The sequence below is a fragment of the Vigna unguiculata genome, chromosome 7 (genome assembly GCF_004118075.2).
Source record: "Vigna unguiculata cultivar IT97K-499-35 chromosome 7, ASM411807v1, whole genome shotgun sequence".
Taxonomy (NCBI): Eukaryota; Viridiplantae; Streptophyta; class Magnoliopsida; order Fabales; family Fabaceae; genus Vigna; species Vigna unguiculata.
The window spans coordinates 21,935,720-22,007,808 of record NC_040285.1 but is presented as its reverse complement, the minus strand read 5'-3'; the positions used below and the strand labels follow the sequence as shown (position 1 = coordinate 22,007,808).

Below are 72,089 nucleotides of genomic sequence, written 5' to 3'. Positions count from 1 at the left end.
AAAAATTTGTAACAATTTAAAACAAATAAATTTGTAGTTTGAAATAAAATTTAAATAAAGTTGGATGTGAAATAAAAATTTAGATAACTTAATTTTGTTAAAAATAAATGATAAAAATATCAATTTTATAAAAATAATTGTAGAACATTTATATAAAAAATAATTTAGACTTCAATCTGTAGAAGAACAAAAATTTTGCTCCATTTTTTTTAAGAAATTGGTACTAAATTGAAACAAAATAAAGATACATAGGCAATATTGAGACAAATTGGCAATGAAGACTTCTACAAATATTTAATAAGAATGTCAATTTTAGTAAGAATATCATCATAAGATTTATACAAAAACTAAATTGAGTGTCAATTTAAGGAGGAATAATATTACTTCATTTTTACAAAACTTGGGACTAAATTGAAACTAAAAACAAATATAAGGACCAGATTGAATCATTTTGACATGTGACACAACTATGGAGTGACAAATGTAAAAAATAAAATAAAATAAAAAAATGAAATTGACATGTGGTGTTGACTTTAACACACCAGTGCAGTAAGGGCTTTTGGCCCCGATTATTTTCGTCATTTTGCCTCGGTTTTAAACCCGATGCATATTGGGATGAGACCAAAAGGAGGAACCTTTGGTCTCGGTTGCAAAGGAACCAGAGGCATAGAGGGACCTTTTTGCTTCGGGTATATGAGAACCGAAGCCATCTTCATGCACCAGCTTTCCGCCATCGCGCCACCAACCTACAACAACGCACAGAACAGCAGCGTCGCCGGCGCGCAGTCCACCATGGAATCACCACCTTCATCGCGACGCACCTACGACAACACACCACCGCACCGCTCGTCACCGCGCCACCATGCTTCATTGCACCTGTCACGGCGCACCTCACCATGACAGCCACAACATCAGAACCAGCAGCCACCACTACCTTCACCATGCGCGAAACAGTAGGACGATCTCCTTGGAGTAGAGCTGGAGGGTCTTAATGCCATCAGCGGAGGTCATAGCGGAGGCACTCGCGGCTGAGAAGGCTTCACCCTCGATTTGGTGAGCGGCGGCGGAGGCTTCGTTGGATGCGAGAGTGTCGTAGCGTTTGGAGAGTACGAAGGGGTTTGGCTGCGGCGGAGCCTCCATTTGCAGTGGAGTGGAGGGTTGGTCCGGTGTGGGCCTGTGGAAAAATAGTGTTTTTAAAGGGTTTGAAAATTAAAGGGAGGAAGAGAAAGAGCACCTGCACACGTGAACCAGAGGAGAAAAATTTGGGTTGGCAGCAACGAAGAGAGAGAGAGAGAGAGGAAAGAGTTGCAGAGGCGCGAAGAAGAAGAAAGGGATTCACGAAATTGAAACCCTAAATAAACCCTATGACTTCGATTCCTTTAACAACCGAAGCCATATACCCCTTTTTGGCACCGGGTCTTGTTGGACCGAGGCATATAATTCTCTTTGGCACCAGTTTTGGATGAACCGAGGCATATAACTCTTTTTGGCTTCGGGTGTTAGCTGAACCGAGGCATAAAACTTGGCTGGAATTGCAAAAATGCCACCGCGACATTATATGCTTCGGTTCCTGGCCAACCGAGGCATATAAGGCAAGGTAAAAAGGAAATTCTGCACTAGTGACACCGTTTGGTCAAAATTAATGGCAATGACCAAATTGAATTATTTTTAAAAAAATGAAAACCAAATTGAGACAAAAAAAACTTGAGAACCAAACTTATAATACTTGACAAATAGAATGATAAAAAAAGTAATTTAACCTAATAATAATAATACAACTACATATATAAATATATAAATATCTTCAGTGTCCTTTCTCATTTTTTCAATTTTATCCTCTTAATTATTATATTTTAAATTTAAATAATAATTTATAATAAAAAAATTATTTTTCAGTTTTATTATTTTACTAATTTTAATAACCATTTATTTGAATCGAAATAATTGTTCAAATGTAAAGATAAATAAACAACAAAACAAATAAAAAAGACAAATAATTGAAACATGATCCATTCATGATAAGTAAAAATAAAATGTGCATCAAACCATAACAATAATAATAATACTAATAAAAATAATTATAGATAACTAGTGTAAACACAGGCGCTATCGCGCCTGCGTGTACGCATTTTTCTAATTATATTTATAATTGATGATATTGTAATGTTATTAAGTTAATGAACAAAATAAAAGTATATTTATAAAAATTAAAGTGAAATGTATGGAAAAAATATGAAAAAAATAATTGTTGATGAATAGTATGAGAAAAAAGAAAAAGGAGATAAATAAATATTTTTATAAAAACTTGTAAAATTAACCGTTAATTTTTAAAATTTTAATAAATAATTAAATTGTAAAGGGTAAAATTGGAATTATGAAATGTGGACACAAAAGAGGGAATCCCCTTTATATATAGTTATAGATAATAATGTTCATAATACTTATAGTAATAAAGATCATAATAGTTATAGTTGATAATAATAACCATAATAATCATTATAGTTAATAATAATAATAATAATTATAATGAGAGTTGATAATAATAATAATAATTATTATTATAGTTATAATTCATAATAACAACAATAATATAAAAATAAAATAATTATAGTTTATAATAATAATGATAATAATAATAATAATAACAATTTTATTTATAATAATAAAAACGATTATGGATAATAAAAATAATAATAATAATAATTATGGTAATTAATAATATAATATTTTTGGAATGTCAATTTTTAAATTAAATTTGATAGTAATAATAATAATATAATAATAATAATAATTATAGTTCTTAATTATAATTCTTAATAATGATAGTAATAATAATAATTATTAATAATAGTAATAATAATAATAATAATACTAATAATAATAATAATAATAATAATGATAATGATAATGATAATAATAATGATAATAATAATAATAATAATAATAATAATAATAATAATAATAATAATAATAAATTTTCTAGTACTTCCTTTCTCATATCACTAATATCTATAACAATATATAAATAGGACCCCTCTTCTGTGTCCACATTTCAAAATACCAATTTTACTCTTTAAAATATAATTATTTATTAAATTTTTGATATATTTCACTTTATTTATCAAGGATTATTCTTTCATCTTTTATGATATATTTCACTTTATTTTTAATAAATATAATCTTATTTTATATATTAACTTAATAATATTACAATATTATTACTTACTAATATAATATCTTGTAGATTTAAAAGATGCATACACAACCCAACCCATTCAATTTTGCATGGATTGAAGGACCAAACCCGTCAGACCTTACCCATTTCATCGCCCTAGTTTTCTCATAAAATACGAGTATTAATATTATTTTAACTTTTATTCTGGTTTTATCTTTTTAAAAAAAAATTTCTGTATTTTTTTTATTTTTGGTAATTATGGTTGAATTATAGTGTCATGCAACCTATGAAACTAAACTAAAATAATATATATATATATATATATATATATAACTCAAAATAAATAAAATATTTACAAAAATAAAAAAATAGGTTTAATCCCTTTGAATTTCTTTGTTTTTGTTAAAAAATCTCAAATGAGTTCTCAAATTTAAAGTTGTCCCAATTGGGTCCTATTTTTGAAAAAAATTGTTCCAATTTAGTCCTTTCCATTAGGGCATCACTGACGATGATAACTGTGTGCCACAGTGTCAGCGCGTGGTTTTTTTTTTAAGTTTTTTTTTCTTAAAAAAACAACTGACACTTGACAAATTAGGATTCTGTCACGGTTGTTTTTTTTTTAAAAAAATTATTTTAATTCTAAAAAAAATTGTCACGTGTAAAATTGTAGTTCTACCACGTGTTAATTGTTTACGTGAAAAATCTCAATTTGATCATTGTATTTGTTATTTTGTCTCACTTTAGTTCTAATTTCTTTTAAACTCGAGTAATTTGACCCCTTCTATAACATCCCATTTAATAGTTTTTCACACTATCAAACAAAACATTATATCAAGGTCAAACATAGCAGATAGTAGAATTAACAGTTATGTACACATATTATAGGAGTATGGTACAGTCATCCAAAAATATAAGAAAGCCTAATTAACTTGTCAAGTTAAGACTCCGCAAAAGTCTGGTTCAAGGCTACTACAATAGTGAGTAAAGGTCAATTCCTGCTCTGAAGGGGGGCGTCATCATCTGGACTAGGCTCTGCTCTCACCAACAATAGGCGATCATAGCAAAGGAGAATACACAAGAACAAAACAACATGAACGAGAAGGGTAAGCTAACTGAAAGAAAAGATAGATAATGCAAAACATCATTTACATCACTCATAACACATAGATCAATAATTTAAAATTCTAGACTCGATATCCGAATTGTGTAAGCGACATTGGAGCTCTTGGTAGCTTGCACCTGCAACGGTTCCCAGACTTTGCAGAGTCTGGACACAAGGGGTTATCACCCGACCGTTCCCAGGGTAAGTCCCCTTCGCGTCTAAGACTAGATCAAGTCCAAGGACTAGGACCTCCTGCTACTCCTCACGACATAATCCATTCTACTCTATTTGAGCGTGAATGATTATTGGAGTTTCAGGATACCAACCAATATGGATTCCTCACGTCCTTACACACTAACAACTCACATGAATTTCCCTTGAAATTCCATTCCAACCATCACTGTATATACTCATACTCCTCTAGTCTCATCACATAATACATTAAATAACAATTCATTAAGCATACAAGAGCTTCCTTGCACGAAATCATAGTAAAACATGTCATTTTTCTCTTAAAACGGAAGTGATGTGCTCCACTGTAGTGAATCTCGCTTAAGTTAGGTGATCTAGCTTAGGCGAGAAGTCATCTCGCTTAGGCGAGACTATCTCGCCTAGGCGAGACTCAAACAGTGGCAAGGATTAAAAACTGGCGGACTCTCGCTCAGGCTAAACTGGCTCGCTTAGACGAGAGTGTCTCTCTCGCTTAAGCGATTCCAGCTCACCTAGGCGAGACCTCGCTCAGTATCAGGGGTGATTCTTTCTGATAGTCTCGCTTAGGCGAGAACCACCTGCCTAGGCGAGAATAACAGACCATCTCACTGTTTTCACATGCAAGAAGGCAATTCTCAGGGCAACAATGATCATACACTCTTATACGCATTTCAATCAATCAATTCAGCACACAAACATCATACACAACCTAATTTACAGATTAAATAGAAAGAATTTTGGTTAGCTTCCCTTACCTTTTAAAAATCACCACAAGCAAGGCTCTAACACAAGGGCACGTCAAATCCTCAACCTAAGGGGCTGAAATTCATGACTCAGGGTGAGTTTAAGACCTTAATTCGGTTTGGTAAGCATCAAATCCAAAAATCCCAGAATTGAAGAGAATTGAGAGGAAACTGAATTTGTCTTACCGGAAAGGGGAGATGGCTCAGCTTGAGGAGGAGTTCTTCTCCTGATTCCGGGTTTCAGCAGTTGTAATAGAGGGGAAGTGATTAGAAAGGAAGAAATGAGCTTTGCTTCAGAGGGAGGCTGTGAGAGGGTTTAGAGAGAAGGAATACAGGGGAGGGTGGAATGTGTTTTCTGTGGTAGAAGAGAGTGTGTGGAAAAGGGGTAGTTAGTGGGTTCTTACACCTTCCAGAGACCAAGTTTAACTTTTATATAAATATTATAATGATATTTTTATTGTAATAGATATTTTTAACCAAATTAAGTTTATTTAAATTTAAATTTTGCATTGAACTTTATTGAAAATTTGTTTTAATAATTTCTAGATAACTTCATAAATTCAAATGTAAAAATTTTAAACAATTTTATCACAATTACAAACATTTAAATTTTGTAATTGTTATAAAACTATTTTAAAATTTTATATTTAAATTTATAAAGTTGTCAAGAAATTATTAAAATAAATTTTAAATAAAGTTTAATGCAAAATTTAAATTTAAATAAGCTTAATTTGGTTAAAAATGAACAATATCATATAATATTTATATAAAAGTTAAATTTAGAAGAAATGAAATTACTCTAGTTTAAAAGTAAATTAGGACTAAATTAAGAAAAAAATAACAAATACAGAGATCAAATCGAAATTTTTTACATAAACAATTGACACATGTTAGAATAATAATTTGACACATAGCAGTTTTTTAAATTAAAAAAATAAAAAAAAGGCACAAGTTGACATGTGACATAATACTAATTTGACACGTGTCAGTTTGTTTTATTAAAAAAAAAATTAAAAGTAAAATTAAAAATTAAAAGAATCACGAGCTAACAAGTGATACATAGTCGTCAATGATGCCTAACAAAAAGGACAAATTGGAACAAGTTTTCAAAAATAAAATCCAATTGAGATGACCGAAAATCTAAGGACCCAATTAAAATTTTTGAACGAACACGGTAGAGCTTCCAAAAACTTAAACCTAAAAAAAAAATATATGGAGGACTAAATAAAAAAAGTACTCATAGAAACTAACAAAAAATATAATTTTGAGAACTAAAATTAAAAAATAAGGTATAAAAAAAATAGAAGGAAAAAATAAGTGTTTATAATGCACAATTAGGCATGACAGAAAATGATTGATAAATTGAGATAAATAACTTTCAAGATCGTTAACATCAATATTTTGTGTATCTCTTTTTATATGAAAAAGAAAAAAAAAGTGCTGGATTGTTAAAGCACTTTTGTTAGAATTAGGGTTTAGTTTTTCAGTTAGGTTTTTCAAACTAATCTCTTATAAATTGGGATTATAAACACTCTAACTTTTCTGATGATAATGGCATGCAAAAATATTTAGTAAATCTTGTGTTGAGAGTTGTGTGAGAGAGAGCATGACCAAAGTTCTGGATAGATCCGTCAGTGATGTTTGGTGCAGTGCTCTGTGTGTGAACCGTCGCGGTTTTGCTTTCATTTTGTTATCGGTTTTATTAATTACCTGTGTGTACTTTGATTTTACTGAATGTAATATGAATTTCGTAACAGAAATATATATATATATATATATATATATATATTTTTTTTTTTTTTTTGAACTTTTTCTGATTTTGATTTCATGCCAAAACAAAAATAAAAATCTGATAATTTACGTATGATGTTACATTAACTCACGTAAATTTACTGTTAACGTACATCAGACATAAATTTTGACGTCTAAATGAGGTAATATAGAGCAAATTTTACGGCAGTTTCGAATGTACTACAGTAAATTTACGTCTATTCTTTTAGCACCAGACGTCATGTGGTTGGAAAAGAAAAAGAAAGTATAACAAACGTTTTTAACTGTAACTATATTAATTCTGTAATACAACAATTCTTCATCTGCCAAAGTATACATAACATTTTCGTAAACATCAGTGTTAACAGCTAAAGATCAGTCTATTCAGTTTTTTCTTTAAAAAAATGAACTTTAATCTAAAACTCTTTGCCACGTCCACATGTATAAGAACAACAGTATTAAGCTAATTCTCAATCAGAAGTACAAAGTATATTACTAAGGATCCACAACTCAGAATAATGCGAAGTCAATGGTGCAACTTTATAACTGTTACAGTCGATACTGTAATTGCTACAATGGTTGTATTTGTTGTACATTAGATTTACTTTAGGCAACTTCACTTGCATTAATAGAAATTAATTATTCCAGACGGTAATGCATCTCACAACACTTGTTTTCTGCGTCCATGGTAAATGTCTTTTGTTCTTTCACTTAGCACTACGAAGATCAATCAAAACTTAATAGGCTTAGCCTATATCTGGTTTTCTTTTCTGTTATTGTGTTGCAAAGTGACATTTGATATATAGTTTCTTATAGGCCACTTGAGCGATTGGCATACTCTTGAACTAAAGCAACAAAGAGTGATGGCCTTTGGACCAAGTTGGCTGGTGAGTCAAATTCTTTGGCCCTCCCTATTAACGCAAAAACAAACAGAAATTAGCCTACAAATAGTGTAATCCATGAGATGTAACATAATAAGAGAAGACAAAGGAGAATGAATATGTTTGATATATACCTGCATCTACAACTAGAATTCTATCACAGTCCATTACAGTTGGTATTCTATGAGCAATGCTGATGATGGTACGTGATGCAAAGTCCTCTCGGATGATCTTTTGAATCACAGCATCGGTTTGAGAATCAACAGAGGCTGTTGCCTCATCCATAAACAGCAACCTACTTTGCTTAAGCATAACCCTTCCCAAACAAAGCAACTGCCTCTGCCCCACACTCCAGTTATCTCCATTATCAACCACTGTAAACTCAAGTACCATTTCCATTAGTAAAGGGAAAAATTGTATTCAAGTGAAATTATCGTAAGAATGTTTGGAACCTGAAGAGTCAAGTTTCTCAGGCTTGGAAGCCACTGCTTCTTTTAGTTGACAACGTTCCAAACTCTACAACAGTAAAAAATAAGTGATGAGACTAATGGCACAAACATGAAAGTAAATGGGTCTGAAGCTATTTATTTACCTTCCATATCTCTTCGTCTGTATACTGTCCAGTTGGATCAATGTTACTTCGAACTGTTCCTTCAAAAAGGACAGGCTCTTGAGGGATGATACCAAACCGTGATCTAAGATCATGAAGTCCCAAGATAGATATGTCAATGCCGTCAATGATTATTTTTCCTCCTGTTGGTTCCACCAGCCTGAAGAAAACTTGAATCAAAGTTGATTTTCCACTACCTGTTCGACCAACAACACCAACTTTTTCCCCTCCATTGATCCTTAAGGTGATGCCTTTCAGAACCAAAGGGGTGTTTGGACGATATCTAACCTGTTTGCCACAAGTTTAAGTGATTACCTTAAGGAAATAATTTGTTGCTCAAAGCTTGTTACCAACTGAGTTCGGTTACATGCATTATCCAACGCCAAATTATTTTTTATTTAGATAGTTAATTTTAAAAAAATATAAATATCATTCAAATATTAGTCTTTAAAAGGTTTGAATAATAATCCTTTAATTTTTAATAAATGATACATGATATATTTTAAATTTATATTGAAATATATAAAGTAATATGCCGAATTAAATATTATATACGTTGACACAAACCATTTATTGCAATAACATAAAATAGTTATCTTATTCGTTAATCGGTTAATCAGTCATTAGATTTTAGAATTTCTGCCATTTAACCTCAGCACCTGCAAACTTAATAAAACTCTGCCTTCGTGTTTTACAACAGTCTCAATGATAAAATTTTAAAATGAAACACTGTAATATATACAGTGCAACTTTAATGAATAATTAGTTTTACCACAAGAAACAATATAATCAATTTGGTTTTTTCCGGGATACCTGCAAATCTTTGATATCAACATTGCCTTGACCAGGCCAATTTGCAGGAGGCACAAGATCCTTGTTTCTCCATGTTGCTTCCGATGGAATATTTGTGAACTGTTTGATCCTTTCAACAGATACCAATTTGTTTTCAATGAAACAGCTCATGTATATGGCCCAGAACATCACGGCGTTTAATGACAATCCATATGAGAGCGACAGGCCAACATTCTCTGCATCAATCACAACAACCCGATCACTTGTTTATCATAATAAAATTTTGACTGCAGTAACCATTTCATTGCTTTTCAACACATTCTATGTTAGTTTTTTCAACGGAGAGGGGAGACACTGAGTTGACACCAATTAATCGTGAAGAATCTCATAAAAGATCAGGACACTACTACAAAAGTCTTTAAGACAATATATTAGTGGGTCATTTTACTTGTATACTAACCAATCTTCTCATTGTGTAGGACTTCCATTTGATCTAGAATTCCTAACATTCTAGTCCAACATGTAGTGTACACGTCACACACTTGAATATTTTCCACATGTAATCATAGTTGAATAAAATTCAAAGCACCATCTTGAAATCATCTTCTTGTCTCTATATTTTGTCTTACCTATTGGACTTTTTGCACTAATAGAGTATTCTGCTAGAGACGTGCTCGAAGGGTATTTTGTGATTGTTGAGTGATGTGACCGAATAAGTTGAACACAGAAGACAAATTTAGCAGGGAATGGAACTAGGACAGGGTGACGGCCAGATTCTAGCCTTTGTTGGGTAACAGGTGGAAGTCTTTTTTCTTTAAAAAATCATCATATAATTTTGTTTGATGTGGTTCTGTCCCATGCGGACAGTGATGTTGTTATTTTCCTTATTTTACTTGTAACCAATCCAAGTAAAAGAAAAGCAGTAACACTTTCATCTACTCCCACTATGAGTGTCTAGCCTTCTGTTAGAATTACAGTATAAACCTGGTCCACGTACTATAGTTTTTGCATAAAATTTTGTATGGAACAAATAGTTGTTCAAAGGACTCTCAGTGATGATGACATTGACAGAAACAAAACCACCATCTGAGCTTCTGAGGACCACTTGGAATGATTAAACCAGATGTATCTAATGCCAAGGATCATTGACAAATTAAGACAAACATTTTACAAACCATTTTATAAACCATTTTATAGTTTGTTTACCTGGCTTTATGATATTGCTGGGTAACATGATCATGAACATGGCGGAGAAGCAAAACACTATGCTTCCAAGCAATTCTAAGCGGAAACCCAACCACGCATTGGAACTGAAGTTGTGGAAATCCATTCTCAAATTAGAATTTACCCGTTTGATGTTTTCTAAGCAAAACTCCTTCTGCTTTTTGAATGCGCGGATTGTCATGACCCCCGAAATGCTTTCAGAGAAATGGTGAATGACAGGTGCTTTTGTAATTGAATCCAGACGAGTTAACTCACGAGACGAAGCAAGAAAATAACCCTGCAAAACCCAAAATTGAAAAATCAAACACATGAATTGATAACCTATATTGCATGAGATATGTTTAGCTGTGAGCAATTCCTGTGCTTTTACCACGGCTGTTCAATTACTTCAATAGTTGAATTGAGAACTCATTAGTAGTAAGCACATTTACTTTTGTATCCAGCCAAAAATTTTAGAATATAAACATTGATTGATAATCCATGTGATGCATCATTCTTGAAACAGTAAAATGACAGCAATGCATTGGACTAACAGAAACACCGTACACATACCCGGTACCAAATGTTTAACCAAGCAAGAGGGATTAACAAGAAAGCTGTCGGCCAAGAATTTTGACATGTGATTATGAAGATGCTGATCACTGTAATGTACATGGCTACCACAAAATTGAGGAACAGGGGGATAAAGATATCAACATTGGTCTGATCAGTGGATGCCTGTCAAAGTTTAAGAAAATAGAAGTCATTATACATATATGAACGTGACAGTAATGTAGAAGAAGTATATCTGTTTGGACAAGTATCTCTAAAAATAAATTTTAAGAGAAAAAAAATAACATTGACGTCTTAAATTAAAATTAGTTTATGCACAGATTAAAATTACAATTTGGAAAAGTTATACGATAAAACTTCTGCATATTATTTTATGCATAAACGTTAATTTTTACTTCTTTTTTCTGAAGTTTGTCCATGTAACATTTAAAATAGTATACTTGAGCCTTGGAATTCTTACCCTGCTTAGAATTCTCCCGGATGGAGTTGTGTCAAAGAAAGACATGGGGGCATGTAAGATGCTGTGGAGAATTTGAGTGAAGAAAATCTGTGCTGTCTTTAACCCGAGGACCATAACAGCGTAGGATCTTAGCACAATCAAAATAACTGAAACTACAGCAATAATTCCGTAGATAGAAATAAACACTGAAGGATTGAAGAACTGTGCATGCTCTTCTGATGTTTCATAAGCCAACCAATAATCACTCGCCATCATAGAAGCTTGCCACAACACAGAAAGAAAGATTACTCCTCCAATGCCCCACCACCCAAAAGCCTCAGTGCAGTACAGTTTATAGATACGAAAGCTAACTTTCCCAGTTTCTCTTTCCTCTTCTTTGATGAGCTTAGAACTTTCATTGCCAGACTTAGGCTGGTCAAGAGAATTGCTTTCACCATTGGCTTGTCTGTTTTTAGAACCTGCCTTTGGTGATTTTATTGGCTGGTTCAGATTTTCCCCAGGCACAACCGCACCTTGCTCCACTAGTTCCATAGATGTCTCATGTGCTGCAACAAGAGCACTAAAATCCATTCCAGAAGCAAGTAGATCATCGTACTTCCCTGATTGTACTATCTGTCCATCCCTCATAACCTTTTCACCAAGCAAACTTGTGTATTAGAAATTTAGAATCTTTCACCAAGTTAAATTGGATATTGAATGGGACAAGACATTAAAGGATTATGAAAAAGCCTTACCACTATGAGATCCACATTATGCAGGAAGTCTACTTGGTGTGTTACAAGAATAATGGTCTTTCCTTTAAGAGACCCCCTCACACATTCCTGCATAAAATTACTCGAATTTAAAACGTGGCTATACTACAAAAACACATATAATACTGTAAATATAGCGTCATTTTCAGTATACTGTCTCAAAAATATTTGGATAGGTGCTAATTTCAACACAACAAAAGTCAATAACTAAACTGAATTGTACATTTTTTTTATTACAAGGATTCACAAAATTGACTTGTAATAAGAAAAATGAATTAGTCTAGTTTACAGAATGCTGAGAGTAGGAAACAGTGAAAGATATTAGATTAATGACCTTGAATATTTCAGTGCCAGTATGTGCATCTACAGCACTGAAAACATCATCAAGAAGATATATATCAGAATCTTGATACACAGCCCTGGCAAGTTGTATGCGCTGCTTCTGACCCCCACTTAGGTTGATGCCACGTTCTCCAATCTCTGTCTGGTCACCATGCTCCATCATTTCCAAGTCTTTCTCCAAGCTACAAACTCTGATCACTTCATTGTACTTCTGCCTGTTCATTGGTAAGCCAAAGAGAATATTTTCCTCAATCGTCCCATTTTGAATCCAAGATGTTTGTGCAACATAAGCAGTACTCCCACAAACTTGAATCTGGCACCAAAACATACAGTCAGAAACGAACACCACCACACAAATTAGTGACTGCATGGTACAGAAAATAATGTCCTCATTTCTAAACAAAAATAAGTACATACCTTCCCAGAATTTTTGTGCATCTCACCAAGAATTGAAGCAAGGAGTGAAGATTTCCCCGACCCCACAGTCCCAACAATTGCTGTAATCTCCCCCTTATTAATCTCCAAATTAATGTTTTTCAAGTCCTGCAGCTGGCCATCATCATCCCAGCTAAAGGTTCCGTCTCTGACCTGCACAGCAATGCGTCCACCACACCCCTCCTCTCTCTCAACCGAATCATCTGACAATTCCCTGCTAGACATGTACCTATCTAACCGCCCAAGTGATACCAGCGCTTGTGAAAGAGATATCATACTCTGAGGAAAGGTCCTAATAGGTTCCTGCAGGATCTTAAACACAGTTGTGGTAGTGAAAACCGTGCCTGCATCAAGTCGAACTCCAAGAAAAAGCGCGGTAGCAAACGTCAGAGTTGATATCAACAATGGGGTGCTCCACAACACAATAATAACGCTACAGATTGAATGCATAAACTTGGAGAGCCACTCAAACTCAGACTTTCGGAAATCCAAAATCCTCCCATTGAAATGTTCTTCCCATGCTTGGAACTTGATGACTCGCATGTAATTAAGCAACTCATTCACTGCCTTCATCCTTGAATCACGGCACATCATGGAATTAAACTGGAAATACTTGTTCCTTCTATTAGCCACCACAGCAAATGCAATGATACAAAGAAGTCCAATCGTAGCCGTAATCACCGAGGCTCCCAGACAATTGTACAGCAAAAACAAACCAATGCCGACTTGAAACGGCATCATCCACACAGCATGTAACTGAAGCATCATATCAGAGAGTTGTTGGGTATCAACAGCCATGTAATTGACAATAGGCCCAACACCATGATCTTGCCTCGCGGAACCCGTTAGCCTGAGCCCCTTCTTGTACAAAGAAGTGATGAGGGTGCATCTGATAAGCATCCCAAGCTTCTGAGAGTTGAAGTTGAAATGGTGAGTTGTCAAAACTTCTACAAATTTGGCACACAGGAGAATCAACACGAGGTAGTACCCTTCATACACAGAGCTACCTTTCCCTGCTGTAAAATCAACAAAACTTTGAATGAGAACTGGTCCTACGAACATCACAGATAGCCTAATAACAGCAAGAAATGCTGTGAAGGCTATATCCCTCCAGAAACACCGAAGCAACGTTGTTCGAACCGGGTGCTTCGACCTCTCATCTGATTTAGGCCACTTCGATTCAAAGATAACGGACATCCTCTCAGCTCGATGCTGAGGTGAAAGGTATGGAATTTCATCAATCTTCAAAGGTGACTTGTACCCTTTGTTCAACAACGGATTTATCCAAATCCAAAAGGCCTTGGATACTGCAGAAGCTGAAGAAAAGCCAGTAAGGTTGGATTTCTCATGTAGTTTTGTTTCCTCATCAATAAGGGGTTCTGTTTCTTCGCCAGACACAATCCCGGTGAACCCTTTAACCGCAACACAGAGCAGAAAAAGTGACAAGGGTAAAGAAATGAAAGAAACCGTATCATCAACCATGAAGCTGAAGTGTTTCCCATCTTCCACTCCCGCAGAGACCAAACGTATGACCCCAGAAGCAGTGAACAGAGAAACCACAATGAAATTCGCAATCCAGTATATTCTGAGAGACAAAGGGTGAGCAACAGCTTCAAATCTTTTCTCGTGGACGATCAAGACTACGAGGACTAGTTGTGTTATGGCCTGAAGTAACCAAAACAAGCCATCAGTTTGCTTCCAGGGCTGGTTGGTGGAACTGACAAACACTAGAATGCAGGCCACCGTGTACAATATTGTCAAAAGAGCGGTTGCAGTTAGAGTTAGCTTAAACCATGCCGTTGTCTTGACAGAAACTCTGTTGTTTCTGATAAGTGGTTTATCAAGGTGTGAGTTAGCGTTGGCATTGGAAGTGAGCCTAGAATAGAGCTTTAGAAGCGCAAACACAAAGAGGATGAACAGAAGCAGAACGTCAACACCAGACAAAAGAGCTCTCTGAGGGCATGGAGAGAGGAAAATGAATCTCAGCCAGTGAGGCAGATTTGGAGTTGCATTCAATGAACACGAGAGGGACGTGAACCACGTTGAATCTGCAAAAGACATGCTTGTTTGCAGACACCCCAACAAGAGACTGAACTCGTATTACAACCTTACAACCTTATAACCTTATAACTCAATTCCCATCCACTCCTTTCCCTCCACCCCTGAAACAAGAAAGCACGGTTGAACAAAATTTAAAGTGTGTTGTCCTTATGAGTCGGTATTTTACAGGCTGGAAATGAATAATACGCCACAGAAAGTAAGGTAAAAAGGGTTTGGAAGTAAAACAAAAACTCCAAAATACAACTAAACAACGCTTACCTTTACGAGTTTTAACCACCTCTCAATCCAGAAAACAGATAGAAAAAGCAAAGGTAGTCCTGAGCAACAGTAAGTTGCTCTGGACTTGGTACTACTATTGAGCTCTACGATGAAACAGGATACGCCTACGTTTATACTACGGATACGTGTGCAAGACTGAAAACAAAACAAGTTTCGCAACCTCCCTTCTCGGTTTTTGCAACAGTAAAACAAATTTCAATTTCTTGTCATCTTCTCAACTGTGGGTTCTCCGCAATAAAAATAAACTTTTTATGGAAAGATTTTCACTTTTTCATAAAATCAAATAGATGGTAGATAGAGTTTAAATCATGGAGTGTAGAAACCCTCCCTACCATGTATATCCCACGTGATTGTTGGTATTGAATTTCTTTAATACCACTTTCATCACCAACTTTCATAAAGGAAAAACTATAACAGCTTGGTCAACAAGAAAAGAATCACTATCATTCTGAGGAAACAGCGTGCAAGCTTCCCTTCCCAGGTGTTTACAAGTCAAGTCCAAGAAGATGGTTTGAAAAGTCAACAAGCACACAAAGACAATTTGGCCTTTGATGAATGAGCAATAGAATAATCACAGCAAGACTAAACAGCAACATGTAATAGTAGAGAATAGTGAATAGTTCCTCGTTGATTACAATCACAAGTTGAATGTAATAATATTCTACTCACCAGATTTTATACCTACAGAATAACCTCTACTTGCACCCCTCCTTGACAGAGAAGTTTTGATTTTAAATAAATATGAAGAATGCTAGAAACACTCTTTCAACATTACTTAAAATATTATTATATTGTTGATAAATTCCAATGTTAGTATAAGAAAAATCAAGAACAAAATAACATGTGATGCCCAACAGAAGAGAATACGGTGCCTTGACGTGCGCAGAGAACATTTGAATGGCCGCTTCGGAGAATATAAAAGACAAAAATCTTGGTCCAAAATCTACCGGCTCTGGGAAAAACGTCTTCCAATTAAACTATAATTACTGCAAAACATATGCATTTCAATAAAAAAAGAAAAACTTTTAAACGATATGTGACGATTGAGATAATTTTTTATGATTTCATTAAACTCAATTTAAACTAATTTCTTATTGTGCAAGTCTTGAATGCAAACATCCAACCTAATTCAGATTTGTTTTAACAAGTTAGGTGATGATTTCGTCCTAATATAACTCATGTATGGCCTTAATCATCATAATAATTTGTTTGGAGATGACCACCATTGGCACTTTATTTGAATTGATTTGATTGATATTGAGAGTGGAAAAGTAAGATAGAAGAGAAGAAAAGTAATATAAATAAGTGAGATTTAAAATTATTTAAACTAGATAAAAGAAAATAAAAGTTTAATATCAAGTAATACTATAAAAATTTAAAGGGAATTGTTGGAAGTCTTAAGTTCAGTGAATTCAGATCTTAAATTAAGAGTGGTTTCTTAGAAATATTATCATGATCAACGCTATTTTATATAATTGTTTAATATCGATTAAAAATAACTTTGGTCATGCGAATTAAAATTTTCACTAAAAGATACTTTTAAAATTATTAAATATTGCTTAATATTAAAATATATTTTTGTATTTAATAATTTAAAACATTTTACTTAAATAACAATAAAAATTCAATAAATTTAAACTATTTTCCTCAAACAAGATATTTAAAATCAAATAATTTAAAATAAAAGAAATTTAGATTGGGTACGTTTAAATTACTACAAACAAAATAAATAATTAAATAATGAGTGAATAGTTGTGGATATTAAAAAAATGAGTAGTAAAAATTTTACATTAATCTAAAAGTAAAAAATTATGGTTGTTTTTTTGTTTGTGTATGAGAGAGGCTGAATGGTTGATCTGCATTTGCAATGCAGGACCATCAAAATACTGCAGCTTTATGGCCACATAATTATTTGATAACTTTCTCACTCCGTCTAAATCATTTACATCCATGTTGTCGGATACACTATCCATTTTCTTTTCTTTTTTATATATATTTACAATTCAATTTAGCTGTATAATTTTTATAATTTTAGTTGCTACTGCAATTCAATATTTAGTTTTATATATACTTTTAATTCTTATACAGAAAAATTGTTTAAGAATAATTTTCCAATTTTAGTTACAATTTATACCTTATCATTTTTTTTCTTTAATACATGATACATCGATAATTCAATTTGATTCATGTATTAATATTTAATATTTTAAATATTTAATTATATTAATAAAAATATTTAATCTATAAAATAATAATATTTTATGATGATTTATAATTTTTTATATGAACTGATATATGATTTTATTTTAAAATTAAAATGTAATAATGATATGTTTATTATAGTTTTTATTATATATTTTTTAATATAAATATAATATATAATATTTTATTATTTTTAAAATAAATATATACAAATATCCGTTTATCATATTTTACTTTAATAAATATCTAAATCAGTTATTGGAAATGTCTTAGTAGAATTTTCTATTTATTTAAATTATTCATCTTTTCACTATATAAGTCAATAGCTTACATGATTATGTGGTGTCCAAGTCAAAGAAATACATTTCTCCTTATTGTGGGGTCATATGTTCCTTCTAGATGTGGTGGGTAACATTAAAATAGGACTTAAATTTATGTATTGAAAAGTTTAAAAATTTTCCAAAACACTCAAATCATTTTTCTTTCTTATATTTCTGACATAGAATAAGGTTATATAACATTGGTCAAAGTATAACAAGTTTTAGAAGTAATGGAGCAACACTTTTTAAATTAAGATCCACAGATATTACACAAGCTTCTTTTAATCATGAAACAAGAATTTTTTTAGAATTGAACCCACAATCTTTTTTTTAGCATATTTCAATAAATGAAAAAGTCTTAAACTTATGATTCCTCTTATAAATATACTAAATCAATAAATTAAGATTTTCTTTAATTAAAATATATTAACAGGGCATAAAAATAAGTCATATTGTTTATATTAAAATTCTATATTCTGCCAATAATTAAATAAAATATTAATAAAATTATAGGTCTAACAAATTTAAAAATAATATAACATAATAAGACTCACAGAAGTTAAATAAAAATTATTGTAAAATAAATAGTGTAATATCAGTGCTCTTAATAATCCATGAATGGTACAAATATTATTTTTCAATTATTGTAATAATTGAGATACTATCTGACACTCAAAAAATGATTAGTATATAATACTACACATTACTTATTTTCTGTTATTATTTTTTTCTCACTTGGTATGAATTTAATTTCTTATTTCTGGCATTGCAAATGTTATTCAACACCTATTATATTTTCAGCATTAGAAAACAAATCAATACCTACCATATCAATTAGGCTGGTCATTAAATATTAAGATTTATTGTACTTTATTTTTCAATTTTAAAAAAAATCTAAAATTAAGTATTGTGGGGACAATGAAGTCACTGAAATTTTAATTATATACCTAATGTTTAGTAATTTATAATATTAATTAAATTTTTACAAGCTTATAACCGTAATTAATGATAAGCAATCCATTATATATTATCTAACTATGTTTTTTTTTAAATTAGTCTATTTTTAAAACTTTTATTTAATCTAGTCCTTCAACTTTAAAAATGTGTTAATTTAGTCATTTTAATATAATTTTGTTAAGTTTATTTGATGTTTCAAATACGTTTTTTAGTTATTATTAAAATATAAACATGTCAAGTGAGGTATACAACTAAAATACTAGTAAGCAACTCAAATACCACCACAAAACAACAATAGAAACATCAAATAAGTTTAACAAAAATTGACTAAATTAACGCATTTCTAAAATTGGGAGCCTAAATCAAAGTATTGAAAATAAACTAACTTTAATTTTCACTAAAAATTAAGAGACCAAAAATATATTTAACCTTTTTATAATATAAGAATTATAATACCATAAAATAAAATATTATAAAATTTGCTTTATTATATATATATATATATATATATATATATATATATTTATTTATTTTGTTTACAAGTCTCCAAAGTTAGTCATTTCACATTGTTAATTTAGTTTTATATATATATATATATATATATATATATATATATATATATATATATATATATATATATATTTTGTTTTTCTACCATATGTGTAAAAGTTATTTTACTTTTCTTTTTCTATTTATTTTACTTTTAAACTAATTTGTATTAAAAATGAAAATATATTTCTATACTACTTTTTTATTCTTAATTTTATCCTTTTATAATTTTTAATTGATTGGTCATTTAAAAAATAACTTATATTTAAAATATTAATTTTTTAACTATTTTTTCAATTTTAATTCTAACCTTTTATAATTTCTAATTAATTGGTCATTTAATAAATTATTAATGTTTTTATACTTTTTTTTCATTTTTAATTTTATCCTTTTATGATTTATATTTGCATGCTCATTTAATAAAATTAAATTTTATTAAAAGATAACTTATATTAAAATATTAATTCATTTTTTTAATACTATTTTTGCATTCTTATTTTTTTTTTTATAATTTCTACTTAATTAGTAATTTAATAAGTTAAGTTATTGAAGAATAACTTATATTTAAAGTATTAATTATTTTTTTCCACCTTTTATTTTTTTATGATTTATAATTACTCAGTTATTTAATAAAGTTAAATTTAGAAAAATACAATTTTCTTTTATTTTTCAAAATATTATTATTTAAAAAGTAATATATATTCATTAACATTACAAATTTTTTATATTATCATATACGTAAGATTTTAGAAAATGGCGTTTTAAAAGTGATAGTGGTTTAAAAATAGTGAGACTCGGTTATTTTAATATTAAAATATTTTATTATAAATAGAATTATTATAAACGAGTTTCATTATTTTAAAACACATCATCTCTCTAGAAACCACTTTTCTAGAGTTCTCTGACTTCTCTCTAGAGGTTTTGTCTCTCTTGTCGTCTGATTGAAGAACCGAGACCATAGGATTGATCCTCTCGGCTAGCTCTTCAAATTGGATCGATCAATTTCTCAGTTCGCGTAAGTTGAGTTTTTACTCTCTTTTTAGTCTTTTTATGTTTTCTGTTGCATGCGAGCTCTCGTCCACTTGCATGTGACCCTTTTAATATCAATATGAGTCTCTACTGATCAATGATCATAACGGTATGTCATGATCGTTCTTGTGATGTTTCTATGTGTAGATAGAGCATCCTGTGGAGTTAGAGGCGTTGACATTTTTAAGGCATTAACGTTTATAAAGTTGTCTAAGTAGGATAACAGTAAGGGAAGTTAACTCATTTTTCTAAATTTCACATATAAACCATGTCTGATGAACTTGATTGCATAATTGTGTGCTGAATTGATGTTTGGAATGTGTGATTGGGTATATGATTGAGTGTGGGCATGAATTATGGGCTGTTGCATGTGAGAACAGATTGAGAATCTAGTATTTTTGCCTAAGCGAGCCGCTCTCGCTTGAGCGAAAACACCCGAAACTCATCCCTATCACTGCACGAGATCTCGCCTAGGCGAGCCAGTCTCGCTTGAGTGAGAGTCACTCTCGTCTAAGCAAGACAGCTTAGCCTAACCGAGAATTCGTCCAGAGTTTGAATTGTTCTCTGTTTCGAGCCTCGCTCAAGCGAGAATGATGCGCCTAAGCGAGAGAGCCCTCTCGCCTGGGCAAGACCTTCTAGCTTGGGCGAGAACCTTTGCAACTGAGTGTTATTTCTCTGTTTTGATGGATGAATCTATGTTTGAACATTAAAATTAATTTTTAGTTATGATATGCATGGATTGTTGTGGCTGGTAATAGGTGTGGTGAAATTTCATGAATTTGGATTATGAGAAGATGTAATTGAACTAGAATTTCAAGGGAAATTCCAATGAGCGTGTTAGTATGTCTAAGGACATAAGGATTCACTTTTGGTTGGTATCTTGAAACTCCAATAATCATTCACGCTCAAATAGAGCGGAATAGATTATGTCGTAAGGAGTAGCAGGAGGTCCTAGTCTTTGGACTTGATCAGTCTTAAAGGCGAAGGGGACTTACCCTGGGAGTGGTTGGGTGATAACCCCTTGAGGCCAAACTTTGCAAAGTTTGGGAACCTTCACAGGTGCAAGCCACCAAGAGGTCCGATGTCACTTACATAATCCGGATTTTGAATCTAGAGAATATATTTGTACTGTGTTTGTGGTGGCCTTTGTGATTCTGGTGAAAATGAGAAAGATTGCATGTTTTGTGTATAATTGAATTACATGATTTTTCTTATCAGATTAGCTTACCCTTGCTTTTTGTGTTTCTGTCTCATGTTGTATGTTTTCCTTTTGTGATGATCACCTTTTTGGTGGGAGCATATGTGGTTGCAATGTCAGAGGCACTTCTGGAGGATGATGAGCCATCGTTTTAGTTGAGAAGGAGCCCTCTCAGTGGGAGCTTTAGCAATGGTCGGTTTAAGTATATATTTTTATTAGTTTAGTTTAAGTGTATAAGTGATATATTTTTATAGTTATATCTTTTGTAAGACTGTATTAATATATTGGATACACTAAATTATCTGTTTTGGAACTATGACAAAACTCTCTATTTTTATTAGTTTTAAGCTGTTAAAGATTGAGATGTTACCATATAAACATTTTAAAAATTTGTCTCTCTAAATAATTATTTTACTTTTTTTTTGTGTCATTTCATTTGATTTTAAATTGATTTACCTTAAAAATGAAAATATATTTCAACTTCATTATTTAATATCTAATAAATTATTATTTTATTTCTTAAATAACACTATTAATTTCTCAAATTTAGAATCGTCATATTAATTTTTTAAATGTAAAATATTTCTAAAGTGTAAATTCTTTTTTCAATCAATTTAATCCATGGTAGATATCTCCCAAAATTATTATAATTTTTTTATTTTTAAAATAAAAAAATAATTATTTTTTTATGGGTATCCTTAGATACATTTTAGTCATAATTAAAAAAATTAATGTATTTTCAATATATTTATTATTAAATAATAGCTTATATTTGTTGTATTAGTTATTTTTTCTATGTTATTTTTTTATATTATATTAACATATAAGAAAAGAAGATATTATCATATAAGAAAATAAGTACCAGAAAATTTAATTTATTGCCCATATTTATTTTGTTGCTAAGTATATAAAGAGTTAGTTTTGTACTCATTAACAATGATAACTTCTTCTTCTTTTTATTTATATTTTTTTTCTGCCACATATATATAGAAGTTATTTTACTTTTTTATTTATTTTATTTTTAAACTAATTTTTCTTAAAAATATTATCATATAAAAAAAGAAAATGTTAGAAAATTTACTTTATCACTTATTCATTTTGTAGACAAGTGTCCATAGTTTTTTAGTCATTTCACAATAATAACTTTTGCGACCACATGTGGAATAAAGTTATTTTAACTTTTTTATTTATTTTATTTTAAAACTAATTTTTCCTAAAAATGAAAATATATTTCTATATTTTTTTTAATTCTTAATTTTATCTCTTTATGATTTCTAATTACTTGGTAATTTAATAAAGTTAAATTTAGAAAAATGTATTTTACTTTTATTTCTCAAAATATTATTATTTTAAAAATGATATATATTTATCAACATTAAAAATTATTTACACTATCATATAAAAAGTTGCCTCACTAAAGAATATTTTTACTTTTTTTATCATTTCATTTGTGTTTAAATTGATTTACCCTAAAAATGAAAATATAGATCAACTTCATCATTTAATATCTAATAAATGATTATTTTAGTTCTTAAATAACGCTATTAGTTTCTCAAATTTAGAATGGTCATATTAATTTCTAAAATGTCAAATATGTTTAAAGTGTAAATTCTTTTCTTAATCAATTTAATCCAATGGTAGACATTTCCAAAAATTATTATGAAAATAAGTTGATTTAAAAAAAATAAATAAATATTTCTTTATGTGTATCCTTAGATGCATTTTAATCATAATTAAAAGTTTTTTCTAATGTATTTTCAATATATCTATTATTAAATATTAACTTCTATTTAAAGTGTTAATTATTTTTTATGTTATTTTTTTCATTCTTAATTTTATCTTTTCATAATTTGTAATTACTTGATCATTTAATAAATAATTAAAGAATAACTTATATTTTTAAAGTATTAATTCCTTTTTCATATTATTTTTATTAATTTTATCCTTTTATGATTTCTTATTACTTGGTCATTTAATAAAATTAAATTTAGAGAATATATTTTGTCAAATGGAAATTATTGGATATTTCGACTTAGGTTTTGCTATATGTAAGGATGATTTGAGATCCACTTTAGTCTATAATTAGGGCATTTAGTCATGAGATTTGGTTGAGAAACTTTGTCACTAGGTTAAAAATTGTTACAAAATTTTGAAAGATCATTTAAGTTACATTGTGATAACAATCAAGTGTCTTATATTTCAATGGTAATAAGAATTTGATCAAATCAAAACACATTGACATCAAGTTCTCAGTTGTCAAAGAAATGATACAAAGTGGACAAATTTGTATAGAGCATATATGGATACACTCCATGATAGCAAATTCTCTTACAGAGGGTCTTCCACCCAAGGTCTTTTTTACAGTTTGAGGAATTTTTAGTTTAGCTGGAGTTATGTGATTTATGTTTTATGTTTGGTATTATGCATCCATACTCTTATATTTTGATAATTTCTTTTGATCAAATATAAAATTTGATATTCAATCATTACACTTTGTATAATAATGTTGTTGATTGATCTAATTAAGGTTAAGTAGGACTAGTTCAAAATCGACATGTACATGCCACCTTCATGTTATTTTCATGGTACACATTTCATGACGAGTCTATGTAAGACCCGAGAAATTTAAATAATTAAATAAATAATTATTTAATAAATGCGGGTAGTAGAAGCCTTTATGACATTTAATGTCAATTGCTGTGAAGTCGAAAAGTACCAGCTCAAATGCTTGAGAGTACTTGATTGTGCTAAGAGAACTTAGGTTCGAGTTCTATGTATGCCAATTGTATGATATTTTATTTTGTGCATTGTTTTAAGGTTATGATTGAATGTGAGTAGTGATAATGTAATCCTAAAATTATAGGAATTTTCACGAACATGATTGATTGAATTGGTTGTGCACTTGCTTTGTGATTTAGTGGTTGTGGGTTCAAACCTTGCCAAGAACAAAATTAACTCTTTTATTTTTGCTAAACTAATTGTGGCATGAATCTAAAAGGGTGGAGAAACCCTAGTGACAATAGGCAGCCAAGAGGGGCTGGAAAAAACAACCCATAATGGTCTTTGAAGGGCCATGATAGTCATTTAGTCATTGAGTTTGGGTTGAGAGAAGAGCTGAAGCTTTTTGGGAGAGCACATGAAGCTAAGGTTAGAAGACCAATTGGAGCAAGAGCAAGAATTCCAAGTTAGGAGAGCTTTACGCGTCGATTTTTATGTTTACGAATGAATTGCATGATTTTATGCTTGTGTGCCATGAATTTCGTGCTCAATCTGATGTGAATTAGAGGTTGGTTGTTTTTTTTATGTTGTTTGAAAAGCATCTTATACTCTGGTATGAATATGATGGGGGTTTCTTGTGTTGTATGATTGTTTATGTTTCAATCTCTAATTTTGGTGATCAAATTGGGCTTAATTCATGTTCATAAGATTTGTGCACTGTTTTAGATTGCTTGGTAATGTTTGAATGTGGTTTTGGGCATTGTTTCTGGTGTCTGCTTGCGTGAATAGGGAAGACGTTTGTTATTCTCGCTCAAGCGAGCAAGGTTCGCCTAGGCAAAAATAGCAGAGACTCGAACCTGGTTCTGCTCGCGCATCTCGCTCAAGCAGAGAGTCCTTGTTTTGGGTGACAGGTCATCTCGCTCAGGCGAGAGTTCCTTAGGCGAGAGTTCCTCGCCTAAGCGAGAAATCGTGGGGATTGTGTGGTACTGCTCGAGCATCTCGCTCAGGCATAAAGCCCTGTTTTGAGTGAAAGAGCATCTTGCTCAGGGGAGAGTTCCTCGCCTAAGCGAGAATTCGTGGAAAGTTCGTGTTTTCTGCTTGACTCGCCACCTAGGCGAGAGGCTTTGGTTCTAAACGAAGGGCGATCTCACCCAGGCGAGAAGGGCTCACCCAAGCGAGAACTCGTGGAGTGCCCCTACAATGAGCTCACTCAGGCGAGAGAGCCTAGCTTAAGCGAGACAGGCCTGATTGCTTGAGCTAAGGCTTCTAGCCTAAGCGAGAATAATGCAATTTTGCGTGTGTTGTTTGTACGCCATGATGCGGACTTGGATCAGGAGATGTTGTGCCATGAGCGGATAGGTGGTGAACACGTGATGATATGAGTGGGGAGGTTCATATTCAGATACTCTCGTGTGGGGATACGAGCGAGGTAGGTTCATATGTTATGTGCTCATACTTGAGAGATGTTACGTGCGAAGAGGTACGTAGCTGGTGGATCACGTGTGTTGGACTACGGGCGGGTAGGTCTGTAGAGAAAGACTACAAGCGGGGAGGTTCGTAAAGGTAAGACCACGAGCAGGCAGGTTCGTGTGAGCATCATAAATTCTGAATCCAAGGATAACTGTTTGTGTGTTGTGAAGGTTGAAAAGCCTTGGGGATTAAGCTCTTGGTCAAGAACTAACTTGGGTGAATTAGATGGATGTATTGTTTTTATCTTGTTATATTATATGTTAGTTTTATTTATAAGCTCACCCTTTCTGTTTGTGTTTGGCAATGATCATGTGATTTGTTACACAGGAGCAGATGATAATACAAGTTATGCTGGTGATGCATAGAGACTAAGAGAGGGCTAGCTTGGGGCTCTTGAGATAGGGATTTTTTGATGTTCTTTTATTTTGTTGGATTTTGAAAACTTGTAATAAGACTTCTATTTAGTTATATTTGAATTATTGCACTTGAAAAAAAATTTAAAATTTCCCCGCGTTTGGGAATAATAAAAGTTGGTTGTTTGATCTTCTTTTCTTATTTATTTATTTCAATAAAGTAATTTCTAGTAGGGATGTTATAGTCTGTGTCTTTTGGTTGTGTCAATATTAGGGATCATTGATGGGTTTAGTTATGATTAATATGATGAAAACTGCTTCGGTTCTATGTATTGATATATTTAATAGATCATATTAATTGGTTATGTCCAAGGAATATAATGGAAAATTTTGAGTTGATCAAGTTTAACACATTTGTAAGGATATACATATGTGAACAATGGGAGATTGCTAGAATTATTTTTACACATACACACACACACACATACACACTCATTGATGGGTTTAGTTATGATTGATATGATGAAAATTGCTTCGGTTCTATGTATTGATATATTTAATAGATGATATTAATTGGTTATGCCCAAGGAATATAATGGCAAATTTTGAGCTGATCAAGTTTAACATATTTGTAAGGATATACATATGTGACCAATGGGAGATTGCTAGAATTTTTTAACCCTAAACCCTAAACCCTAAACACACACACACACATACACACACACACACACACACACACACACACACACAAACACACACACACACACACACACACACACATACACCAACACACACACACACACACACACACATATTTTAAACATGTTAGAGCCATTACCTAGCTAGTTAAAATTATAAAGTAGTATGTTAATATTAAGTTTATAACTAAGGGCAAGTGTTTTCGCTCGGCAACTAGTGCACCCAAAAACTAAACTCCTCAAATCCATTTTCACTAAGCTCGCCTAGTGAATTCTAGTTCTCCCAACGAGTGGAACGTTTGAAGCTCTCTAGAATCTCAATTTTTTTTTCACTCAACAATTACTTGGCTCTTCCAACGAGTTTACATCACTCATAAATCTCAGTGATTCAAATTGGTTTTAGAAAGGTAAATTCAGTGCTTTCTTAGGCCAAAAACAAAATACTTAAACTTAAATAACCTTTTATTGAACCAATTTGACTAATTAACAAATCAATTAAGCTTATAACCAGATATTTCATTTTATCACACACAACAATAATACATTATTACATCTCAAGCTAAAACATCACCACTGTTAATCACATCTTATCACATATCCGTGCACATAACCAAATCAACCAATAAGAGAGAAGAGAAAAAAAATAATCAAATAGTTAGCTTCCTTTACCTAGAATTTGAGCTACTCTCACAAAAAGTTCCATTAATTTTACCTTTACAAAGAAAACTCATATGAATGATATGAACATATCCTAACAATTCAAACCAAAGAATGATTTATCCTGAGTTCTTTTTGAAACATGTGACGACTTAACTCCTTCTATGTGGAAAAATTGTAAAAAAGACTCCTGAAAATTACAAAAAATTTATTTATTTTATGGGACACTCTGACCTTCAAATAAACAAATAGTCGAAAACTTAGAAAGAGCGTAAAGGAAGAAAAAAAGTTATTTTCTAGAGATGATAACTTTTCTAAAATGAAATTTGATTAACTAATTTTATATTTTATAACACAAACTTTATAATAATAAAATAATCAAATTTCACTTATAATTTTTTTTATACTCTTATAAATCCTTACAACAAGAAAATACAATGATTGTTTTAATTATAATAAAATAGTTATACTTTTCTTTTTCTACCTCATAAAATGAATACACATAAACAATTTAAAGATTAGATGACAACTAAAAATATAATTGATAAAAGAGTATTTAATGTGATGTTAAATTTGTAAATAATATAAATAAGAGCAAAAAAATATCGAAAATTAAGACATTAAAAAAATAACACAATTAGAAATTCTTAATGCATTGTTCCTTTGTGTGGATGACACTATTTGTCTTGATTTGCACGAATAAATTTTTGGGCTTGCAGTTGTTCTTTTGAGGGGATGTGCATTGATTTACAAGAGCAGATTTGCAGGATCGCTTGCATATTCCATCTTCACTGATATGCCACAATTTGAGAGTATTATCGTTAATTTTACCAAATTAACCCTGTAGTTGGATTATTTTCACCAAGCACGTGAGTGTTATCTTAGGACAACATGCATTGATGTGAGTGAAGTGAACCAGTGGTGGGGGTGTTATTTAATAGCAACATGCACTAGTGTGAGTGAAGTGAATCGGTGTTGGTGTGGGTGTGTAAGTGAAGGAAGATGAGGGGTTGCACATCGGTTAGATAATCAGTCGGTGATGTGTGTGTGGCACCTGTTACATAATCGGTGCTGGTGTAATGTGAAGAGTGACACTGGTTACGTAACCGATGTTGTGTGTGTGGTTAGGTAATTTTTTTAACTTGTTTTCTCTTCTTACGGGGTTCGCCGAAGTTGATAAGGTCCTCTATAACTGCTAAATGTGGTGGCCCTTGTTGAAGCTTCTCGTCTCTGTTGGTGGTGGACGTCGTCGGAGTTCAAGTTTTAAGATTTGTGTAAGTTTGGTGAAGCAAGTTTTAACATTTTATATAATTTTTTATTTTTTTTAAATTCGTATTAATTATTTTTATAACATCAAATTACAAAATCATTCTCTTTTAGGTTGTGTTCCTTTGTGAAGAAGAATTTGAGAGAGAATGTGAAGATGAATTTGTGTGGATTTGAGAAGATAAATGTGTGTTTTTTTTAGTAGATTTAGAGGATAAAGTGAGTAGATTTAGAAATGAATTTTGTAAAAATTAGTGAGTGATTTGATTGATATGATAAATTAAAAAAAAATTGTGAAAAAATATAAAATTTGAAGTTTACCAAAATAGCCTTGATGAAAAAAATAGAATGACTTTATAATTTGATGTGATAAAAAAATTAAAATTAAATAATATAAATTCATAAAATTTATAAAAAATTAAATAAATTTTTATAATAAATAATTACAATTTAAAATACGAAATTATATATATATATATATATATATATATATATATATATATATATATATATATATATATATATGAAAGTAAAGTGGTTAATATCCGTTCAAATCTTTAGAATATTAAGAAAATGGATTTTGGAAAAGAATTCACAAATCGTTTCCTTCTTAAATCATTAAATGAGAACACAAATTTTTTTAAAATCCGTTTCTCTTATCTGCAGAAACAGTAGAAACTATAAAAACGAACATTGCCTTAATTTGCACTCTCCATCCAATTATAGTGTTAGATTGTGTATGGGTTTGCATCGTTAAAAAACGCCAAATGCAGAAGCGACTATTTTTGTCATATTCGTTGAACTCGAATTTGTAAGATTTTGCTGCGAGTTAAACACTCCATCATCATTATTATATCTTTCATTTCTTGTTGACTATGTTCGTACATGTATTATAATTCCTATCTTAGAAACAATTAAACTATTTTTTCATAATAAAATTTAGGTTAAATTACTTTTTTTATCATTTTATTTATCATGAAATTTCAGTTTGATCTTCAAATTTTTCGTTATTTCAATTTGGTCATCATTTTCTTAAAAATGACTTAATTTGGTCCTCACCGTTAGTTTGACCTGACAATGTTAAAGTTAACGTCACGTGTCAATTTCTGATTTTTTGATTTTTGAATTTTTTTGAATTTTTTTTTAATATTTTACACGTGCCACTTCATAGTTATGTCACGTGTCAAAGTGTGACATGTGGCAAAACTGTGAAGGAACACGTGTAAAAAATAAAAAATATTAAAAAATATTAAAAAAATTAAAAAAAAACAGAAACTGACACGTGGCGTTGACTTTAACACCGTCTGGTCAAAGTTAACGGTGAGAACCAAATTGAGTCATTTTTAAGAAAATGAGAACCAAATTGAGACAACGAAAAACTTGAGGACCAAACTGAAATTTCATGAAAATTAGAGAAAAACTTGAGGACCAAACTGAAATTTCATGAAAAATAGAGGGACCAAAAGATTAATTTAATCTAAAATTTAATAAACAATTTAACTACTTTTAAGTTTGCAATACTAGTATATTAAATTTAGCTGTGTTACATATTAACATACTTAACAATATTATTATGTTGATTACATGTAAGGATATCGCGTATTTTTAGTTATTATTTTTTTGAAGAAAAATAAAATAGTATACACTAAATTATATTCAATAACATGATATATCAGTTATTATATTTATTAATTTTTTTAGTGTAAATTTTTATCCTTTCTTTTTTTTCTGTCTGTTGTTGTATTTATTGACATTTTCTTTTTTTTTTCCTTTTTTTTAAACTGAATAGAAGACCATGCTCTAAATTTATCGTACACATTGTTGTACCTATATCCATGACATATTTATGTAGGATCGACACATATCATAAAAATATATACAAATAAATTTAATGGCCTTGCACAATGTTTCACATTTTTCGGTCAATAATAGTTGGTAACTAGCAGTAGCTATCATAATTCTGCACCCTCCTTCAACGGTGTTAAATTAGACTTTATAAATTACTTCAAATATTTTTATTGGATAAAACATGATCTTTTTCTGAATGAATTACATTTAAATGTATACGTATTTGTTTAAAAAATATATATATTTAAACTTTTTTAATCTAATAATTATTTTATAAATAAGCTTATTTATAAATCAATAAATCGAATTAACACTTGTCTTATTCAATTTAAACCGAACTGCATTTTATTACCCTCATTAGAAACTTTCACGTCACATGGACTAATTGTACTAACCTTCAATTAAGGAAAACATTTGGAAAAATGTCCTGGTAAAAGCACACGAAACGAAAATATGATGCACACTTATTTCCAGCAAAAGGCACAGTTTAGAATTCAAATATAAATTTAAATCTTATATTAGATAGACAGGAGAAAATTACATACTATATAAAAAGAGAAATTTATAAATTTATTATTTTTTAAGATTTTGAGTTGAAGTTGTATTAATCTTTTATATAAATCAAACTCAAATTTTATCGGTGTTATATTTATTTTAATGACCCATCACATACCTCAACATTATGTATGCTAAAGAAAAATTTCTAAAGTAGTGAAAAGAAGATATAAATGGTTTCTCCCACTCAAACCATGGCCTATCAAATAAAATTTCCTCTTCCATAATTATTCCTCCCAACAACCTAAATCATCACATGATGGAGAGTTTTAGAATTAATAAAAATTCTATGGGACAAAGTAGCTAGATTTTTCTCACCTAACCAACAACCTTCGCAAAATAGGAATACCTCCCCCATTTCCCAATTTCCGCCCAACTTATTTTTCATACTCAATCTTCCACAATGAAGACACAAACTTCTATGCCACATTTAATTATTTGATGTTGTTTATATTTATCTTTACTTAATGGGGTGTTCTAATTCATCCTATTTTATTATTTGATATTATTTCTAACTATATCTTACTTGGTAATATATTTTTAATCATATTTTATTTAATTATTTGATATTATGTTATTTCATGTAATTATTATTATAACTTTAATGGGTTGTGTGGAGATTGTAATGAAACTAATGTGATAGTTGATGAGGGCGAAATTATGAATGGTATGGATGGTGAGGTAGTATGCTCACACGAAGTTCATTGGATTAATGTTATGAGAGTACATGAAGAAATATGGAAACAAAAATGGGAAGGGGATGAGAAATAAAATTTCATTCAACAATGTATAAAGATTTTGTCAATAGAAAAATAAAGTTTATTTTCTCAACAACATATCTCATGTACTCCTTATTTTATTACTTATTTTTGTAAATGGTGGCAATCTTTTTTTATACATCACAATTTTGTTGCAGTAGTGATAACATGAAAAGAGCCTAAGAATTTAAAGGAAGTCGTAAAAAGATTCCAATTAGTATGATGCAATGACCAACGAGATATGAGTCTTGAAAGAGAATGAGACATGTGTTCTGTGTAAGAACCTATAAAATGGTATTTTAGGATTGATAGAGTGTTTAGAATAGATACTCAATTATTTTAATATTAAAAAGTTAAAGTATAATAAAAAATTTATAAACGAGTTTCATTATTTATAAACGCACAATCTCTCTAAAAACCTTTTTCTTAGAGCTTTCTTCCTTCTCTCTAGATTTCTCACTCTAACGTTCTTCTTTTTGAAGATCAGAGACCGCTAGGGTGACCCCTGTGACAAGCTCTACAATCTTGTCTGATCAATTTATCAAATTGAGTAAGTTGACTTTCTGCCATTTTTTTCTTGTTTTGGTGTTGTTTTCTGTGCGTGCGGGTGATCCTAGCTCACATGTGGCCTCTAAGTCTTCCTTGTGATTTTTTTATGATCACTGGTTCTAATGATGTGCTATGATCATGTTTGTATTGTTCCTAGGTTGAGTCATGTGCTTTGTTAGCTTTAAAGGAGGTTTGGTTCTATTTTGGTTATCTGAGTTGTCTCACAAGTAAGGGAAGTTAATTGCACTGTCTTTTACGTTGTATACATGTTTGAATATCTAATTACATTGTTGTACTGTGATTTGCTGGCATGACTGAGTTGTTTGATGAATTTTACTCGTTGAATTGGAGGTTAAAACCTCAAATTTATATGATTTGGGTTGTATGATGAGATTCTAAAATATTATATGATTAGTATTGTAAATGTGATAAATTGAGTTGTAACTTTTATGAAATCGTAATTGGTATGCTTTGTCATCTATGAAGGTTCATGAGCTGTTTAAACTTGATTAGGAATACACAATTATCCAAAATCATATTTTGCAAAATTATGCACACTCATTGGGCGAGCATTTACTCGCTAGGCAAGCATTTACTCGTTGGGTAAATTATTGAGGAATGTTTTCCCTAAAGTTCCAATGGTATACACTCGTTGGGCGAGTAATTTTGTCGCTGCTCAAAAATGCATTTTTCACCCAACGAGAAGATGTGTTCGTTGAGTGAGTGGATCAGAACCTGAATAGGTGTTGGCTGAGTTCTTTTAAAAGCTTTGTAACTTTAATGAATAAATGATTTGGTATATGAGATGAATTTGAGATTGATTTCATGAGGTTTAGCTAAGATTTTTTGATGTTAATTCAAGGAGAATTAATGGTGAGTTATAATAGTGTATGCATTGGTATATCAATCTAGTTGGAAGTTATCCTGACGCTATAATGACCATTCAATTCACAAGTAGAGAAGGTTGGAGCATGTGGTGAGAGGAGCAAGAGGTCGTAGTATAGGAGTTTTACTTGAGCCAAAGGCGTTAACCTTGTGTGTGGTAGGATGAAACTCATTGGCAATGGCTTTGCAGAGTAGTAGAGGGCATCATAAGTGCACAACTTGCCAAGATCCGATATCAATGCATGTATCTGGATAATTGAGTCGTTGTTTGGATCTTTGTATGAAATAGAATGATAATGATTTATGATTAATTGTGTATGATTAATTGATACTATTCTTTTATATGATTAAGTCTTTTGTACAATAGCTTACCCTTTCCTTTGTGTCTTATTTTGTCTGGTGTTTTATTCTTTTTACAGTGATCCCTTGATTGGTGTAAGTAGATGAGGAGATAGCAGCTGGTTCAGTCAGGGAAGAAGAGGATGTTGTGGTTTAGCTTTCTCCTTAAAGACATTTGTATATAGATCTTTTGGAAAACTTTGGTTCTTTAGCTTGATCATATGTATATCTTTTAGGATGACTGTAATATGATAATTACATCTTAGTATTTCATGTTTTATGATTATCAACTATGTAATATTTTTTTAATGGTTTAGACTATTAAATGTGATGTTACATTCTGTAGAAACTATCACCTGGAAAGAAAGCTCTCGAATACAAAATAAGATGGGAGCATACATAGTTTGAAAGTGAGACTTGTTATATTTGGATATCATTAAAGAGGAGGAATATATTATGATGAAACATTTGTCCCAACAGCAAAAATGATGACAATGTGTACCTTTTTGGAAGTGATTGCAATTAAAAAGTGTCACATTTACTAGTAAGATTTTAAAAATAATGGCCCAAATTTAGTTTGTAGGTTGAAAAATTCCTTGGATGGCTTAAAACAAGCTCCTCATTGTTGGTTTGAGAAACTGGCTTGCTAAGTTAGCTATTGCCTTGAAAAGCTATGGCTTTGTCTAATCCTATTCAGATTACTCACTATTTATATTGTACATGAGAAAGATATATCTCTATGTGCTAATTATATGGATGACTTAATTATTACAAAGAATGATATTTCAACATGAAATTTTTTAAAGCTTACTTAGGTAGCTTTCAATAAAGTTGGGAGTCTTAAAACATTTTTTTTTGGATTTGGAGGTAGCCCATAATCTTAGGGGAATTTATCTTTATCAATAAAAATCATTGAAGATACAAGTTTACTAGGTGTCAAGCCTGCAATATTCCAATAAGATGGTGTTGGCTTTTGGTACATCTCTTGAAGATCCAGAACCCTATCAAAGATTGATTGAACGATTAATCTATTTGTTTGTGACTAGACCTGATCTTGCTTACTCTATACACATTTTATCTTGGTTTATAGAAACACTTTGTGAAGCATTGATAGACAAGCTTAAAGGTTATTTGTTATTTGAAGAAACATCCAAAGCAAGATAGTCTACTTCATTGTATAAGTAAATTAGAACTACAGGGATATGTGTGTTTTTTTTAGTGAATTTAAAGGGTAAAGTGAGTAGATTTGAAAATGAATTTTGTAAAAGTTAATGAGTAATTTGAGTGATGTGATACATTAAAACAAAAGTTGTAATAAATAGAATTTGAAGATTACTAAAATAACTTTGATGGTAAAAATATATAAAATTATTTTTTTGATTAGTTAAAAATATTAAACTTTAAAAAATTATTATTATTATTTTTATAATAATAATTATTTGAAATTATCATTAATAATTAATATTATTCTTATTAATTATTATGTATATATATATATATATTATTTTATTATTAATTATTTTATACATATATTATAATTATATATATATATATATATATATATATATATATATATATATATATATATATATTATTACACATGCACACTAGCAACACAAACACACACACAACACTATTTACGTAACTGGTGTCATACACTCACAACACCAACACCGGTTATGTAGTTGATGTCACACACTCACATGGCACCACATTGGTTATGTAACTGGTGCACACACACCACATACATCAGTTATGTAACCGGTGCACTCACTCACTCACCACCTTATTTCACATATTTACACATGCATACACATACACACTAGTGCACACATCTTCATGGTAGTGGTGCAACACAACTTGTGTTAGGAATCTTGGCAGCACAGCAAGCAAACACAATAGTTGAAACCAGAAGAAGGAACATGTGAATGCAAAATACCAATCATTTGTAAGGGTTATAATGGTAAAATGGAAAAATGACCCTCAAATCTTTGCTTGGTATGGAGGATGAAATAATCTTTATATCCCATAAATCCATATTCTCATTTTGTTGCATATCAGGTGAAGAGAACACGTGCATGTATTCTAATCCATCTTCAAAAGTAAGTGGTAATAGTAACATCGCTCCAAATGAACATTGCGTAAATGTTTAAGTTGTGTTATAACTGTTGGACTAATGAAAATAACATGTCTTGAAAAGTCCTATATCGCCTAAGATAATTAAGGGTGTGTGTGTTACTGACTATCTAATGGACTCTAAGTCCATGATGTTCCTCCTTGCCCCAAGTCAAATACACTTTGAGCTAATGCTTGACTTTTCTTATTCTCTTGTAATAGAGTGTTGTGAGGTGTAACTAAATTCTTACTCTAAAGGGTGTGGGTGTACTTGGGGGTCAAAGGGTTGAGAATATTTTATGTGTGTTGTACAAATTTGTACATAGTGTGTGGTTGTGATTTTTCTCCGTATTTGGAGTTTCCACGTTATAATCTTGTGTTCTTTGGATTAATCTTATTTTTCTGTTAATAGGCTATTTTTTGAGATAAAAACGATAATGTTCTTAATTGATGATGCATTTTTTCTAACAATAATCGGTGCTGGTGTTGTGAGTGTATGACACTAGTTACGTAACTGATATCGTGTGTGTTTGTGTTGCTAGTGCGCGTGTGTAATAATAATATTTATTTATATATATATATATATATATATATATATATATATTAAATATAACAATAAATAGTCAAAATATTAAGTATAATAATTAATGATAATAATATTGATTATTAATGATAGTTTCAAATAATAATAATAATAATTTAATATAATATATCTTTTTATTAATTTTTTTATTATAATTTATTAAATATTGTTTTTTAAAATTTAATATTTTTAACTATCTATTAATTCTATCTATTAATTTTTTTAATCTATTACATCACTCAAATTACTCACTAATTTTTACAAAATTTATCTTAAAATTCACTTACTTTATCATCTAAATTCACTAAAAACACACACATATTCGTCCACTCAAATCTACATAAATTCATCTTCACATTCTGTCTCAAATTTATATATGCTAAAAAATACGATCTTACACAATAAATATGTGAATTTTTTCGGTGTTCTAGTTCATGCTCACTCTTACTTTTATTTCATGTAGGACCAAATTATCTCCAAACGCTAATCTAATTTCTTATATTATATTTATTATAAATTAAAATAGGGTTAAATATGTTTTTGATTCCTCAAGTTTTAATGAATTTTGGAATTAGTCCCTCTTCGAAATTTGATACCAATTTAGTCCTTCATCTTTAGAAATGTGTGAATTTAGTCCTTATTACCAAATTTTATTAAGTTTATCTCACTGTTCAAGCGCATTTCATGATAGTATTTGAATTGTTTACACCGTTTGACACACTTTTACTTCAATATTAACTTAAATATTATCGTAAAATGCATTTAAAATGTCAAATAAACTTAACAAAATTTGGTAAAAAGGATTAAATCCACACATTTCTAAAGATGAAGGACTAAATTGGTATCAAGTTTTGAAGAAGAACTAATTCCAAAATTCACTGAAACTTGAGGGATCAAAAACATATTTTATTCATTAAAATATAACTCAAGTAAGATTAAAATATGAATAATAATACGTTACTGAGTGATAATAGTATAATGTTATTAAATTAGTGAAATTAATTATTGATGAATAGAAAAAAAAATGATAAATAGTTTTATAGAAATTAGATAAAAATAAACATTAATTTTAAAAAATTTAATAAATAATTATATTGTAAAAAATAAAATTAGTATTATAAAATATGGACACAATAGAAAAAATTCTCATTATTTCTATAAAAGATGGAATTGGTATTATAAAATGTGGATTAAGAAAATTTCTTTATCTTTATATATAATAAATAATATATATATATATTTTTTTCTTTTTTTTGGTTATAGATGATAATATATAAAATAAATTTTAAAATATTCAATAGTAATATTATATTTTCCCAACATCCTAAAAATATTTCAAATCCTTTCTAATTAATAAACTAATGAGTTGTGTACGTAGAGGTCTTAAACTAGTATTATCTTTAAAAAATAAAAAATAAAAAGATAAAGATTCCGCTTTCTTGTGTGAGAAAGTACAAGTAGACATTCGTCAGGCATGATGTCAACAGTTTCATCTGTCAAATCTAAGGTCAGACATTAACTGTTATTTATTATTTATTAGGATTCATTGCACTTGTCTCTAGTTTGACGTGATATGATACTGACATTGACGTTCTGACTCTACTATGACCAGGATTCCCGCCAAACAAGAAACGGTTCTGCACTCATAAACTATATCTCTTTTGTTCATATCATGCAATAGATTCATTCTAGATATTGCTACCACAATCCCCTAATCCATTTTAGGGATTCATCTACCATTGGTACCACACTTCTATAACTGGGAATAACAATGGTGTGAAGGGAATCCATCACATCCATTATCTCACTCATATCTCAAATATAATTTTTTTTTTATTTTTATTTTCATTCATGTTGAATGTAAAGTTTTTGCTAGATTCTTTGTGGGATGACGAATATATATATATATATATATATATATATATATATATGTTATTTTAAAAATTAATTTTTTTAAAATTACCGCAAAAATATGATATTATAAAAAATAATATTAAAATATTAAATTTTGAAAAAAAGTTATAATCATATAAATTTTAATTAGAATGGCAAAGCAGGTTACTCTGACTCATTTTGATTTGCCCGTGTTTTGGTCCGAAAAATGCGAGCCGAGTTGGCCCACTCCGTATTTTAATATCGGATTCACTTTTCTGGTCTGTCCCGTTCTGCGGATTAGTCTGTGGACCCATGAGCTGATCCGCATTTATGATGAACGAAATATTTTTTTTTTATTGAACAAAATAAAAACTTTTTTATTTTTTCATAATAATTTATATTCATTTTCTATCGAAATAATTCCAATTAGTTTACCTAATCAAAGACAAAAAAAGTTAACAATGAAGATTATAGCTAAAGTACAATAACAACATGTCACCTTATAAGACATGTACATTAACAATACATAAAAAGATATTTCATATTCAATAACTAAAATCATTATCTTATAGACAATGATTATACATAAATATAATAATAATAATAATAAAATAAAAGAAACTTAAAGAAACAACATAATAAATGATGTAAGAACTAAAGAAATGAGAACATATAATTTTATAAGCGGGCCAACGGGCCAGTCTGCCTCGCCCGTGTTTAGCTTGCGCATATTGCGGACCTATGCGATTCGAATCATTGCGGATCAACAAATTTAACATCTCAATCCGTCCCATATTTTTTTTGCAGACTTACGGACCAGCCAGCCTGAACCGCCCCAAATTGTCATCCATAATTTTAATATAAATTAATATATAATAATTATATGAATGTAAAATAATCATTTAGAAAAAGGTACATTACACATTATCAGTAATATTAAAATTTTAATTTTCACGAATTTTTGTGTTGCTCCATTATTATATATGTAAAATATATGAACACTTATTTTAATATTTTAAAATATATTGAAATGTTTTTAATGTACAATATTAATAAATAAAAATATAAAAAGTTAACAGAAAATTTAGACTTATAACAAAATGAAGTTTGAGAATAATAAAACAACATTTTTAAGATACACGTAAGTACGATTGATAAAAATATGTGAAAAATTAAAAAAATATTTATATAATGTAAATATAAAAAATATTATATTATATCATTTATAGAATAATAACAAAATTTAATCTAAAAGTATTTGAGAACCAAAGCTTAGAAAATTAACTCAAATGGACCAACATTGAAAACTTGAAACTTCTACGGAATGATATTCTTTGATGTCACTTTTGTCATAAATTTTAAAATCTTTTCCATTAAAATTACATAAAACATATTGATTTAGACTGCATTTATTGTAGTTTATTATGAATTATGTGCAGCAATTATGGAAGTGAATAATGGGTAGGAAAAGTGGGAAATGATGGCACAAGTATGTCACACCACAAAAATGTTACTGGCAAAGGAAGAAACAAAAGAACAGATGAGCTGGTCCCGCACGCCAGAATGCCAAAAGTTCTGCATGAGAATGGAGTCGTGCATGCTTCTCTGACCGCGAAACTTCATTTTCATTTCACTCCATTTCCCAATTCCTCTTAATAAATTATAAAACAATATATATATATAGATATAGATATATAAAAATAGAAAAAGAATAAAATTTATTATAAGTTAAAAATTAAAAAGGAGGTAAAACTAATTAATATTAAATTTGAAACCTTTATATTAGTAATAATGTCATCCTCTTACATAATTACAGGTTGAAAATACTAAATCCCCGTGACTTTTGGTAGGATATTTTCTGACGTATTTTAAAGTATAATGATTAATGAAAAAATTCTGGAGCTTTTTCATTTGGTATCACATCAAAGGTTACGTACTTTGATTCCTCACCACGTATGGAAGTAGTTCCCATTAGTTTCTTGTTTTTTTGCCTAGGCTTCTTTTTGCATGGACCAAACCCTAGAAAATGGAAATATATGAATTTGAGTGAAAGTTGTGGTTTTTGTTATTTTCTTTTTCTGTTTTTTGTTTTTCTCAGTGTTTTTAAGTGAAAAGCATATAATTCCACGATAGATATGTGGAGGTGGAGGCATATTACCCTTTCTCATGTCACATGAACCCGTGTTGCAAATTCCATCCAATAAAAAATAACGTTGTGGCCTATTTGTGTGATTCCATTACAATAAAAAACTAGTTATTAAGAAAAGAGAATTAAAAAAGTACATCCAAAACATAAATTCTAATACATCAAACTCTTTTGGTAAGAAAATAATTAACTATTATATTTATGAGTTTTTTTTTATTCGTAAAGAATTAAATTAAAATTTTTAATAGAGAGGGGGTGTTCTAACCTATTTTTATAAAAAGATGAGAGAAAGATGCAATACATCTCCAAAATCTGTCAAAACAACGATAAATTTTTACGTAGAAAAGCTAAGACTCCTCTAGACATTGGGCATAAAAATATATATCATAGGGACCTTCGAACAAAATCAACATTCTTGGAAAGGAAAAAGAACTTGAGTAGGCGTCAACAGCATACTAAGCTATTACAATAATCTGGTAGAACAATTAAAACTAGACTTTCAATGCAAGAGTTATACCTTCCTAACGTCAAGTTGGGTAGGAATCTTAAGATTACCCACCCATATCACACCTTCCCCGGCCAGTCTACAAGATTACACAGAAAGTGAATATAAAACTAGGTATGCATGATTCGTAGCTCTCCCAAGACTATGTTCTCTTGGTTGTTACGCAGTAAACCAAAGAAGTGTGTATGATCACTGATGAAAAACTCATTGCTTTAGACATGGGAATCCCTTTCATGCTCACCTGACAACTTAAACATAGAAAGCATCATATCATAGAAGTACCAGTCATTATATGAATATTTTACCGAAGGAATTTTATGTTTCAACCATGCCCAAACGTTTACTTGAGCAAGACTAAAAATCTCTTCAGTGTCAACTTTGTTTTGCTTAAAGATCACCTCATTCCTGTTTCCAAATTTCCCCAACTATAGCCAGCCACATTCCTTTCCATACTATGTTTTGCCTAGTGTTCAAGTTACTCATATGAATGTGTTGAAAGTGTATCCTAGCTTGGTTGTGATGCACTGAGCCCACCCCTATCCAACTATCACACATTTTCCATACCTTTTGAGACATTGTACAAGAGAAAAATATGTTTGATGCACTCTCTTCACAATCTAGGCATAACTCACACAAAGAATGTTGTAATTAGACCCCCTTCACTTATAATTTATCCTTTGTCGGTAACTTATCCAAGAGTAGCCTCCACCCAAATAATTGTGCCTTTGGAATCACTCTTATACTCTATAACTCTGTGAACACCTTGTCGCTTTCCCCTTCAGAGTTACCCATCAACTTTCATATATGCAGACCTTATAGTATATGCTCCTTCCGCAGTTTTCTTCCAACTCCAAGTATCTAGATTCCCTTTCCTAAATGTAAAACTATTAATTAACTGATAGAGTTGTGCTTCCATAACTTTCTCCCAAACAAGTCTTTGTCTCCTCCAAACCAATTCCTAAACCCATGTATTATCGACCCAATGTCCTACTCTTACTATGGGACTTCTATTACATGCAATTTTAAAAATAGTAATCAAATACAAGAAAATAGAGTGTTTTATGACATTTTCTCTAACATTTCTTTGATTTATTGTATTAAGGAGATAGATTGCTTAAATTATATACAGTGAATACAAACCTCGCATACGGAAACCTGTCTATAAAGTGTTTGTTTTTCTTATTCTTTTTTGTAATATTTTGTGAAGTATTTGTTTTCTGTTTTCTTTTTTTTTAATATTTTATTTATTATAAATTTTAGATTTAATATCAATAATAAAAAGTGAATTTTAAGTTTAACTCAACTTTTACAAAATCGGTTTGTAAAGTGAAGTTTACGTTCACCTATATACCCTAAACTTGTTTGATCTTTATTGATGTGAGACTTTCAACACAACACATCCTCTTACGCCGATGTATATATATTTCTAGGATAAATTCTAACAATGTCTCTGATACCATGTTAAGAGGTGAACTTTAAATCTAACTCAATCATACAAAATCGACTTGTAAGGTGGAGTTTACATCTACTTATATACTCTAAACTCGTCTATAATCTCTGTCAATGTGAAATTTCTAAAAATAATGAAGAAAGATTGTGGTAAAAAAGTGTTAAAAAAAATTAAAGTATGATGCATATAAAATAAAACAACAAACTAAAATAAATGGCAATAGTCAAATGTGAAATTACATGGAAGTTTGGTAAAAAATCGAAGGTTTTAACGTATTGGGTGACATTTTTTAGAATGTTATAATAACTTTGAAAGTTCTTATAATGGTGTATGAGTAGGAAGTTACTATCACATTACAAGATAAGGTATAATCACTTTTATGATAATGCAACATACTCAGCATCTTCAATAGATGAAGTAGAAGTTAAATGAAACACGAGAATGTCAATTTTCTAAACAACAATCATGAAACTAGTTCTAAAAATAGGTACGTGTTCTTAAATTTACTTACCTTAAAGTAATTTTCTAAAACATATGATTTAAATATGAATGTTCGCTATATGTTTATACATGGATGACATACTAATTTTTTTTTGCATGCAAATGGTATAGTTTCTAGAAAAAAATTATTTTTATGTATTTTAATTTAATAAAAAAAATCTTTTAAGGGGTCTTAAATTTGATGGATATCACTGTCTCAAGGATTGTGAGTATAAGTGTTAATTGGATGTGACGATTAAATCATCTATTCCAACCCCACACGTTCAGAGTAAGATGACTTTTTAAACTCAATTTAAGTTAATTTCCTTACGTGATGAGTTTTGTACAAGTATTCATCCAACCTAATTCCTGATTTCTTTTAATAAGGTTATGTGATCATTTTGTCTATATCATACTTGTAAGGCCCCATTTTTCCTGCCCCTAAGTGGGCCTAAGGGTTGGCCCAATGTATATAAACCCTGCTATGTTGCCCTAATCCCACCTCACATTCACTCTTTCAGAAACCAGCCGCCATCCCTCACTACCTCTCACGAAAAGCTCTGCTAGGGTTTACCCTAAGGTCCCCCTCCTTCAAGCTCAAACTCAGTTCTACTCACGTAAGTCGTCCCTTGACTCATGCTTCTGTTTTCATGGTCTATGTTGCTGTTATTGTTAGGGTTTAGTAATAACCCGCCTCCTTTTTTCTGTTTTACCGTCCGTTCCAGCTGCTGACCACCCTAAGGACAGTTTGGTTTCCTGTGTGCGTGTTGGAGCGTTCCGCTAACTTGATTTCCAGGTACGGGAAGTTAGGGTTTCAGTCTTTTGGTGTTGTCTTGGCTGTCCTTGAGTGAGTTACTGATTGCATGAATAAATCCTTCGTTTTGGTGTGATTAAATGCTTTGTATACTGGTTTGGCTTGATTTTCATGGCTGTTGCAGTGAAGAACAGTGGCGAGACCTGTTAATCTCGCCCAAGCGAGTCCATCTCGCCTAGGCGAGATGAAACAGGGAAGCTCGCCTAAGTTTTTGCACGAAAGGTCGCCCAGGCGACTCGCTTAACTTTTGAGCGAGCAGGCAACTCGCCCAGGCGAGAGGGATCTCGCTTAAGCGAGATCCCGCATTGCTCCTGCTCTTGTTTTTGTGCTCTCGCCTAGGCGAGGGGGAGGCTCGCCTGAGCGAGCATGTCTCGCCTGAGCGAGACCCCTCAGCCTGAGCGAGATGTTGGGCGAGACAGTGCTGTGATTTGGATGTTTGATGTTTCCTGAATGATCTGTTTTGGTTGAGTATGATTGTATGATGATTGACCTGTATATAACGGAGCATGAAGTATATTCTTGGGTATGATTCATGAATTGTGGATGAATGGGTTGGTATGAGACTTAGCATGTGAAATGAATGTGAAGTTTGAAATTAAAGGAACATGGTATTAACATGAGATGAGACACTAGACCCATGGGATGGTGAGGATCAGAGGTATGAATTCAATATGCATGCGTATGAGGAATAAATCTCATGGATGGGTATGGAATTGTAAACATGCTTTTGATGTTCTCCGAATATATTGTTTTATGAATGTTGGTCCGTGTCAGCGTGTAATTCCTTGGGGTCTCTAGGTGAGACCTCCGGGGCTACGCTTCAGTGGTCGGGACGTAATTCCATGGCCTCTGTTAGTGGGTGTCCATGGTGGTGCCCCATCTGTATAACTAGGTAAGGATTCAAGGTAAGGTTGCATCCTGACACTCTGAGGAGCCAGTTAGTCTCACCTAGAGCGGACTGACTCCTGTGGTGAGGGTAGCAGGAGGCCTGAAATCCAGTAAGGGCTAACCTTGTGGTGAGGGAGACTTAATTTATCGTAACACTTGAAACACATAGCTCAGGATCGAGCAGCTCAGGGTCGAGCAGAGGTATCCACCACAAGTGCAAGCATCCGCTGAATCCGACCAAGTTATACGTATCCGGATGAGTCGAGTCGAGTCGTAGTGTATTGAATGAAGAGTCATGACATGTTTGGTTGTTATATGGATGTGAGATGATGAAAATATATTTGACTGTATGATGAGTATGTGTTGGCTCTAGCTTACCCGTTTTGTTGCATGGCTGTGTTGTATGTGGTTGTTCTTCCTTGCGATGATCATCAACTTGGTTGATGGGAGCAGATGGGCGAGGTTCTCGTGGTCAGCAAGGGAGCGGTGATTCAGTAGCTTAGCCATCTGGGCTGGAGGCATTTTATTTACGATTTCTTTAGGGCTACGGCCCCTGTATCATCTTATGATTTCTTACTCTACACTCTTTGTTAGATTGGTATCTGTTTTATGTCGGCATCGTGGTGTACCAGGTTGTAGGGGTTGCGTTAAGGACCCCAAGACTACGCTGCTATACTTTATCGCGTGACGTTTCCTTTAATTTCGTTTTAATAATTAAATGGGACGTTACAATACTAATTTACCTGGACAATCATAGACACTTTATTTGAAATAAAAATAAGCAAGAAGTAAAAATATTTAAATTAAATAAGAGAGTATAAAAAATGAGCAGAAAGTGAAATAGATTTATTTATTAATAGTTCATTTATTTTGTATTATTTAATATTTAATTATTTAGTTTTATTATTATATTAAAACATCCAAATATTTATGACATAATATAATTGATCTCATAAATTTCTATTCATCGCTTTTTTGTATTGCAAAATTAGTCGTGATTCGCCTGTCATCCTCATAAGTTACGTGTCCCGCTCCAATAATTACTTAAAATTAGATAATTTTAAAGTTAAAAAAAAAGAAATTGAGAGTGTTCTTCAAAATATGTATTTTTTTAATATATATATATATATATATATATATATATATATATATATATATATATATATATATATATATATATATATATATAATCTCAGCTTGGTCATTTCGGTTAAGTATAGGAATTCATTGATTCATCCAAGGGTTGGACAACTCTTCTTTTTTACAACAATTCATATAAAATGTTTAAATGTCATAAGTTATTCAGTATAATCTATAGTGATCTTTATTAAGAGTTTAACTACTTTTAAGTTATATTAAAAGGTTTGAAACGATTTTATAATAAGAGTTTTATTACTTATATTCTACAATATTCTATATTAAGAGTTTCATTGTGTAAAGATTACACAACAATTTATATTCATATTAAGATGGTTTTAGATTGTACCGAAAGTTTTGCACAAGTGTCAAAATAGTCAATCTAACTTATACAAATTAACTTGTTATAAATTAAAAGTAAATAAGCTTAACTCAATTTATTTTTAGGTGAATTAAAAATGTTGTAACCCATTTCAATCTATTACACATTGGTGAATTAAACGAGTTGAGGAATTATGTGGATCGACTCATTTAAAAAAGTTTTGTTCTTCTAATTTATGTTATATATTTATTGTAGTAAAACCAAAGTAGATTGACTTTACTAATTTTTCTTACACCAATATAGTCAAATTATTTGTCTATTTCACCAAACATTGTTATAAGGATAATAGTTGAAAATTAAAGTATCAACCTACATAATTTGACAAATAAATAAATTAAACATTCAATTATTCAAACATTATTAAATAACATTCTAGTCTTTAAAATATTAAATTTTCAACCTACATAAATAAAGGAAGTAAATAATTATAATAAAAACTTATGAAAATAAAAAATAATAATAATAAAAGATTGTTATTAATGGATTATGAGTCAACACATCTTCAACTCGGTTTAAACCAATTTTGCCAATAAATTAAGTGAATTGGTTCAATTTAAACCATATTCAAAAATATTAATTGAATGAGTGGTAAGCCAAATTAACTTGATAAATTGAACTTATTTTGTTATCTCTATAACTTTATATTAAGAGTTTGTGTGCTTGATGATTTATTTGGGTATACTTAAATTATTTCATAATCAAAACGAGAGATATTTTATAAATATTTTATATTTGATGATAATTAAAATATTTTATCTAAATAAAAAAGTAAAATTCAACAAATTTAAACTATTTTATCTAAATAAAATATTTAAAAATAAAAAAATTGAAGAAGTAAACATTCAAATTAAATATATTTTTAATTTATCATTTTAAAATAAAATATTTTAAAATGGTAAATTATTAAATTCTTTTGGGAGATATAAGATAAGAGTATTTTGTGGACAATTTTATATGTAGGCCATAATGGGCTCCTATCTCCTAGTTTTGTTTTCCACACCCTATTATTTCTAAATGCATTACCACTTTATAAGAAAAAGACTAAAATAGTACAATTGTCGTTATTTTCATTATCGTTGCAGAAAAAGAAAGAAGAGAAAGACAATTTTGCAAAAAAGAAGAGAGAAATAATGTGCTGCAGAGAAAGCTCGATCTGTAAGACTTTCTTTTTTCTAGGAAGCATTTTATGTATTCTGGAAAACTTATTATGGAGAACTCATTTCGAAAAGTTATTTTTCGGATACATTTTATGTGTTATGGAAATTTTGTTTCGGAATATTCATTCTAAAAAATTCCTCCCAAAAGATAACTATAAATATAAAATTCTATTATAATATAAGAAAAAGAAGATCCTAGAAAATTTATTTTATTATCCATGTTTATTTTCTTGACAACTATCCAAAAATAAATTTTGTTATAAATTAATGGTTGTCCATTGACTTGATAGAGTTACTCGTATGATTATATGATTGATGGTCCATGGACTTGATACAATTACTCATATGATTTGATTTATATGATTAATTGATTTGTTATAATTATACAATTATTCATATGATTAATTTTAATTACGTATGAGGTTTAAATATTTGTATTAACTATTTAATTCGTATCTTTATGAGTTATATCTATAAATGAGACTCTTCATATAGTAATAAGACACACAAAGAAGTTGAATATTTGTCTCGGGAATTCCAAGTTCTCTTTTCTTTTCTTCTTTTTTCATTTTTTCTATTTTTAATAACTACTTTTCTTTTAGTATTGAGATCCTTTATAGATTTTTTTTTCAATGAAAAATTTGTCGACTTTATCAATTGAATTGAAATGGTTGCTTCAGAAATCATTGAATTATTCTTCCAAATTGTTGAATATTTTTTGTTTTCGCTCAATTCATCGAGTTTTGGGGGTTTCCTTTTAATAAAAAAATATTTTAAATTTAAAAATTCTTGTTTTTTTTTGGTGAGGAATACTATACTTTTTCTAATAATTTCAAGAATACTTTGGATGATCCCTTTTGCTTTTCCATTTTCTTTTCTTCTTTTTCTTTTTTCCTCTATTATTAACTTTATTTTTATAATACATTAACAACACGATGTTCTAACCAACAAAATGTTATTGTAAGCATTTTCTATCTAAGAACAATACTTTACATGTCTCAATCTAAGCTCTTTCTAATGTTTTCTTCATTTATAATTTTATCTTATATTTTTATTGTTGTAATAAAAATTGTTTGACTTTATCAATTTTCATCTTTGTCTTATTATTATTATTATTATTATGGTGATGATTATTATAATTATTATTTATATTCGAATTTTTTTTCTAAAATTTAATATTTTTATATTAATTTTATAGTTTTGTACATGAAATATAATTAGTATTATTATTTTATGTGCTAGTTCTAAAGATGTCAAAGCTTGCAAAATTTGAATTTGTGACCATTAATATTACGAAGAAAAATTACTTATATTGAATATTAAGTGTTGAAATACATATAGGTGCAATGGATCTTGGTGATGTCATTAAAGAAATAAATATAATATTTGAGCAAGTAATTTGCTCCAGCAACAACAATATTGTAAAAAAGGATTTAAAAAATATTTTGAATTTATTTCATGTCTTGTTGTAATTGAACAAAAACCAAAAAACTTGATAGAAAATCACGAGACCCGAAGTGAATGCAACAATATCTTATTCACATTTTCATGGTCATGGTCATGACATTGGTTGTCATCATGGTCATACTAGTGATGGTTGTGGACATGGTTACAAAGAAAATCTCAAATTGACATTTTATCATTAGAAGTTGAACAATAATATGAAAAATGTGAAAATAATGACAAATAAGATGAAAATATAAATTATCATTGTACTGGTAAATGTCATTTGAGTTTACTTATCGTACACCAAAACATCTTACAAAATAAGGAAAAAAAACATAAAAAAAAACATACTTTGGTTATGAAGATGACGATTTTGATTATGGCCATCTGGATACCACTTGATATTGTTGTTTTCTTTGTTCACCACTAAAAATTCTCAAATTACATGAGATTTTTCTTGCATATTTGTTGTAAAAATTTGCAGGAAAAAACTTTTTTCTGTTATTTTTTTTAAGAATCTTAATTGGCAAGTAATTCCTTTGTGGGTAATTATTTCATACAAAATTATAAAATTCGTAAGTAGTTCCTATGAAATTTGTTATGAAAAGTGTTTTATCCAAAATATTTTATAAAAAAATTGGCAGTAATTTCCTGCAATTTTTTTTTCATAACAAAATTTATAAATATTTCCTACACAAAAAGTTTTAAAACAAAATTAACAGGAAATATGAGTTTTTTTAGTAATAAATTTCATGGAAGCATTGATCACCTTATTAATGATGAGAGTCTCAAGAAATATATATATATATATATATATATATATATATATATATATATATATATATATATATATAAATTCTCTATGTAATGAAGTTTTAATTTATTTTTATTATAATTTAATTAAAGGTAAATTTTCTATGGCCTTCTTACTATATTAATGTAAAATATGCATGTCTATTGTTGATATTATGTATAGGTATACAACTTCTTTTGTATTATAGAAGGTACATGTGAAGTGAGTTTATTATGAGCATTTATTATTACATAGATCTTACATCATAATTGTTATAGAGATGTGAATGGAGATATTCAAATACCAATTCTACATATTATACAAATAGATATCTTTTAAGTTAATGATATATTAAAATGTACATATTATATGAAAGAATGTGAAACAAGGGTTTTGATATGGATTTATGGTTTGATTTTGTTATACTAACATATATAAAAGTTCAAAGATTTTCGGAGATGATATTTTATATTTAGTTTTATTTTATATGACCTACGAAGTTATTTAATTTTGGGTGGTACCTCAACGAGTTGAGGTTATTAAGTATATTAAATTTAATTATATATATGATCATTTGATATGCAATATTTTTGTATAAACTAATAAATATATTGTATTTTGTTGATGGTGCAACAACTCATACAATTCTCAAGAGTAATAATTTTTTTTCTTATTTAGTAATATCTAGTACTACAAATATATTTGAATGTTCTAGAAGAGCGACTATACTTCTACCAAGATGTTTAATAGAAACTTATTAAGTTTCAAGGATATTTATCTAAATGAATATCATATTGAGACAAACAATAAAAGAGATATGAATATCTTTACATCACTAGAATTGAGTTGAATAAGAAAATGTGTATTGGAGAATTGAGCTGAATATAAAAAATGTGTATTGAAGAAATATCAATTTTCTTTTATGGCTTGTATTACATATATATATTAGTGCAATTGAAACACATGTCATTGTAAGCCAAAAGCTTATGAATAAAAATGAATTCCTTGTTTGGCATGATCAATTGGGTGATCCTGAATATAATATGATGCAAAAACTAGTTGAAAAACTCATGTGGACACCCACTTAATAGTCAAAAACTTCTTCAGTCCAATGATTTCTCATTTACTACACACTCACAAAGAAAGTTGATAATAAGACCATCACTAGAAAAGTTAGAAATTGGTTAATCTCATTTTTAGAACGAATACAAAGTGATATTTATGGTCCAATACACCCATCACGTGGATCATTGATATATTTCATGGTTTTAATTAATGTATCAACTAGATGGTGACATATTTGTTTATTATCAACTTGCAATCATGCATTTGCAAAGTTATTAGCATAGTTAAGAGCCCATTTTCCAAATTATTCGATTAAGAAAATTCGTCTGGATAATGTTGCTGAAATTTACATCTCATGTTTTTCATGAGTATTGTATATAAATCAGAATTGAAGTTGAATATCTAGTAGCGCATGTTCATACTCAAAATGGACTTGCGAAATTATTAATAAAACGTCTAAAACTGGTTGCAAGATCATTACTTATGAGAGTTAATATTCCAATGGCCACTTTGGGATATGCAATTTTGCATGTTGCTGTATTGATTCGCTTCAAGCTAGCAAGTTATCACAAATACTCTATTATGCAATTGGTTTTTGGTTAGTGATAACACTATCGTTGACGCAATAGAACGAGTACTACTAAACTATAGTATCTTCAGTAAGTCTAATATAGTAATATCCAATAAAATATAAAGGGTAAAGTCAACCCTAAGTGGCTCCCGACGAACACGGAATTGATTTCTAACAAATTAGTTTTTATAAAACTATACAAAAGAGGTTACTCAAATAAAATAAGAAATAAAGAAATAAATTGGTAAAAGATAAAAAAAATGTAAAAACAATGATAAAAAAATAGATTGATTCCATTACTTTCAAAATAGATAAAATAGATTATTCATGATAAAATATATTCTTCATTGATTATCTAAGGATTATCATTCAATTAATTATTGTCTTAGATTTTCAAATTAATCAATGTAAATTTTCAATTAATTTGATGGTGTTCTTACTATTAACCAAATTACATTCTGAATTAAAAGCAAGAACTTTGTAGATTAATTATAGTAAATTTAACCAAAGTACATTCTCAATTAAATATTACTATGACTAATTACGTATATTCTTTTTCCTCTTATATCAAGTAAAAAACTAATTAACCAAAGTACATTCTTGATTAATTCTTGTTAAACTTTTTACCTTTAATAAAAGTACATTGTCAATCATTGGCAAAAACTCATTCAATCACATGTACATTCTCAATTAAATATTACTATGCATAATCATATCTATTCTTTTCCCTCTTATATCAAGTAGAAAACTAATTAACCAAAGTACATTTTTGATTGATTCTTGTTAAAGTTTTTACCTTTAATCAAAGTTTATTGTCAATCATTGACAAAAACTCATTCAATCACATGACAATTTTTAAATTTAATCAAAGTACATTATCAATAAAAATCAAAAACCCTTGAACTCATATGATTGATATGTTATGTAGATTTAACACCATGCTAACTTGCTATAATGTAAAAATTATTACTTTTACTTGATTAAAAGGCAAAGACAAAGACAAATATAAATCTTAGTAATCAAAATAACAAACCAATTATTGCGTTCTAACCTCATAATCCAGAATGAGATTACATTGGAACCAACCCGATAAGCTTAGTCCTCCATGGAATCAAAATAACATCAAATTAAAAGAAGAAAGGTGGAGAGAGGGCGAAATTAGGCTCTCCTAAAGGATTCCTAAACTCAGATGTTTCAAACTTGTCTTTATGCTTCCCTTTGCTCTATTTATATTGGACTTGATTGGGCATGGATCTAACTTTTTTGTTGTTGAAATCTCTCAAATATCTTTAAAATAATCATAAGTATGATTTATCTTTATACCAAATATCCCATAAATATTTGGCATCAAGGGATATCAAAAACGTAATCAAACTACCAAGATTTGTCATAATTATCGTTAATATGTCAATATTTGCCCCAATAGATGTATCATAGAATATTTTGTAGTCTTTTTGGTGATGAGACTAATTGACCTTATTGAACCGCATTACTTAGCATAATCTATTGATCAGGTAAGTATAGTTTAAAATGTAATAGAAAATTGAAAAATAATTTATAATTTAAATATTGCTTTTCTAATTTTGTTCTAGAAGTATTGTTTCAATGATTGAACAATTCCGAATATGTTAATATGGTTATTTGTTTGTAAAATAACGTGATATTAAAAAAACATAGCTTATACAATTGTTTATATAAAGCATGCCAACTCATCGTAATATAAACTCATTATGTAAACTATACAATTAACAAAATAATTTTCGGTCTTTTCTAAATGATTAAAATACCTTTTTATCACAATTTTTGTCAAATTTTGTCAAATAAGTCCTAATTTTGAATTAAAAATTTTGTGTTCAAATAGGTCCTAATTTTTGTCAATTTTATTTAATTAGGTCATTTTTTGCTAACACCATTTAAATCACTAACGACCATGAACAGTGACTACCACGTGTCACTTCGTGGTTTTTTTCTAATTTATTTTTAAAATTTTTAAAATTTTTTTTAAATCTCCATGTGTCAACCCAATAACATACCATGTGTCATAGTCAATGTTCTATATTCAATTTGGTCCCTATATTTGTTATTTTTGTTCAATTTAGTCCCTCTCCAAATTGAAACTAAATTTAATTTTTATATTAAAATTCACATTTTTTATATAATATATTAAAATTCGCATAATTATAACTTTGATATAAAAATTAAATTTGGTCACATATTTGATATGGACAAAATTAGTCAATTTTAAACAAAATTGGGATTAAATTGAACAAAAATAACAAATATAGGGATCAAATTGAATATAGAACATTTACTTTGACACGTGACATGCTATTGGGTTAACACGTGGACATTTAAAAAAAGTAAAAAAAAATTCAAAAAAATTCAAAAAAAATTCAAAAAAACCACAAAGTAACACGTGATAGTCAATTGAACAATTGAACAAAATTAACGAAAATGAAGACTTATTTGAACACAAAACTAAAATTAGGACTTATTTGACAAAACTTAACAAAAATTGGGACAAAAAAAGGTATTTTAACCTTTCTAAATCATTATTAAAGTAAAAAAATTTCTACATGCATGCAATCATGCCCTTATATACGTGGTACGATTTCTTTACCTAAGAGCATCTCTCACACCTATAAGAGGGTAGCCACAACACAACAATCAAATTACTTGTACTATGTTTAGTAGTGTAACTCTTGCATCATGTGAACTTAGTCAAATTCCTATTGTCAAACATTTTATAATTTATAATTTTCTACGAGTTTCCACTCTCGTTTAGGAAAATTTTGGGCATGAAAATCTACAAAGATAAACATTCTGAAAAATTATAGTTTCTTATAGACCACTTGAGCGATTGGCATACTCTTGAACTAAAGCAACAAAGAGTGATGGCCTTTGGACCAAGTTGGCTGGTGAGTCAAATTCTTTGGCCCTCCCTATTAACGCAAAAACAAACAGAAATTAGCCTACAAATAGTGTAATCCATGAGATGTAACATAATAAGAGAAGACAAAGGAGAATGAATATGTTTGATATATACCTGCATCTACAACTAGAATTCTATCACAGTCCATTACAGTTGGTATTCTATGAGCAATGCTGATGATGGTACGTGATGCAAAGTCCTCTCGGATGATCTTTTGAATCACAGCATCGGTTTGAGAATCAACAGAGGCTGTTGCCTCATCCATAAACAGCAACCTACTTTGCTTAAGCATAACCCTTCCCAAACAAAGCAACTGCCTCTGCCCCACACTCCAGTTATCTCCATTATCAACCACTGTAAACTCAAGTACCATTTCCATTAGTAAAGGGAAAAATTGTATTCAAGTGAAATTATCGTAAGAATGTTTGGAACCTGAAGAGTCAAGTTTCTCAGGCTTGGAAGCCACTGCTTCTTTTAGTTGACAACGTTCCAAACTCTACAACAGTAAAAAATAAGTGATGAGACTAATGGCACAAACATGAAAGTAAATGGGTCTGAAGCTATTTATTTACCTTCCATATCTCTTCGTCTGTATACTGTCCAGTTGGATCAATGTTACTTCGAACTGTTCCTTCAAAAAGGACAGGCTCTTGAGGGATGATACCAAACCGTGATCTAAGATCATGAAGTCCCAAGATAGATATGTCAATGCCGTCAATGATTATTTTTCCTCCTGTTGGTTCCACCAGCCTGAAGAAAACTTGAATCAAAGTTGATTTTCCACTACCTGTTCGACCAACAACACCAACTTTTTCCCCTCCATTGATCCTTAAGGTGATGCCTTTCAGAACCAAAGGGGTGTTTGGACGATATCTAACCTGTTTGCCACAAGTTTAAGTGATTATCTTACTGAAACAATTTGTTGATCAAAGCTTGTTACAACAACAACAGAAGTGTTTTTACCAAGTATTTGTTTTTAAAATGTTTTAATAATAATCATTAATGAAGTAATGTACTAAATAAAAATACATATCTTATTTGTTAACCAGTTATAAGATTTTAGAATTTCTGTCATTTAACATCAGCACCTGCAAACTTAATAAAACTCTGCTTTCGTGCTTAACAACAGTCTCAATGATAAAATTTTAAAATGAAACACTCTAATAAACTAGGATACATTTACCACAAGAAATAATGATAATCAATTTGGTTTTTTCTGGATACCTGCAAATCTTTGATATCAACGTTGCCATGACCCGGCCAATTTGCAGGAGGCAAACGATCCTTATTTCTCCATGTTGCTTCCGATGGAATATTTGTGAATTGTTTGATCCTCTCAACAGATACCAATTTGTTTTCAATGGAACAGCTAGTGTATATGGCCCAGAACATCATGGCGTTTAAGATAACCCATATGAGAGCGACAAACCAACATTCTCTGCATCAATCACAACATCCCAATCACTTGTTTATCACGATAAAATTTTGACTGCAATACCATTGCTTTTCTTTTCAACACATGTAAATACGAAAGACAATGCATGTAAGAATAGTTGAATTTATTCAACTATTGCACCATCTTGAAATCATCTTGTCTCTATATTTTGTCTTACCTCTTGGACATTTTGCACCAATAGAGTATGCTGCTAGAGACGTGATACAAGGGTATGTTGTAATTACTAAATATACTAAATAATTTGAAATTAGAAGACAACTTGAGCAAGGTATGGAAGTGGGATAGGGTGACGGCCAAATTCTCATTGTCGGGTAACAGGTGGAATTCTTTTTCTTTAAGAAAAGTTGCAACTTAAATGTTTTCTTCATATAATTTTGTTTTATGTGTTTCTGTCCTATGCAGATAGTGATTTTGTTATTTTCCTTAATTTACTTGTAACCAAATCCACTACACTGTTTCCAAATAAATGAAAAGATTAACACTTTCATCTACTCCCACTTTGTAACTCCACGTTTGCTCTATCCTTGTGTAAAAATTACACTATGAACCTGGTCCAGCTATTATGAGTTTTTCGTAGAATTTTGTATGGAACAAATACTTGTTCGAAGGACTCTCAGTTATGATGATATTGACAGAAACAAAACCGCTGAGGACCACTTTAAAAGATTAAACCAGATGTAATGTAATGTGAAGGATCATTGACAAAATAAGGTAAATAATTTACAAATCATTTTCTAGTGAGTTTGCTTACCTGGCTTTATGATATTGCTGGGTAACATGATCATGAACATGGAGGAGAAGCAAAACACTATGCTTCCAAGCAATTCTAAGCGGAAACCTAACCACGCATTGGAACTGAAGTTGTGGAAATCCATTCGCAAATTAGAATTTACTCGTTTAATGTTTTCTACGCAAAACTCCTTCTGCTTTCTGAATGTGCGGATTGTCATGACCCCCGAAATGCTTTAAGAGAAATGGTGAATGACAGGTGCTTTTGTAATTGAATCCAGACGAGTTAACTCACGAGACGAAGCAAGAAAATAACCCTGCAAAACCCAAAATTGAAAAATCAAACACATGAATTGTTGACATATACTGCATGAGATATATTTAGCTGTGAGCAATTCCTGTGATTTTACCACGGCTGTTCAATTACTTCAATAGTCAAATTGAGAACTCATTAATAGTAAGCACGTTTAGTTTTCTTTCCTGCCACAAAGTTTAGAATATAGACAATGATTGATAATCTAACATCATCATTCTTTAAATATTAAAATGACAGCAATACATTGGACTAATTGAAACCACCGCGCACATACCCGGTACCAAACGTTTAACCAAGCAAGAGGAATTAACAAGAAAGCTGTTGGCCAAGAATTTTGACATGTGATTATGAAGATGCTGATCACTGTAATGTACATGGTTACCACAAAATTGAGGAACAAGGGGATAACGACATCAACATTGGTCTGATCCATGGATACCTGTCAAAGTTTAAGTCAATGGAAGTCATTATACATATGTGACATTTAGAATAGCATACTATGAGCCTTCGAATTCTTACTCTGCTTAGAATTCTCCCGGATGGAGTGGTGTCAAAGAGAGACATGGGGGCATGCAAGATGCTGTGGAGGATTTGAGAGAAGAATATATGTGCTATCTTTAACCCCAGGATCATGAAAGAGTAGGATCTTAGCACAATCAAAAGAACTGAAACTACAACAATAATGGCGTAGATAGAAATAAACACAGAAGGATTGAAGAACTGTGCACGCTCTTCTGATGTTTCATAAGCCAGCCAATAATCACTCGCTATCGTAGAAGCTTGCCACAACACAGAAAGAAAGATTACTCCTCCAATGCCCCACCACCCAAAAGCCTCAGTGCAGTAAAGTTTCTAGATATGAAAGCTAACATTCCCAATTTCTCTTTCCTCTTCTTTGATGAGTTTAGAACCTTCATGGTCAGATCTGGGCTCATCAAGAGGATTGCTTTCACCATTCTCTGTTATTAGAAGCTGCCTTCGGTGATTTCATTTGTTGGTTCAGATTTTCCCCAGGCACGACCACACCTTGCTCCACAAGTTTCATAGATGTCTCATGTGCTGCAACAAGAGCACTAAAATCCATTCCACAAGCAAGTAGATCATTGTACTTCCCTGATTGTACTATCGTTCCATCCCTCATCACCTTTTCACCAAACAAACATGTGTATTAGAAATTTAGAATCAGTCACCAAGTTCGATTGCAGATTGACTTAGACAAAACAACAAAAGATCATAAAAAGGACTTGCCACTATAAGATCCACATTTTGTAAGAAGTCTACTTGGTGTGTTACAAGAATAATGGTCTTGCCTTTAAGAGATCCCCTCACACATTCCTGCATAGAATTACTCTAATTTAAAATACGGCTATACTAGCAAGAAACTTGAACTAACCAGTGGTCCAAAAAACATGAATTAGTCTAACTTATAGAATGCTAAGAGTAGGAAATAGAAAGATATCAGATAATGACCTTGAATATTTCAGTGCCAGTATATGCATCTACAGCACTGAAAACATCATCAAGAAGATATATATCAGAATCTTGATATACAGCCCTGGCAAGCTGTATGCGCTGCTTCTGACCCCCACTTAGGTTGATGCCACGCTCTCCAATCTCTGTCTGGTCACCATGCTCCATCATTTCCAAGTCTTTCTCCAAGCTACAAACTCTGACCACTTCATTGTACTTCTGCCTGTTCATTGGTAATCCAAAGAGAATGTTTTCCTCAATCGTCCCATTTTGAATCCAAGATGTTTGTGCAACATAAGCAGTACTCCCACAAACTTGAATCTTCCACAAAAACATACAGTCAGAATCGAACACCACCGCACATATTAGTGACTGCATGGTACAGAAAATAAAGTCCTCATTTCTAAACAAGAAATAAGTACATACCTTCCCAGAATTTTTGTGCATCTCACCAAGAATTGAAGCAAGGAGTGAAGATTTCCCCGACCCCACAGTCCCAACAATTGCTGTAAGCTCCCCCTTATTAATCTCCAAATTAATGTTTTTCAAGTCTTGAAGCGGGCCATCATCATCCCAGTTAAAGGTTCCGTCTCTGACCTGCACAGCAATGCGTCCACCACACCCCTCCTCTCTCTCAACCGAATCATCCGGCAATTCCGTGCTAGACATGTACCCATCTAACCGCCCAAGTGATACCAGCGATTGTGAAAGAGATATCATACTCTGAGGAAAGGATATAATAGGTTCCTGCAGGATCTTAAATACACTTGTGGTGGTGAAAACCGTGCCTGCATCAAGTCGAACTCCAAGCAAAAGCGCAGTACCAAACGTGAGAGTCGATATCAACAATGGGGTGCTCCACAACACAATAAAAATGCTACAGATTGAGTGCATTAACTTGGAAACCCAGTCAATCTCAGACTTGCGGAAATCAAAAATTCTCCCATTGAAATGCTCTTCCCATGCTTGGAACTTGATGACACGCATGTAATTAAGCAACTCATTCACTGCCTTCATCCTTGAATCGCGACACGTCATTGCATTAAACTGGTAACGCTTGTTCCTTCTGTTAGCCACCACAGCAAATGCAATGACACCAAGAAGTCCAACCATAGCCGTAACCACTGAGGCTCCCAGACAATTGTACAGCAAAACCAAACCAATGCCAACTTGAAATGGCATCATCCACACAGCATGTAACTGGATCGTCATATCAGAGAGTTGTTGAGTATCAACAGCAATGTAATTGACAATAGGCCCAACACCATGATCCTGCCTTGCGGAACCCGATAGCCTGAGCCCCTTCTTGTACAGAGAAGTGATGAGGTGCATCTTACAAGCATCCCAAGCTTCTGAGAGTTGAAGGTGAAGTGGTGAGTGGTCAAAACTTCTACAAATTTGGCGCACAGGAGAACTAACACGAGGCAGTACCTTCATACACAGAGCTATGTTTCCCTGCAGTAAAATCAACAAAACTTTGAATGAGAACTGGGCCTACGAACATCACGGATAGGTTAATAACAGCAAGGAAGCCTGTGAAGGCTATCTCCCTCCAGAAACACCGAAGCAACGTTGTTCGAACCGGGTGCTTTGACCTCTCATCTAGTTTAGGCCACTTTGATTCAAAGATAACGGACATCCTCTCAGCTCGATGCTGAGGTGAAAGGGATGGAATTTCATCAATCTTCAACGGTGAGTTGTACCCTTTACTCAACAACGGGTTTATCCAAATCCAGAAGGCCTTGGATACTGCAGATGCTGAAGCAAAGCCAGTAACGTTGGATTTCTCATTTAGTTTTGTTTCCTCGTCAATAAGGGATTCTGTTTCTTCGCCAGACACAATCCCGGTGAATCCTTTAACCGCAACACAGAGCAGAAAAAGTGACAAGGGTAAAGAAATGAAAGAAACCGTATCATCAACCATGAAGCTGAAGTATTTCCCATCTTCCACTCCCACTGAGACCAAACGTATGATCCCAGAAGCAGTTACCAGAGAAACCACAGTGAAATTCGCAATCCAGTATATTCTGAGAGACAAAGGGTGAGCAAAGGTTTCAAATCTTTTCTCGAGGACGATCAAGACTACAAGGACTAGTTGTGTTATGGCCTGAAGTAACCAAAACAAGCCATCAGTTTGCTTCCAGGGCTGGTTGGTGGAACTAACAAACACTAGAATGCAGGCCACCGTGTACAATATCGTCAAAATGGCGGTTGCAGTTAGAGTTAGCTTAAACCATGCCGTTGTCCTGACAGAAACTCTGTTGTTTCTGATAAGTGGTTTATCAAGGTGTGAGTCAGCGTTGGCATTGGAAGTGAAGCTAGAATAGAGCTTTCGAAGCGCAAACACAAAGAGGGTGAACAGAAGCAGAATGTCAACACCAGACAAAAGAGCTCTCTGAGGGCATGGAGAGAGGAAAATGAATCTCAGCCAGTGAGGCAGATTTGGAGTTGCATTCAATGAACACGAGAGGGACGTGAACCACGTTGAAGCTGTAAAAGACATCCTAGTTTGCAGCTACCCCAACAAGAAACTTCTTCACTCGTATTACAACTATATAACCCTCTGAAACAAGAAAGCACGGTTGGACAAAATTTGAAGGAACTTTTATGGAAAGATTTTTACTGCTATGATCACCAACTTTCATAAAAAACTATAGCATCATGAATAGAAACAGTATCATTTTAAGGAAACAGAGTGCAAGGTTCCCAGATGTTATAAGTCAAGTTCAAGAAGAGTTTGACAAGTGAAGAAGCAGAAAGACAATTGTTCTTTTATGAATCTGAGCAATGGAATAATGTGTGATGATGAGCAATAGAGGAACACGTTGGCTTGACGTTCGCGGAAAAGGATTTGGGTCGGCCGTTTGGGAATATAAAAGACAACAGCAACGGATTTTGAAAGCTTTGTCCAATCGCTACCCACTCCGGGCAAAAGGTCTTCCAATTAAACAATTATCACTGCAAAAGTTACTTTTATGTATTTCAGTTAAAAAAATCTTTTAAAGGGTCTTAAATTTGATGGATATCACTGTCTCAAGGATTGTGGGTATAAGTGTTAATTGGATGTGACCATTAAATCATCTTCTCCAACCCCCACACATTTAGATTAAGATGACTTTTTATGATTTCATTAAACTCAATTTAAACTAACTTTTACTGTTTACATGATGAGTTTTGTACAAATTTTTGAATGCAAACATCAAACCTAATTCTAGATTTCCTTTAATAAGGTTATGTGATCATTTTGTCTAAATCAACCCATGACCTTAATTATGTTACTAATCTGTCTGGACAATCATACACACTTTATTTGAACTGATCGATATTGAAAAGGCGGAAAAAGTAAATAAAAGAGAAGAAAAAAAATAAAAATAAGCAAGACGGAAAATTATTTAAATTAGGTAATAGAAAATAAAAATGAGCAAAAAGTTAAATATATTTGTTTATTAATAGTTAATTTAATTTTTAATTGTTTATATTTATTATTATATTAAAAAATCTAAATATTTATGACATAATATAATATTGGTCATGTATATTTCTATTCATCTCTTCTTTTTTTCAAAAATAGTCATGACTCGTCTCTCATCCGTTACACATAAATGAAGTTAGGAGCTATCTTTTTATGTTTCTCCTTTCCTTCTCTTCTCTTGTCTGTAGAGACAAATAAAGGTTAGAACATTCTAAAAGCATGTGCACGAGAAATTTTAGTGAATAATTTATTAGTATGACTAATTTAAAATATTATTTATAAAAATATATAAAGAGAATTTTTTTTTCCATATTTTAAAATACTAATTTTATCCTTTAAAATATAATTAATTTTTTTAAAATTGACCGTTACTTTTACAAAATATTTTATAAAATCGTCTATTTCTGTTCTTTTTTTTATCTTTATTTATCAATAATTATTCTCTTATTTTTTTATATATTTTATTTTATTTTATTTTTAATAAATATAATTTTATTTTATATATTAACTTAATAATATTACATTATCCTCACCTATTAATATAATATCACGTATATTGAAAATATCCGTATACGTCGTACGCTAGTATGATAAAATTGTTATTTAAAAATAAAATATTAAAAAAACCTGATACTGTAAAAATTTATGAGAATAATTACTTAAAAATAGAGGATTTTAATTTTATATTATCTCATCAGTTTCAGTTTGGTTAGCACTCAAAATTAAGAATTTATTGATTATTTCAAGGTTTGAATAATTATTTTTTAACACAATTTATATCAAAAGTTTAATTTTTATAAGTTATACTAAATTATCTATAGTGATCTTTATTAAAATGTTAATTACTTTTAAAGTTATATTAAAAGGTTTATAACGATTTTATATTAACAATTAAAGTTATATTAAAAGGTTTATAACGATTTTATATTAACAATTTAGTTGTTTATAATAAAAGTTGTATAATAATATATTAATATTTTAATGGATTGTATTAAAAGCTTTGCATAAATAAATCTATCTATACTAACACAGTATTCTTTTAGGTGGATGTACTATTCATAAAAATTAGGAAGCGATGAATAATGAGTGAGTAGTGTATTTTTTCTGAAAGTGATACAATATGATGGGAGGAGATGATTAGGAGATTTACTGGAAATCCAATTTCATTATCCAGGGTGAGATTAGATGGTGACATTGTCAGATTTACCAAATTACCCCTTCACCTATATTCATACTCCTTATTATGAAAAAACAACATAATCAAAATGAATAATGCAAATAATAATTCATTATGGTTATAATAAAAATTTATTACTTCTAAAATTACTATTAAAAATAAAAAACCTTCATGTAAATAAATTAATTTTAACCTTACATATTAAATTTATTTCCATACAAAATATATTGTATTATTTATTTTTTATAAATAATTTTTTTATAATTTCAATCATTCAATAAAATTTATAAAAATAATTCTAAATTATTTATATATAATTTTATATTATGTATAACAATAGGGATATTTTGGTAATCAAACTTTTTATTTATTAATTTTTTTTAATATGTCACATCAGTCAATCTAATCACAAACTTTTACAAACAAACTTTCACAAATTTCACTCCCTAATCCACTCTAAAATCATCTTTGAATTCCTTAAAAGAAACATACTAGTTTTAGATACATTAAACATGATTAAAATAAATTTAAACAATATTTCAATGCACTAAATTATGTCCAAAAATTACATTGTCTAATATATACATATTATAAATAATTTTTATTATTTTGTTTCCCTAATAAGAGAAAATCATAAAATTGAAGTGATTGTAATAGTCATTAAGAAATTGTCTTTTGAAAAAACACAAGGAACATAGAATTAATAAAGTCAACAAAAAATAATAAGAAAAACATAAAATATTTGTTGTCATCATCCCTATTCATGTCGTTTTATTCATATAAGTTTGCAACCTATTCCAACGACGATGTGTTGACATCCCCATAAGGCGTCTAATATGAGACGGGTGTGAAGAAAGAAAGTCATGGTACTTTCTAAATAAGTCGTCATATGAAATATTCATTGTTGCTTATAAGTCTAAAATTTGTAATGTGGTATATTAAGATTATGTACCACTAATGATGTTGTTATGTTGTTCCATGAGGATGAATCAACGTTCAAAAGCTGAAGGTCAATAATGACATACATCCTTTGTGTTAGGCCATTTGCTTCCTCTACTAATTCAGTTATTCTTGAATCCATTTGTGTTTCCTACACACATAAGTCAAACTAATAGTAAAAATGTGTTAACAAGTATTACAAAATGAAATATAATTAAAGTACATGAAATGAAATACACAATACATTACCCGATATAAAAGTTTGTCATTAGAGTCATGTTGATCCTCTAATTTGTGAAAATTTTGGTTGACATTGAAATTGACTTCTTTCATTTGTCGGTTTATATAAATGGTAAAATTGCTAAATTTTTCTTCAATAACATCAACATGTCCTTGCAAGTGTTGCACTCCATCCTATATTTGACTTTGAAATTCATTATTTATAGTCACTTCAGACAATGGATTTTGTGGTCTTCTTAAGGTGAATTAACCTCATTTCCATGATGATGTTGCCATGCACCATTAACATTAATTATATTTAGCTTTTTCTAAGAATTTGTTGTGAAATGATATCTAGACCCATTATTGGGTTTGCCTTAGCATAAAGCTCTACTCCACCATATTGCATGATTCTAGTTATCAAGATACCATGAGGAAGAGGTGAATCAATGCCCTTGCATTTTAGCATATACAGCATGATATGGCCAATAAATGCAAATGTTGTTTTTCAATATCCAAATCATAAAAATGTCTTCTTGCAAAAGTTTAGCAAAATTGGTAACCCTTGGTGTCTACGTTTGTGGAATTGAATGATGCATTCTATCTAGATCATATCAAAGTGTTCTACTCAAATTTAAGAATCTCAACGAACAAATATATACTGAAACTTAATATTTTTGTTAAAAGATTAATTATATTTTTAATTTAATTTATTTCAAGATATTATTTATTTTTAATATATTATATAAAAACAAAATTAAAACAATATATATATAATAAAATAAAAGTAGAAAAAAATCTAAAATATATATAATAAAATAAAATTAGAAAAAAAATATAATATATATATATATATATATATATATATATATATATGTGTGTGTGTGTGTGTGTGTGTGTGTGTATTGTTGATAGTTGTAACAAAAAATTAGTTCCAGTTTCAATTTTTGTTTCTATTAGAAACAGTGCAAACTAACAACATATAAATACTTGCTTCAGTTTCATGTACTTGAGAGATACACACGCATATTCAATAAAAAAGAGATTTTACCTTCTCTCTATAAGCTCACATCTTTCCCTTGCTGTTTTCTTTCTTCCTTCATTATTCCAGTTTGTATGAAAGCTGGTGCGTGTCTTGCAAATAGAAAATAATTAGTGAATGAGTGAGAAATAGAGAAACGTGGCTATCAAAGAGAGAGTTAGCAAGCCTTAGCTTGACGGTGGAGAGGAGAAGAAGCTTCAAACGGAAGCTTAGTGTGTGAAGCAGAGAGTGAAGAGAGAGAACGGAGAAAAGGTGGAAGAGGGGTAGGTGAGAAAAGTGTGTACGTGTGTGGTGTGGAAGCATCAAGAGAGAAAGTGAGAAAAGAATTGGAGTGGGCCTGCGTAATTGTTGTTGAGGCCCAACAAATTGGTATCAAGAGCAAGGTTCAAGAAGAGGAATCTTGGCAGTATTGTTGCGTGTTCTACTCATGGCTGGTGGAGGATTATACCGGGAAGCTTACCCATATTTGATGGAAAGGGTTATGATGATTGGTGTGTGAAGATGGAGGCGATTCTTGGCTTTCAAGAAATAGATGAGATCGTGAAGGTGGGTTTCAAAGAACTGCCCAAGAATGCTGATGAAGCGGCCAAGAAAACATACAAGGAGATGAAGAAGTTGGACTGCAAGGCTCGTGTATTGCTACATCAATGTGTTGTTGCCCTTATCTTTCAGAAAATCTCAAAAGTTGTTACAGCAAAAGAGGTTTGGGAGATCTTGCAAAATGGGTATGGAAATTATGGGAAACTCAAGAAGGTGAAACTGCAATCTTTAAGGAGGCAGTATGAACTCCTCTCTATGACAGAAAAGGAGACAGTGGCAGAATATTTTTGCAGATTGCAGGTGATCACTAATGCCATGAGAGCGTGTGATGAGAACATAGAAGACAACAAAATTGTAGAGAAGGTTTTGAGGACCTTAACCCCACGGTTCGACCACATTGTGGTTGCCATAGAGGAATCAAAGGATCTTGATGTTATGACAATAGAAGAACTACAGAACTCTCTTGAAACACATGAACAGAGAGTAAATGAAAGGAAGAATGGTAAGAAGGTGACTGAACAGGCTCTATAGGCCAAGGTTAGTTATGAAGTCAGAGGCAAAGGCAGAAGTGGTTGGAAAGGCAGAGGTAGAGGAAGGTCTAGAGGAAGATCTGGAAATAGAAATGGTGGCAGAAATAGTGAATCAGCGACCCAAGAAAATTCTGGAAATAATGGGTCTGAAGCCAGAGGAGGAAATAAGAACAAAGGCAGAGGAAGAAGTGACAGGAGGCCATATGATAAAAGAAAAATACAGTGTTATAACTATAGCAAATATGCGCATTATTCTTATGAATGTTGGCATGAGGATACATCAAATAATGGGCAGAAAGGAGAGGAAGCAAATTTAGTGCAAAAGGAAGAAGATGGGTCTGATTCAGACCAAGTTTTGCTGATGGCAACAACAACCAGTGAAAAGGAGGAAAGCATGACTTAGTACTTGGATACAGGGTGCTCTAATCACATGACTGGGAACAGAGATTGGCTGATTGATCTTAACCCATATGTGAAAAACAATGTGAAATTTGCAGATAATAGCTCTATTGTGGCAGAAGGAATTGGGAAGGTGATGATTACACGAAAGGATGGCAAGGTGGCCTATATGAGTGATGTTTTGTACGTCCCAAGCATGAAAAATAATTTACTCAGCCTGGGACAGCTACTGGAGAAAGGATTTACTATGAATATGCAGCAGAAAGTCATTGAGATATTTGACTCTCAACATAGACTTGTGATCAAGGCACCTTTGTCTAAAAACAGGACCTTAAAGTGAACCTGGACACCATTGAAATTCAGTGTCTATCAGCCACTAGTGTGGAGGAAGAGAGTTGGCTATGGCACTATAGATACGACCACTTGAATTTCAAGAGCTTGAATCAACTCAACAATAAGCAGATGGTGAGTGGACTGCCACAAATTCAGCAACCAGCCAAAATCTGTGAAGGTTATGTGATTGGGAAACAGCCTAGAAAGGTTTTTAAAACCTCTGCACCAAAATGAGCTAATAAGGTATTGGAGGTTGTGCACTCAGATTTGTGCGGTCCCCTGGACACACCATCACTTGGAGGAAATAGATATTTTCTCACCTTTGTAGATGAATTCTCAAGAAAGATATGTGTTTATTTGCTAAAAGAGAAAGGAGATGTATTTTCTGTGTTTGAAAAATTTTGTGCACGAGTGGAGAGACAGGCTGAGAAGAGTTTAAAAATCTTTAGGACAGATGGTGGAGGAGAATACAAGTCCAAGGATTTTAGCAAGTTTTGTGAAGGAAAAGGGATAGTACATGAGGTGACTGCACCTTACACACCACAACATAATGGGTTGGCCGAAAGGAGAAATAGGATGTTGGTGGACATGGCAAGATGCATGCTGAAAGGGAAAACTTTGCCACATAGTTATTGGGGAGAGGCAGTAACCACTGTTGCCTATATCCTCAATAGGTGCCCTGCAAAAAGGTTGAAAACAGTGACACCAGAGGAAGCTTGGTCTGGTGCCAAACCACACGTGCAACACTTGAAGATTTTTGGCTCAATATGTCATAGACATATTCCAGATGAAAGGAGGAAGAAGCTAGATGATAAAAGTGAGCCTTTAATTTTGATTGGATACCATCCAACAGGTGCATACAAGCTGTATGATCCAGAAAAGAATTTGGTGGTGATTAGCAGAGATGTGGTGGTATATGAGGCAGCTAGTTGAGATTGAAAGAATAAGGATGATGTGGTGACACATGGTCTATGTGTCTTGGAAGACAAAACTGAAATTATTGTTGCTGTTCTAGACAACAGAAGAACCCAAAGAACAAGGTTCCCCTTTACTAGACTTGCTGGCCATGAAGTTTATGGTGATGGTGTAATTACAGGTGGTGGTGATTTGGTTCATCAAGCATTAATGGCTAATACAGAACCTATCACATGGATAGAAGCTTTGAAAATACGGGAATGGAAGGATGTTATGAAAGAAGAGCTAGAAGCAATTGAGAAGAACAATGAGAGCTGGTTGATCTGCCACATGACAAAATGCCCATTGATGTGAAGTGGGTTTTCAAGTTGAAATTGAAGCCAGACGGGGTCTGTGGCTAAACACAAGGCCAAGCTGGTTGCAAAAGGTTTTTTGCAACAACAAAGAATTGACTACACAAAGGTGTTTGCCCCTGTAGCGAGGATGGAAATTATGAGGTTGGTCACAGCAATTGCCAGTTCAAAAGGCTGGAAAATGAGTCAAATGGATGTGAAGTCAGCCTTTCTCAACGACCCATTGGAAGAGGAAGTGTACATTGTACAGCCACCCAGATTTTAGAAGGAGGGGAGAAAACACCTTGTATATAGACTAAGATAGGCTTTGTATGGGCTTAAAAAAGCTCCTAGAGCTTGGAACAAATTAATTTATGCAGTGTGGCCAAGTCAGGATTTTTGAAATGCACAGTTGAGTTTGGAGTGTATGTGAAGAGGACAAGTCATGCAAACACACTCATTGTATGCTTGTATGTTGATGACCTGATCATTACAGGTTAGTGTGGAAGAAGAAATTGAAGAGTTTAAAGGGAGAATGAAGATAGAGTTTGAAATGACAGACCTAGGAACACTAAGCTACTTTCTCGGGCTAGAGTTTGTGCACACGCATAAGGGAGTGTTCCTACATCAGAAGAAATATGCACAGGAGATTTTAAAAAAAATTTAAGATGGAAGGATGCAATGAGGTTGCAGTTCCAGTGCTTCCTGGACTAAAGCTGACAGAAGAAAAGGAAGCTGAAGTTGTGGATGGGACTTTGTACAAGCAGATTGTTGGCTCACTAAGATTTCTTTGTAATAGTAGGCTAGATCTAAGCTTTGGAGTGGGTTTGATAAGCAGGTTCATGCATGACCCGAGAACACCCCATATGGCTGCTGCTAAGCATATATTGAGGTACCTAAAAGGTACTACAGGTTGGGAAATTTTCTTCCCAAAGGCAGATGAGGAAAATGAAGTTGTGTTAGAAGCATTTTCTGACTTAGACTGGTGTGGAGACAAGGTGGAGAGAAGGAGTAGTTATGGGTACTTATTCAGATACTTAGATGCACCAATTTCTTAGTGCTCTAAGAAACAGAAGGTCGTGGCTCTATCATCGTGTGAAGTAGAATACATAGCTGGTTCAGAAGCAGCGTGTCAGAGTTTGTAGCTGGAGGTAGTTTTGGAGGAGCTAAAACTGGACTACAAGAAACCAGTTAATCTCAACATTGACAACAAGTCAGCAATCAACTTGTCAAAAAATCCTACTCTACACGGGAGAAGTAAACACATTGACACGAAGTTCCATTTCCTTCGTGATCAAGTGAGTAGAGGAAAGCTAACCCTACTTTACTATCATACAGAAGACCAAACAACTGATGTCTTCACCAAGCCGCTGAAGCAAGCTAGGTTCGACAAGCTCAGAAAACAGATTGGGATGTCAAGCCTAGAATTTTTGGATTAAGGGGGGGTGTTGACAGTCGTAACCAAAAATTAGTTCCAGTTTCAGTTTTTGTTTCTGTTAGAAACAGTGCAAACTAACAGCATATAAATACTTGCTTCAGTTTCATGTACTTGAGAGATACACACGCATATTCAATAAAAAAAGAGATTTTACCTTCTCTTTGTAAGCTCACATCTTTCCCTTGTTGTTTTCTTTCTTCCTTCATTATTCCAGTTTGTATGAAAGCTGGTGCGTGTCCTGCAAATAGAAAAGAATTAGTGAATGAGTGAGAAATAGAGAAACATGACTATCAAAGAGAGAGTTAGCAAGCCTTAGCTTGACGGTAGACAAGAGAAGAAGCTTTGAACGGAAGCTTAGTGTGTGAAACAAAGAGTAAAGAAAGAGAACGGAGAAAAGGTGGAAGAGGGATAGGTGAAAAAAGTGTGTATGCGTGTGATGTGGAAGCATCAGGAGAGAAAGTGAGAAAAGAATTGGAGTAGGCCTGCGTAATTGTTGTTGAAGCCCTATATATATATATATATATATATATATATATATATATATATATAATATATGTTTACGTATATGTATATATATATATATATATGTTTATATATATATATATATATATATATATATATATATATGTATATATATATATATATATATATATATATATATATATATATATGTGATTATTTTGAGAATTTGTAGAAGGGTTGGGTTGCTCAAGAAATTGTTGGAGATGCAGTGAGAAACGATCATCTGTCAGTGGCAATGGTCTTTTACAAAACCCAACTTGTGTTTAATATTCGTAGTCAATAAAATTGCCATATGGAAAGCTATTACTCCAACCTTGCTTTTCATTTACAAATTAAGTATGCCAAATCATTTGACAGAAATAGTTCCTTCATATAAACTAAGTCATCTTTAAAAAGAGTGAATGATGAAACTTAGATTCTACTTTTTGTTGATGAATGTCAAGATACTTTTCTGACGGGACAGTAATATAATAATTAAGTTATACTTCGCATCCTGTTGTTAAACTGCTAACAGATTTGGACCCTGATGTCACTTTATCTGTATAGAAATTTATGTACCTCTGATAATAATAATCCAACCTTAAGATATGGTATGTGTTGAAATTAGAATGGTATCAACCAATAAAAAGTACAGGTCATTGAAGCAATTTACATTTATCATCCTCGTATAAAACTATGTGGTTCAGCCTTTATGGACAACACTCTACCTCAAGAAACTACCAACTTCCCTCGTAGGAATAAAATATGTATAAGATACAATAATACAATATATTCAAATCATATTCAAGTATAAGTTAAAAATTGTGTATCTGAAATTAATGAAGGATCCATGGAAGCACGAAGTATGAGATGTTACTGTTCTCTTTCTGATAGGTATTCTAAAGAACGTAAGAGTGTTTTGTGTTGTTACTTAAAAACTGACTAATGGGTATCAGTTTTATAACCTCTTAGCAGAGACCAGGGACCTCTCTAAATGTACAATCCAACCCACCAAGGATCGTTCATCAGAAAACCCAAAATTATATATATTACCCATACAATAATTAACATTAACAAATAACTTAATTTATTATTAATGCTAATCCATAATAATAACAACAAAAAGAATAATAATTTTATATAATAAAATTATATAAAATATAACATTCTCCCACTTGGATAACATTAATAAATTAATTAATTATATCAATTGCAACATAAGTACAAATACTAATTAAGAAATATAAACATGGATCACAAAAATAATATCCGATAGGGATACTTACCATATGCTTAGATTTCTTAAATAATGGATAATATATAGAATAAAAACAAACATAATAAATATGTGATCCCAAAATGGTTCATAAATTCTCTATGTAGAAAGAGAAAAAGATGTAACGAAACTGACGTCATTGATAAATTTACATCTCATGAAAACCATAATAATATAAAGTGTAAATCTTAGACTCCCACTAACCCAATACATCAAAAAACTTAACCACACCCATATGAGTTACATGATTTTGAAAAACTCCAATAGATAAGCCTTTAGTTAGTGGGTCTGCTAACATATTTTCTGTAACAGTATGCTCTATCCGAGTTTGATAATCCAAAACTTTCTCTCTAACAAATAAAAATTTTATATCAAAATTCTTTGAACGAGTAGAACTTCTGTTGTTTTGAGATAAATGGACGGCAGTAGTGTTGTCACAATATATCATAAGTGGCATAGAAATACTTTCAACAATTTGAAAGCTAGAAATCTAATTTTTAAGCCACACAGCTTGACAAGTAGCTTCATAACAAGCAACATACTCTGCCTCCATAGTGGAAGTAGATATAAGAGTTTGTTTAACACTCTTCCAAGAAATGGCTCCTCTTGTCATCATAAAAATAAAGCCAGAAGTAGACTTTCGGTCGTCACGACAACCAGCAAAATCATAATCAGAATAACCAATGACCTGAAGTTGATCGGACTTCTTAAAGGTCAACATATGATCCTTAGTTCCCTGCAAATATCTAAAGACCTTTTTAACAACTTTCCAATAATCCAAAACCTGGATCACTCAAGTATCTCCCTAAAGCATTAACAGCAAAAGCAATACCGGGACGAGTACAAACTTGAGCATAGATTAAACTACCAACAACGGATGCATATGGGATTTTTTTTCATTTCAACTCTGTCATTATCATTTTGTGG

At 31.3% G+C, this 72,089-nt stretch overlaps 1 protein-coding gene, 1 long non-coding RNA gene and 1 pseudogene across 2 annotated transcripts; 1 reads left to right on the top strand and 2 right to left on the bottom strand.

The window, feature by feature from the left end:
- Window positions 1-7,600: 7,600 nt before the first annotated feature.
- On the bottom strand, window positions 7,601-15,666 carry LOC114191871 (ABC transporter C family member 14-like). The gene is made up of 12 exons (XM_028081314.1): window positions 15,368-15,666; window positions 13,031-15,210; window positions 12,606-12,926; window positions 12,254-12,340; window positions 11,520-12,149; window positions 11,060-11,224; window positions 10,490-10,784; window positions 9,305-9,519; window positions 8,474-8,779; window positions 8,334-8,397; window positions 8,016-8,255; window positions 7,601-7,911 (listed from the first exon to the last, which is right to left on the bottom strand). The coding sequence occupies exons 2-12, from the start codon at window positions 15,107-15,109 to the stop codon at window positions 7,811-7,813; spliced, it is 4,503 nt and encodes a 1,500-aa protein (XP_027937115.1). The 5' UTR covers window positions 15,110-15,210; window positions 15,368-15,666; the 3' UTR covers window positions 7,601-7,810.
- A 27,605-nt stretch (window positions 15,667-43,271) lies between these two features.
- Window positions 43,272-45,276, top strand: LOC114189836. The gene is made up of 3 exons (XR_003605740.1): window positions 43,272-43,510; window positions 43,619-43,689; window positions 45,049-45,276. It is a non-coding gene; the product is annotated as an uncharacterized LOC114189836 (long non-coding RNA).
- Window positions 45,277-53,909: 8,633 nt separating this feature from the next.
- Window positions 53,910-60,567, bottom strand: LOC114190116 (annotated as a pseudogene).
- Window positions 60,568-72,089: the final 11,522 nt, after the last annotated feature.

What these genes read in the sequence shown, in the direction of transcription:
- LOC114191871 (XM_028081314.1), bottom strand. Translation starts at nt 15,109, where the DNA reads ATGTCTTTTGCAGATTCAACGTGGTTCACGTCCCTCTCGTGTTCATTG. An exon ending in CAGACGAAGAGATATGGAAG is followed by an intron (nt 8,398 to 8,473) that starts GTAAATAAATAG and finishes TTACTGTTGTAG; the next exon opens with AGTTTGGAACGTTGTCAACT. An exon ending in AATTCTAGTTGTAGATGCAG is followed by an intron (nt 7,912 to 8,015) that starts GTATATATCAAA and finishes TTGCGTTAATAG; the next exon opens with GGAGGGCCAAAGAATTTGAC.